Below are 61,010 nucleotides of genomic sequence, written 5' to 3'. Positions count from 1 at the left end.
CTGGGGGAAGCAAGAAGTGGACCCCGCAAGGTGAATGCCTTGGGTCTGCAGCAGGAGATGTGCCAGGGGTCCAGGTGTGGTCTTGGGCCTGCCTGTCATCAAAGGATATTGGGTGCTGGTCTGAGGTGAGAGTCCCCCAAACTCCCCTTGGGCAGCCCACAATAACTCCCCAAATCAGGCACGATGCCAGTCCCTGCCCCCCTCACGGGAGCAGCAGCACAAGGCTCCTGCATTGCCGTGGTGCTGGGCTCTGCACCGGGAGAGCATCCACCGACGAGCACAGCACGGCTCTGGCTGCAGAGATGGGGCTGGGGCCTCCCCGGCCCCCAACAGCTGGGTTAAGGGGTGCACTGATGTCCCCCACAGCCCTCTCTTGCTGCACCCAGCCCAGGCACTTCATGCGCAATAGCAGAGGAATAAACAGACGCTGCTATGTGCTAGCTCAAGAACATTTGTACCTGCAGTGTTCCCAATGTGCAAGAGTTGTGTCGCTGCTCCCATCCAGCCCTTTCCCCCAACACTGCAGAGCCCACGCTGCCTTATGGAGCTGGAGCCCTCAGCCACAGCCCAGTTTCCTGACACCGTGAGGCTGCCGAGAAGCCCCTCAGCATGGCACATGGGAATGTTCGCTCCAGGATTGCTTACCAGACAGAGAGCCTCGGGCTCAAGACAAGTTGCAAGGGCAGGGAAGTGGCGTTCATGGGATCCACAAGGACTGCTTTCCCTTCCCCAGGCTAAAACCTTACCCTTTCCCAGGCTAAAACAGGCCCAACTTGTTGCTCCCTATGGCCCAGCACCAGAAACAACAGCAGGAGGCAAGAAGCAAATCCGCACGGGGACGACTGAGCTTTGCTGCTTCCTTTTTCCTCCCTTTTCTCTATTAATGGCAGAGGTCAGGGAGGGACACTGTGTCTATGAGCTGCTGCATTTATTTACTGGAAAAAGCCCCAGCAAGTGAGCCTGGAGCTCTCCTGCCAGCGGAGAAAACAAGAAGGAAAGCACAGAGCAAAGCGAGGTGACAGAGCTCCCGAAAGCCCACAGCCCCACGGGCGATACCAGGGCTGTGCTGGGGGATGCTCGCAGCGCTCTCCCACCCGCTCCACCTGCATCGTCCCCATGTCCTGGCCATTTCTGCATCTGCCATCTGCACGCTGTCTGAGCGCCGGGGGGTGTTTGCAGCACCAGGGGTGGAAGCCAGCACCCGAGAAGAAACAGGAGCAAAGAGCAAGGCCAAGGGTGGGCTCGGCATGGCTGGGCAGGGTTAAGTACTGGAGCCAGCCGAGCACGGGGAGGTTAGCTTAGGGTTAGCAGCGTGTTTGTGATAAAGGACCCAGTGGCCCCACAACCCAGCCTGCAGCCCCTCATCACACCCAGGGACCACATCTCACCCCAGGTTAGAGGTTTCCAGACTGGTGGAGCAGTGGGTTGGCGGCCATACTGGGCCTGCTCTGTCCCTGTTCCTGCTGCCACTGGGGATGCCCACTCACCCCGAGGAGCCCAAACTCTTGTGTCTTGTGTCATATCCCACTTAATCCCTGGCACTCTTCCAGCCATTTCGTTCCAGTTCTTATTTGGTGGCCGATTTGATCTTGTGGATGGCATATGGGCTCGACTCTTTGGGCATCCAGATCTCCTCCCCTCCGTGGCCCTGGTGCTCCACCGCCCCCTCCATGGCCGCCGTCAGCTCGGGGCTGAAGATGCTGTCGGTGGCCCGGTAGGTGCGGGTGAGGCGGCGGAAGGAGGAGTCCGAGGAGCTGTCGTCGGGAAGCTCTTCGTCCTGCTCCTCGCGCAGCTTGGTCCTGCTCAGCTCCGAGCTGCTCCCCAGCTTCGGGTCCTTGAGAGCCTCTCCCAGCTCCTGGAGGAACGTCGTTTTGGGGCTGATGATGCACAGCAGGAGCATGAGGCCTCCTGAGACCCCGCAAAGAAAGTAGAGGCCAACTTTCTCTGGGACTCCTGGGGAGTGAAGGACAAAGAGACACCAGGGTACAAACTGCCTCTGCAGCTGGCTGGGGACCCACGCCCAGGGGAGGAAGAGGAGGGGAGCGGGGATGCCCTCAGCACCCAGGCTGCAGGGGCAGGACAGACCCTGCCCCATTGACCATGGGAGTGTCAACCAGAGTCTCACCAGCACCCACTAGTGTCCCAAAATGCCCCTTTCCCCATTGGAAACCCCCACTGGGAGGCGTGGTAAGCAGCACAGTGAGAGGAATCATCTCTCCAGGGATTTAAATGAGTAATTTCCGCTGGCAAGGGAAACTTTTGCCTGCAGAGAAGTGTCCTCCGTCAGCAAGGGCCCCTGCAGACAGGGCAGGAAGGAAGCAGACCCAGCAGGTGATTCAGCCCATCAATAAGGGAGGTTCCGAGGGCAGGACCGCAGGACACGCGACTGCTGGTGTTGCGGGACCTCGGGGCTCATTCAACCTCCGAGTTCTTGCCCTACGTTCCCCCCCGCAAGCCCCACATGGGCACTTGTTGGATTCCTCCCTCGCATGCCTGCTGACCCTGCTGGAGGGGCCTGGGGTCTCTCTGCCTTTGAGCCGAGCCCCAGGCTGAGCAGGGACCTCAGGACCTGAGCCACCCTCCCAAGCCTGTCCTGCTGCCCCAGGTGCTGTGTAAGAGCTGGGGAGGGCACGTACCCCAAAGGTGGGCAAAAGCTGCCAGAGTGCTAGTAAAAATCATCCGGTCTTCCCGGAGCCTGGAGAACCTGGGCCCTTTGTACCAGCCACCTGCAGCGAACAAGGGGACGCGGGCTGAGACACGAGGTGACCCCCAGCGCCCCACTGCCCGGCTGCCTGTCCCTGCCTGTCTCCTTCCCCACACCAAACTCTTTCCTCCCTGCAGAAGCGCTTCCCTGCCCACTGGGGTGCTCCCCTGCGGCTCCCCCACTCCCAGCAGAGCACATCTCTCCAGCCCCTGGGCAACAACTGATGGGGCAGCAATGCTGGGATGGAGCTGCAGGGCTCGTGCCGGTGGTGGGCACTGCAGATGTAGACAGGCCATGGAAAGCTTGATTCACCCAGGCACAGACATGGTGCTGCACTGCTTTTGGCATAGCCTTCCCCCCACGTTACCGTGCATGTAGTCCGAGAGCAGGAAGGGGTCTGAGGTGTCAGGGCCCACCTCCTCCAGCAGCTGCTTGGGCACTGCAAGGAGAGCAAAGGCTGAGCATCACCACTCTGCTTGTCCCCTGCAGCCCCCTGCTTCCCCCAGGAGCCCCACAGCCCTGCCTGCACGGCACGGGGCGGGCACAGCGGGGGCTCAGCCCTCGTGGGTGGCTCTCACCGCAGGTGTAGGACACTCGCAGCTGTTTCTTCATGCCGGGGAGGCACGGGTCCCCAAAGGTGGCCTGGTCAGCAGCCACAGTGCAGTTCCCCTTGCGGTGGCACTTTTTGGAGACTCTCCGCAGGGCATCCGGAGCCAAGCACTCTGCAGAGACATGGGCCATGGACCCACGGGCAGACCTGCCCCTGCCCGCCAGGCACCAGCCAGCTGTGGTCAAGGGGCACAGGTACAGCCCAATTGCGTATGTATGCCATGCTCTCTGCAGGGCTCCTGCGTCATTTCTGGCTCAAACTGTTCTAGCATACCTATATGGGGTCCCTCAGGGTTCAGGGCTTCACACTCTGGTTTGCCCCGCAGGAATCGTCCGTAATTTGCAGAATAAATGGCCAGGATGGATTTTGGTCGGCACTGCAGCCTCAGCTTGTCGTTCTCGCACACAGTCTTGACTCGATGGTTCCCTGGGGAATGTCACCGCAGAGTGTCTCAGTGCGTCCCGAGTCACCTGCAATCCCCTCCTCCCTGAGCCCAGCCAAGGGTCTGAGTGCTCCCCAGGACAGGGCTGGAGGTGCAGGAGGTCAGGGAAGCCCCCCTGCAGCATTTCCCATACCTCACTCCACCTTACCTGGCCGGCACTTGTAGGAAGTGATGAGGTACTTGTGTGTCCCAGGGCACGGGTCTGGCCCAAAGACTTGGCTGTGCACCAAGAACTGGCACCACTGCTGGTCCTGGCACTCTGCCAGCAGCTTCTGGAGAGCAAAGCAGGACAGACAGGAAGATGGGTGAGGACTCCTGAGGCTGTTCTCGCCTCCTTGCCTTCAGTGCCATCACCTGCCTCAGGGAAACGGCCTCTCAGTCTGCAGAGGGGTCCTACGGCTGCTCACGTCAACCCCTCTGCCACAGTCACTGTGCTTCTTGTGTTGGTTCCTGGATCTGTTCCTTCTCTACACCCACACAGGGCTGTGTGCCAGCACGTCTGCCAGTACCTGTGCCGGCACCACGCCATATGTGTGCAACGGCTGTGCAGGCGTGCAAGATAACAGCCCCGTGCAACATGCAGGGAGGCGTGCATGTTGACATGGCTCTGTGCAACACCCGTGCAGGCGTGCACACCGACGCGTCTCTGTACAACACCCGTGCAGGCGTGCACACCGACGCGTCTCTGTGCAACACCCGTGCAGGCGTGCACACCGACGCGTCTCTGTACAACACCCGTGCAGGCGTGCACACCGACGCGTCTCTGTGCAACACCCGTGCGGGCGTGCACACCGACGCGTCTCTGTGCAACACCCGTGCAGGCGTGCTCACCGACACGTCTCTGTGCAACACCCGTGCAGGCGTGCTCACCGACGCGTCTCTGTGCAACACCCGTGCAGGCGTGCTCACCGACACGTCTCTGTGCAACACCCGTGCAGGCGTGCTCACCGACGCGTCTCTGTACAACACCCGTGCAGGCGTGCACACCGACACGTCTCTGTGCAACACCCGTGCAGGCGTGCTCACCGACGCGTCTCTGTGCAACACCCGTGCAGGCGTGCACACCGACACGGCCCCGTGCAACACCCGTGCACCCAGGTCCACGCCTCGGGGCTCCGTGCAATGCGCAGCGAGGCCACCAGATGGGGACGCGGTTTCGCACCAGGGTGCCGCTCGGGCAGCGTCCCCGCCTGGCCCCGGGTGGCCTTTGCCGCTGCTCGCTGTCCTCGGCTGTCCCCACTGGGAAATGGCCCTGCGGCTCAAGCCCTGGGATCCCACCACCTGAGACGGCAGAGCCCCTTTTCATCCCCCCCTCTCCTTCCCCTGACCCTGTCTCCCTCAGCCCAGCACAGGGGGGAGCCTCCTTTTGGTCTTCGCTGGCTGCTAGATGAGAAATTTGAGGAGGAAATGCAATTAATCCCTCTCCTCAAGTTTTGCTTAAGCAGAGCTGAGCCTCAGCAACTCTTCAGATGTTCTTTCTCCACCAGCAGCTTCCCGGCAGGGGGGATCCCAGCCCCGTACAATCGCTGCCCCCTGGGTGGAGCAGCTCCATCTCGCTGCAAACCTGAGCCGCACAGATCCTGCTCACAGACCTGCCCTTCAGTCTCCAAACACCTGTGCTGGGCTGTATCCTCCATCCTGCACTTGGGACACACAAGCTCCAGAGACCCTGACCTGTGTTTGCACAGTGGTTTGTGGGGCTGACCTGGTGCCAGGCCAGCACAGTCTGGCCCAGTGCTTGCAGAGCTCCTGAACATGCAAGGTGCCAGGATGGGACCTGTGGCAGGAGCAGGGCCGGGCAGCAAAGCCTTGTGAGCTCCCAGAGCAGGGAACTGGCCCCTCAGCTCCTGTTCCTCTTCTCTGACTCTGTGTTCCCTTCCCCACAGGCAGCTGCATGCAGCTGGGTTTGCTGCGGTTTTGCTCCAGCCCTAGGAGGCAGCTGGAACAGGAATAAAAAAGTAGCACAGGAAACCCTCTCCCCATCAAGGGACCCTCCTGCCTGCCCCCAGCATGTGTCCTGACTGCCCTGGGTCACCCTCACTCCAGCATCTCCCCAGCCATGGATGGAGCTGAGTAGCCGGACCAGGGCTTTGCACCTGGGGCTGGGGAGCATCGCCTGGCCAAGCAAGGCTCCAGAAAAGGCAGAGACCAGGCTCCCGTGTCTACAAGGCCAGATCCAGCCTCAGGCTGCATGAGGACCATGGAGGAGCGCAGGTCAAGTGTTCAGCCAAGGGAGAAGTTGATGAGAACTGGAGGAGTTTGGTGGGCAAAGAGCACGTGCTCAAGGCTTTGCAGAATGAGCACTATTGCTCTCCTTCTCCCTCCCAGATGATCACTATGATGCCTGGACTGTGCTGCTGCCAGCTGCAACAGCTGGTCTTGTCCAAGGCAACCCAAAGCCATGGGTGCTGAGGCCAGCCATGCCAGTGTGGAGAGCCACAAGCCAGGGTAAAGCTGCAGGATGCCAAGGGAACAACATCTGTCCTAAATCCTCTCTGTCCCATTCCTCAAGCTGCTCATTATGTCTCATGTGTGGGGCTGGTGGAGGGCTGGTGTCCTCACTGGGCACAGGGTTTTCCCCCAAACACAAAGAAGAATCGAGCACACCTGCAGCATGGAGCAGGCTGTGGGACTTGTGCAGCAGCCCAACAAGTGTTTCCTCCAACCAGGCATCAGCATTGCAGAGGTCCCTTCCTTCTGCCAGCCTCTGCTTTCCTCCCCTCTCCCTGCTCTGGTATCTGCAATCAACAGACCCTCCTTTGGGTCTGCTTCATTAATCTGTTTCTTGGGAGCTGCCAGCATGGACGGGTGCTGCTTCTGACCGAGGAAGAGCTGAGCTCTGTGCTAACCCAGGGGACAAAGCTGCAGGACTTAGCACAGCGTCCCTCAAGGGCCCGTGTCCTGCTTCTCCAGCCCGGCACCCCAGCTGCTGTGCCACCCCTCTCCTGGGACCCAGCCCCAGCTGCCAGGGCTTGCTCTGAGCCTGCTGCGTCCTGTGGGACTACTGACAACCCAGCTCAGCACAGCCCAGTGCCTCCTGCCAGGCTCCCCCGGCAGCGCTGCCCCACCTTGGGACCCACCGCACAAAGTCTTGTCCACCCTTATCTCCCCAAAATGCTCTGGGGAAAGGACCTCAAGGGTGAATCCTGATGCTGATGGCAGCAGCCCCGCTCGGGGCACAGGGAGGCTGTGCTGCCTGCAACCACCCAGCCCAGTGACATGGGGCAGGAGGGGTGGCCGCTGGTCCCTTGGGACCGTGGGCCCTTACCAGGTGTGCGGTGGCAGACATGCACTCGATGCTCTCCTGGGAAGCATTGCCGGGGCTGGGACAGAGGTTGGGGCTGGGTACGCGACGCCCATAGAAGGCGCCGAGGATGCTGATGGTGGTCTTGCGAGGGCAGACGATGAGAAGCTGCTCCCCATCGCAGGTGTGGGCAGTGTGGTTCCTCAGCACCTTGCGCAGGTACCCTGGAGGGGGAAAGCATGGGTGGCGTTGGCCAGAGGAGACACCGGGACCATGGCGGTGGTGGTGCTTGGGCTCCGGACAGCTGGTGGCACTGCGGGCGCAGAACTGGCTCAGCCTCTTGGGGCACAGTGCCCACACAGAGCGGGCAGGACAAGCCCTACCCTGTCTCTCTCCTCTGGTTGCCCAATATCACTGGACGCTGGAAGCCATGAAGGACACGGGACCCTGCTCGGGCTCCTGATCCCCATCTCCTTCTGCTGCATCTGCTGCATCCGCTGCAGCTGAGGCACTTATGGGGCAAACAGGACCAGAGTGGGGCTGCAGCAGAGAAGATGGGCTTGCAGCAAACCTTGTATGCAGCATTGCAGCCAAGAGGCTGGAAAGCAGCACGGAGTAGCTGAGTTGGTCAGCAAACATAAGCAAAAGCTGGAGGCAGGATAACAGGTCAGAAAAAACACGTATGGAAGAATCCCATGAGGACTACTGAAAGGTTTAGGGAAAATCAGGCTTGCTGTAGAGACACGGGGAAGAGAGAGCAAGGGTGAGCCAGAGATGATCACTCGGAGATGATGGCCGGAGTCAGGGAGAGGGGGATGCTTTCTGTCACACCATGCCGAGCCACGGGCTGGAGGAGAGAAGGGTCCAGAGGCTGATGCCAGCTCCCGCGGTTGGCTGGGTCAGCATGGATGGGTGTGACCTGCCAAATCGACATCTGTGCCCAGCTGACCCCGGGTGTCTCTGCTGGAGAAGCCCCGTGCATCGGTGTGAGCCATCCCCAGGCCATGGCCTTGCTGATGGACACTGGCCCTTCTCTCTCTGAATTCCCAGCATGGGATATTTCTCTCTTTTAACTCTGCTTGTTTGTGTCCCAAACCACTCACCTTGTTGTTTTCCCTGCAAGAGATGGTGAGGTGGAGCTGTTCTGCCCAGCCTTTAAGAGGGTTTAACATGCAGCTGTCAGCTCTGGCCAGTACCAGCTGTGCTGGATGTTGGGTGACAAGGAAACTGTTTTAATAAAAGCTCTGCAAGCTGCCAGGGGTGCTCTGAGCAGGCACTGGTTGCTGGAGGAGGTTGAGGAAGCAGGAAAATCTGGCAGAAATGATGTGTGGGGCCCTGGACAGAGCAGTTTGCACCAGGCTTTCGAATAAAACAAAAGCAAAGCGGAAGCATCATTTTGAAGCTGGGAGGAGGGGGACAGGGCAACCTGGTACCTGCCAGGCAGGACCCTGCGCTATTGGGTAGGTCACAGACCGCAGACCCACCCGTGGGGTCCTTGGAGACACTGGCATCCCAGCCCCAGCCCAGTGGGGGCACTGGGGCAGGACATGCACCCTGTACCCCAGCCCAGTCAAACTCCTTCAAACCAATACAAGAAGGTGGGATCCCCAGCTCCCAGCCCTGTGCTTTTCCCTCTGTCCCTCTGCAAACCGGTGCCAGGCTCAGCTGCACAAAGGGTTCCTTTCGCCTTCCCTGCTGCTGCTAACTGCTTGGCATCTGCAGCCAGCATCCCTCCCCGGGGGACACCAGCAGTGCGGCTGGGAGCTGCTCCCGCTCAGAGCTGATATTTCCCTTGGACACGGGCAGCTGCTGGTATTTCTTTGCTCCTTCCTCCTTGTAAGCACGGGATGAGCGACTGGGAAGGGCACAGCCCTGTGCAAGTGAGCCACTGCTCACTGCTCTGCACACTGCGGGAGAGAGAGAGGCAGAGGTGGAGGAGGTGGATGGGAACAGGCAAGCTGTTTTAGGCAGGTCAGAGCTCCAGTGAGACGCAAAGATGCGCCTTGGAGGGCGCAGATCTGGCTCAGCCTCCTGGGGTGCAGTGCCCACAATGAGGGGGCAGGATAAGCCCTGTCCTCTCTCTCTCCTCCGGTTGCCCCATTTCACCAGGCGCTGGGAACCATGAAAGGCACGGGACCCTGCTCGGGCTTCCAGTCCCCATCTCCTGCTGCTGCATCTGCTGCAGCAGCATCCAGGCTCTTGTGCAGGCTCCAGAGCCACCTGGGGCTTGACTTCTGCTTGGCACGAACTCCAAACCTGCCAGCTCATCTCTGAGACAGCTGGTGGTGGGGCTGCCCGAGCCCCCGCTGCCCGGCCAGCCCTGGGCGCCGAGGGCTGAGCCCAGTCCTGGGGATGGTGTGGGACACGCGGGAGGAATGTGGGGTTCCTCAAATCCAGCCTGCCTTGCAGAAGGCACCCTCCTCTGCCACCGTGCCGGCTGGCAGCACTGGTGGTTTGTATTTTAAAACTGAGGCTCAAACAGAGCCGCAGGTTTCTCCATCATATTTTGGGGCAGTGAGCAATTTAGAAGATGTATTTTTTATTTTGTGGGTGAAACCATGGCAAGGAGGCTGCAGGCAGACCTCGTGAGCGATGCCGGCGCCCCACCGGTGCCGCTGACTCAGTCCCTCACGGTGCGGTTGTGCAGCTGGCTCTGCCCAGATGAAATCACATCCTCCCTCGCAGCCCGCCCTGCCGCGCTCGCCAGCATCGTGCCGGGCCCGGCAGAGCGGAGCAGGAGGTGGCTGTTTCTAGAAGATCCCTCAGAGGAACCACAGCCCCCGGTCGCCCAGCCTGCCTGCACCCATCCCAACTGTCCCAAGCGCTGGAGCGCAAGGGATCCCAAATTTCTGCCTCAGCTGCATCTGTAAAGCTCAGCCCAGGGAAGAGGGTCTGGCCTTTGCTGTGCCTTGCGGCGGTGCCCCCGCAGCCTCCGTGCTCACAGGTGACTCTGGCTGGGGACAGCAGCCACCGGCTCCAGCAGGGGCCGTGCAGGGCTTCAGCCCAGCTCTTCCCTCACCCTCTCAGAACAACAAAGGCTTGAGGGAGCCCTGGGTGCTCCAGGAGACTTCAGCTCCACGCACCACCCAGCACCAGGGACATGAGTGTCATGGCCTGGGGGGTCTCAGAAAACCTCTGGGACTGTCTTAAGATTTGCTTTTTTTCCATTTCTGCCTCCAAACTGTCTAACAGAGTGCAGCAGCAGCGAGGGGACGCGCTGCCTCGCTCACACCAAGGCCGCGGGACATACATGGGGTGTTTTCAGACCCCAGCCCTGCCGTGGGGGTAAAACCCTCTCTTTTTAAATTTGGCAGTCTCCCTCTGGCCTGCACTGGTTTGTGCCTCACTTGTCCCTATCCCGCCAACCTGGCTGCTGCTTTGCCCTCCCCTCACGCCAGCGCAGTCCCCAGCATCCCCAGGCCTGCGCCCCGACTCACCGGAGAGCTCCGGGCTGGCCTCCAGCCCCACGGCCAGGCAGAGCAGGACCAGGGCTGCCGCTGGCCCCGGCAGCCCAGCCATGGTGCAGCCGCTCGGTTCTGCTGTGTCCTGCCAGGCAGCCTCCACCGGTCCGTCCTTGGCAGCGGCTGGTGCGGGGCTGGCCGCGCGGGGACAATGGCTCGCTTCTCTGCCCTGCCAAAGCGCCGGGGCTGGGCGGGCGCCTGTGTACCCGCTCTTTGTCTGCTGCCCAGGACGAGGGGCTGCTCTGCACAGCGGGGGCACCCTTAGCACAGCGACACCTCCCACGGGGAGGGAGGGACGTGTTTTGAAAGGCTCTCCATGGTGGGTGACCGGGCGCTGTGCCTTGGCATCACTGTTGCTGGCGGAGAAACTGTCAGCCCCTTCCCTCCTGCCCCTGCTCCTGCCAAGCAGAGCTATAGGGCTGGTCCCTCTTTCTTGCTCCCTGCTTTCTCACGGGCATGGTGAGGCAGAAATCTGGATACACGTGTGCTGTAATCTCCATCTCAGCAAACGTCCGGCCATTCACCATTTGAGGAGGAAGGGAAGGGCTGCCTGTGCTACCTCCCAAGGCGGCTGCTCTTACAGAAAAGGCAAACATCCTCCCTGCATCAAATGCTGCAGACAGGGACCTCTTTGCTGCTGCTCCTCTGTCCCCACAGCCTCCACAGGGCCAGACAGTGGGTGCTCTGACACCCCGGAGGAGCGCACCATGTCATTCCCCTGCCCCACAGGAGTCAAGCCCCTGCTCGCTGCTTCAGCTGGAAGCTTGGAGCGAAACGCAAGGGGCTGGAGCTGCCTGGGCTGAGGTCAGCAGGGAAGCAGCAGCCGGTGGTGCCAGGAGCCGGAGCTGCTCTCCACAGGCTCAGCATCACTCGGGTGGGGGCCGGGGGGCAGTGGGGACAGGGACACATCACCTGGGGGTCTGTGGGCGAGCGACATGGGCGGCAAGCTCATGCTGAGGGTGCTGCTGTGGCCCTGCTTGGCATTCACAACACCCTTAATTCAGCCCCCTCGCTTATGAGGGCACCAGGCAGCGTTTCCTGTCCCATTGGGTGGAATTTCAGGTTCTCCAAAAGGTTTGATGGGGCAGAAAGAAAAATGCCCCCAGCCCCTCCTGTGCAGCCGTCAGTGTAAGCACCACGCTGGGCTGTGCAGTGGGACCAGGAAAACCTTCTCCTTTGGGAGGACTCCTTCAGGAGCCTCCAAAATAATTTCCAAGCCTGATTACCTTGGGGTGGATGCTTTCTTATCAGGGTTTGATTATTTTTAGGAAAGTCTAAGCTGGGGAGAGGGGTGGGGGGCTGAGTCAAGCAATCAGGATCCCCATTCTGTGCAAAGCTCTGTACCAGCTACGAGGTTCTGAGGTGCGAGACAGGACCCACCCAAGAGAGGAGTTAAGCCTGTGGATGTTGGGAAGCCATGTCCTCTGGGAAAACAGCCAGGCCGATCTGACAGCAAATGTTTCCCTCCCATCCTGGGGAGAAAAGCAAGCCGGTCATCCTTCCTGAGAAACAGCCCTAATTCCAGGAACGGGGCCCTGCTGGGGGGTCAGTCCCGGAGACATCCCATCGCCCTGCCACACACCGCCCCCTGGGCTGCTGCCAGCAGCGCTTTGGGATTCCCCGCTGCACCCCAACACACTCCAGCCTCTTTGCTTTCCATCCCTGGCTGTTTTGCAACCCTTCCTGCCCAAGGTCTGCGCCCTGGCAGCGCTCGGCCAGCTGCAAAGAGCCGGTGGCAGGCGGCCAGGCTGCCCTGCTCGGCTTCCCCGATCCCTCATCCGCTCAGCACCGGCTCCTGCAGCAAGGGGTGCTCGGAGGAGCCCCCCCGGGGTGGCGGGCAGGGAGAGGAGCTGTGCCCTCCCTCCTGGCAGCTGTCCCCAGCAGCAGGAGTGGGGAGAGCAGTGGGAAGGGCAGCTCGGTTCACCCCAAAGGCATAAAGAAGTGGCAAGCACTGGGGTGCTGGTGTCCGGGAGCAGGGATGGCGAAGGGGCAAGACCAGACCCGAGCAGCACGAGGAGCGGCGGGCAAGACGTTTCTCCTGCAAGCCCCTCTGTGCCCAGCTGGGAGGTGACGGCAGCGGGACCAGGGCTGCCCGGGCCACCAGCTCCGAAGCGCTGGAGCAGCGCCTGGGCGGGTGCGATAGACTGGAAGGGGATCCGTGAGCACGTCCAGATAGACCCGTGCTGAGTCACAGCTGGGAGGCCCCACAGCTTCCCCCTCCCTGCTGGCAGGTCCCGACGCACACCCCATCGCTCCTCCCTGCTTCAAAAGGAAGGAAAGGGCAAGCCCCAGCCCTCCGCGGGGCGAGAGCGCAGCCGAGGTGCTCGAACCTCCAAAATCCTCCCCACGCCGAGCTCTGCAGAGGACGGACCCACTCACCACAGAACCGAGCGGCCAGCGGTCCCTCCCCACACCACGGGATGGAGAGCCGGCAGCACAACGCCACCAAGGAGCCTGAGATCGAGCTGTTTGTGAAGGTGGGTCTTGGGGAGGACAGCTGCTCTTCGGTGGTTCCCTGCTGGCTCATCCTCACCAGGCTGGGCGTAGGTTGTGGAGATTCATGGGTGTATTCACATTTTGGGAGGCTGAGAATCGGTACCAGGTTTGGGATCGCTCACTGTGAAGGCTGGCTAAGTGGGTATCTGGAGAAGGGGACCAGGCATACGGTGGCATGGTGACCAGTGAGGTGTCACACCCAGAATCCTAGAAGATGCCCTGGTCTCACAGTACACCAGGGGAACGGCGCTGCTGGCAGCTGCTGTAAGACAGGAGCAGGCACACATGCACCTCTTGAAACCCGGATAAGAGCAGCCCCAGCCTGGGAACAGCAAGCGGGTGGCTGAGAGCAGCCACTTCAGCTTCTGCTGTGAGCCAGGGTTGCGAAACAGAGCGGGGACGGCTTGGGGAGCCATCGTGGGTGCCCGCGTATGGGCGGGATGGGGCGGCTTCGCAGGGCAGCCCTGCGGGATTAGTTGCTGGAAACGTGTTTTGTTTTGTTTTGTTTTGTTTTTTTTCCTTCCCCATTAAGCAATTTTCCAAACACTTCCTCTGGAACATTTTAGCGCTCAAGTTCCAAACAGCTGCAGCAGACGTGTGTGGTGTAGAAAGAGGGGAGTTGAAGCTGGTTGCTGGTAACTTGTCCACCAGCAGCGATGCCAGCGGGGCCGGTGACAGTGGCCAGGGCAGCGGTGCCTTCCTGTGTCACCACATGGAGGTTTTAAGGGCGGTTCCCGTGCAGCCGCTCAGCCCCTGGGCAGTGGATTCCCGTGGGTTTCACTCAGCTCGGTGCTCGAAGGGACCATGGGGTCTGTTTGGGGGCACTGGCTCCCTGGCGCAGGCAGCCGGCAGCGCAGGGCACCGTGCGGCGCCTTGTGTGGGTCATAGTTGGAAATACGTGTTGGAAAGAGTTATCTGAGCCTTCACGGGAGGGAGCCCCCCATCGCCTTGCCAAAACTGTGGCCGTGGTGGTGCTTGCCAGGCACTGAGCCTGGCTAAGCCCAATCCAGACAAGTGTATTTTCTTTGTTAAAGTAATTTGGGTCTTGAATTCCCTTCTTAGCACCACTTTTTCCCCAGGATGGCTGGGGAGAAGAGAAGATGAGCTGACTGTAATGGCGGCAGCACGTTCAAGGGTGATTTCAGAGGGAACGGAAACAGAAAGCAAAGAAGCATCTCTTCAGGACTTCCCCTGTGCCTTAATTTAGCACGAAAAACCCCTTCTAGTTTGTCTGTTAACAGACAAATTGATGCTGTGCCTCCTCTCCTACCACTCAGGACCCTTTTCGGAAGTCACTGCAGCTCAGCACGGTCCCGCGCTTGCGGCTCCTCGTGCCTCTGCAGGGCCGGGTCCGCCTGCGACGCTGCCGCTGTAACCCCCTCGCCGTGAATCACAGAGCGCTGGTGCTGCTGCCCACTGCCCCTGCCCAGCTCTCACTTTGGCAAATGCTGGAGTTAACTTGGAGAGGATGGGAAGGGTGCAAAGCAGCCCCCGCATCGCCATTGGGGCGTCGGCGGGCAGTCCCCAAAGGGCTGCAATGTCTCACCCTCCTGTGGTCCCACTGACAACATCATCCCACTGACCGGGGGCTCTCCCTGCCCGGGAGGAAGGTCTGCCCCTCAGCCCCACAGGGCATTTAGTCCCCCCAAGGCTGATTCCCAGCTTTTGGGGTGGCTGCAGGAACCCTGGGCGGGTCCGGTGGGGGTTGAGCACTCAGCAGTGCCCCAAGCATGCAGAGCTGCTCCTTCCTCCCGCCCTGTTTCATGCTGTTTCAGCGAGGGGGAAACCACAGGAACTGCTAAGTAACTTTGGGGTTTCACTGCCTCGTGAGGCCTCCGAGAGCTGGGGCTAAAAACCTGCACCTCCCTGGAGGTGCTGTGCTAGCCCACACTGGGTTTATCCATCATCTGGCATGAAAAAGAGTGAGGACAGCCAGTCTGGGGGCTGCAGGCTCCGCACCCCCTCCCCAGTCCCCCGGGGAGCAGGGGAAGAGGCTCTCTCGGTAGAAGGAAGTGAAGAGCGATGACTACCCCGCCGTGCTGCTTGGTTTTGGCGGGGAGGGAGGGCGTGTGGCCATGAGTGTCCCCAGACTGCTTTCCCCCGAGCTCCCCTGGCTCCTGGAGGGCTTCCCCGTGGCCACGCGCGTCCCAGCAGGACCACGCCAGAGCCCAGTGACCCCGAGTGCTGGTGGAGCCGCCCTCTGCTGCCTCCAGGTAAAGATTTGGCTCTGAGCACCCAAAGATAGGCCTGGATTAAATTTTTATCCCTGCAGAGCCCATCCTGATTTTCCTTTCACTCTGGTCCAAAATTCCCCATCTCTCTTTTAAAAAGACAAGAGAAGAATACAGCCTGAGCTGCCGAGGGGCTGGAGCTACAAGCGCAGCAAAGCCTGCAGCACAGCCTGGGCACAGAGCAGCCCTGAGGGACATCTTGCCCACCAACCGGCCCCTCCAGCACCCCCGTTACTCCTCATGTGCCAGAGCCACTTGCTGCATTGGCTTAGCACTACAGCTCCTGTGGGGCCAAGAAGATAACTTGCAATTAAGTCTCCTTGCTCCAAGCCTTGTGCTGAGCGAGGGAAGCAAAGGGGTGCACGGCCGGCTGACTGCCCTGTCCTCTGCCACCAGCAAGGGCCGTCGCAGGACACCAGGCAGGAAAGCACCTTCTGAGTTGTTGGTGTTGGAGATGCTCCAAAGGATGGCGTTGGTTTTGGGTGGTAGGTGCCAGTGACGATGGAAAGGGGAAGGGGAGCAGAGATGCCCTGCTTTCCTGCCGACTGACAGCCCTTGTGCTGTTTTCTGGCTCTCCCCTCCGGCTCCCTCACAGGACATCCGATACACAATTTTATCTGTTACCAAAGAAGCCGTATTTGTTCCAAGCTGACATGGGACGCCCCTGAGCAGCAGCTACCCAGAAGCATTTCTTATTAATGGCCAGCAAAAAGCCTCATGTGTGAATTCAGCTTCACTTCTGGGTATATCCCAGAGAATCAATAAGTTTCTCAGTTCCCATTTCTTTTCTCAGGAGCATTATTTCATGACAGCTGAGCACAGGAAATACTGGTTAAAAGTGATTTCCGTTCCTCTGGAAGGGCTAAAAGGTGTTGGTATGGTGGAAAACCAGACCATCACCTCCAGGTGACCACTCAGAATGCCAGGTTTTGTTTTGACCAGTTTGCTGTTTCCCTTAGGGTGAGTTTGAGGCTGGTACATCTCTCCTGGAGAAGCTGAGCACTCCGGAGTCCACAGGTTTCTGGGCATCTGTAGGTTCAGGCAGGTGACTCATAGCACTTCCAGCCCAGGAGAACCAGGCACAGGTCTCTGCATCTTCTGCTAACGAAGCATCTCAGCACCCTAGCAAGGTGTGAGCTCTGGAGCCACCTTGCTGCCCACCTTGGGTGTTATTGCTGCTACGCTACTCCTGCATCACCAGATCCTCCCAGAGCTCGTCACCCCCCGGTTAGTCTCTGGACTTCAGCTCACCAGCTGACATCAAGGCTTAACACAGAGCCACAGGCACGAGCCGTCCCGCTGGGCTCCGTGTGGGCAGCGTCCCTCGTGAAGGGGCTGGTGTGAGCCGCACCGCTCCTCCCCGCAGCTGCGGGGCGGCCACGCGTGCCACATGGCCATGGCTCACGTGTGCTGAGGAACCAGCCCATTCTCTCAGAGAATCTGGGTTTCCTGTGAGCCATTTTACCTCTCATACTGCCGTGCAGCTTTGCTCTCTGAGCAGCACCCATGCTGGTTTTCATGCACTGGAGCAACCGCCCATTCCTCTTGACCAGACTCCTCAGAAGGAGTTTCAGGCCTTTTTACAAGGGATGTTTTCAGCTGCTGCATAGCAAGGAAATGGGCTTTGCTCCAGCTGCTGCTGCTTTCCCTTGGGGTTGCTGAATGGGCATCACCTGCACGAAACCCCGATGAGGGAGCTGTGGTGAGGCTCAGGCAGGTTGCCCAAGCTCCCTGCTTTCCCATGTCCCCACTGTTGTTTGACCCCCTCCTGGTGACAGAGCAGCCCCTGAGTGCTGAGACACTGCAGCTGTGTCCATGCAGAGGTGTTGAAAGTGGCTGTTTGCACATGATACAACTTTAGGAGCTGATGCACGGCTCCATTCCTCACCAGTGCTGGGTGGGATGCCGGCACAGATCCCCCCCTGCAGACCCTCACCACCCCAGCCCCTTCTCCTCTCTGAGGCTGAGCAGGGTGCTTGGGTGGTTCTTGGTCATGCCTGGGTTCACTCAATGCACACAAAACCGGAGGCAGACACTAGCAGCACACGAAAACAAACCGCTCTTTTCCTGGCAAACATGAGCACATTTCCCTTCTCACCGCCCTCTCCAGCCTGGCCTCCCGGCCAAGCGGACCCTCCCTTCCTCCCCATCCATCAGCAATCACCCTCAACCTCCTTCCCTCGCCTCCTTCTCTTCTTCCTCCCGGCTTTATCTCACATTTCTGGGAATGATCCAAGCTCGGGCATCCTAAGGACACTGATGCTTTCTAGCGGCAGCAGGGCCGTGACTTGGGGAGGGGATCCTACAGCTGAGCCCCTGGTGCTGGGCCAAGCCCTCCATGTGCCTTCCTCCCGAGACCAGCTCGGTGGCTCTCCACTTCCAGGCATCCTATCTGGGCTGGGTGAGCCCGGCCGATGGGTTAAATCCTCATTTCTCCGCTTTCCCGACAGGCTGGTCTGGATGGAGAAAACATTGGAAACTGCCCCTTCTGCCAGCGCCTGTTCATGGTGCTGTGGCTCAAAGGGGTCAAGTTCAACGTCACCACAGTGGACATGACCAGGTGAGATGGCACCACGGCCCAGCCCTGTGGCAGCAGTGGGGTGAGATACTCTGTCTCGGCTGCCCCCCATCAGCACTCTCCTCCTGCCTGCACCGCTGCCGGCGTGCCACTGCGAGAGGGACGGGGTGACAGACCCTGCCTGCACGCTGCCCCTCGTGTCACGGGTGCAGGAGTTGGGCCAGCGCGGGGGGCCAACACCCACCTGACACAGGGACCCCTGTCCTGGTGGGTGTGGGTGTGAGTCCGGGGCACCACAGGGCAGACCGAGAGGCTGGGAGCACTTACCAGTCCACAAACTCAGCAGAGTGTGCAATGGGGATGATCCCGATCCTGCACCCCCTCCTGTACACCCTCTCAGCCCCGGCTGTTCGCCCTGGGCAGGCTGGCAGGTGCAGACAGGTTGCGGGCTCTGAGCACTCTTATTTCATCCACTCCAGGAAACCTGAAGAGTTGAAAGATTTAGCACCGGGCACCAACCCACCCTTCTTGCTGTTCAACAAGGAGCTGAAAACAGACTTCATCAAGATCGAGGAGTTCCTGGAGCAGACCCTGGGCCCACCCACGTAATTGCAAACACGCTCCTTCCCCCTTTGGGGCCGGCAGGCACGCCGCAGCATTGCGTAGTGCTCCGCAGATTGGGAAACTGAGGCAGGGTGCTAGGAGGTGCTTGTGAGCAGCTTGGGGAGGGGATTGGCTCCTCGCCCACCACCCTAAGCCTTGCTCTGCAGGGCCAGGGGTTGCGATGCTGAGGGGCTGCAGCCCCCAGAGAGGGTGGCAGGTCAGGCTATGGGGGGACGGGGACAGGCTGGGGTGGAAAGCAATGGGAGGAAATGTACCGGTCCCTTGGTGCAGGCAGGGCTGGGGGGAGACGGAGAGCGAGGGGAGGTGGACCCCTGGGAGCTGGTGGTTTTGAGCTGGCTGTGACAGGGGGTGTCGGGGCAGAGGGGCAACGTGAGACCCCTTTGCCCGCTTCTATCTGCTGCACTCAGCTGAGCAAAAGCAAATGCCCTGGCTTGAACGCAGCGGTGCAGCTGCCCCAAAGGGCTGCCGGGGGGCACCCCCCCACCCCGAGCTCATACAGGGCACTGCCCATGGCCGCCAAGGCAGCCGCCCTGTACCCTTCATGGCTGCAAGCCCCTCCCCACCTGTGAAAGAGGAAGCATCAAATGCATTTGACATCTGCCTCCTCGGATGTGTCTGTCCTTGCAGCACCCCCTGGGATACATCAGCAAGCAAGAGTCTGTTCCTGAGGAAGTCACAGGAGCTTCTGGCTTCCCCAGACCCCTCTGGTGCCAACACACACCCTCTGGCTGGGCCGGAGCTGCCTGTAGGCAGAGCTCTGCTATGGAGCTCTGCTGCCCCCAGCATCCCCAAACCAAGGAGTTTCTGCCCTGTGATTTTCCCCTAGCAAACACACAAGATTATACAACACCCAGAGTGGCAGCTGCAGGAATTTAAAGCATCACTGTTCTCCCACAACCAGCTGAACATCACCTGCATCGTCCAGTACCAGCCCTGGGCACCTTGGCTCAGGAGACGCTGCAGCTGAGGGACCCTGCAGCTGAATCTCTTCCCCCATCCTTGCCTGCGACTGATACGAGTGTCTATTTAAAGGTACCCGCACCTCAGCCCCAAGTATAAGGAGTCTTTCGACGTGGGGAGCGACATCTTTGCCAAGTTCTCAGCATACATCAAGAACCCACGCAAGGAAGCAAATATCAGTAAGAAATGCAGGTGGGGGCTGGGGGGCTGCAATCTGCTAGGCTGGGGGTGGGGAGATATGCTTTTGCTTGTGGGCAAATTCTGCCAGCAGGAGGAGCGGGCAGGAGGGTGAAGGCAGCTCTGTGCTGCACAGGGTAACGGCCCCGTGTGCCGGTGCTGGGGAGAGCAGGTCCCGGAGGGGAGCATGGGGTGATACTGCTGCAATCCCCTGGGAGCAGAGACTGGTCAGGGTCAGTGCTGTGCACCAGCCGTGTGGTTCTGAGGGCTCTGTCCCTCTGTGCAAAGCTCAGTCACCCCGGCACAGTCCTGGGCTGCGCTGGGAGCCTGGGGCGCTGGGCTGACTGCGCTTGTTTCCCTGCCCACCCAGATCTGGAGAAGGCCCTGCTGCGGGAGTTTCAGAGGCTGGATGTCTATCTAAACACTCCTCTCCCCGAGGAGATTGACCAGGACAGTGTGGAGGACATCACCGTCTCCAAGAGGAAATTCCTGGATGGAGACCACCTGACGCTGGCCGATTGCAACCTCCTGCCCAAACTGCATATCATCAAGGTAATGGCATCGGCTCCCAGGGCTGAGGTGGGGGCACCCGCTCCAAGAGGGGGTGACACATGCAAACAGGGAGCTGGAGGTCCTGTATTTGTCCCCCTGCAAACCACAGAGTGAATATTCCCCAGGTTTGAGAAGTCTCAGCCTCCTCATCCTCTCCTCTCTAGATCGCAGCCAAAAAGTACCGCGACTTCGAGATCCCAGCGGACATGACGGGCGTCTGGCGCTACCTCAACAACGCCTACGCCTGTGATGAGTTCAGCCACACGTGTCCCGCGGACGAGGAGATAGAGCACACCTACGCCAGCGTTGCCAGGAAGATGACCTAGCCCTGCTCGGGATGTGCGGGCAGCGCTGCCCCTGGCCGAGCCCTCGACCTCCGCCGTCCTGACACAACCAAACCGCGGTTGAAGGAGGGACTGGAGGGGGTTTACGGCATTGCTACCTGCCGCCTTTCAGAAATAGTGCCTTGCTTCGCAGCCCCCTGCTGCTCCCTCTTCCTCCTCCGCCGGCTGGCTGCAGCCCCTGTGCGCCATCAGCGCCGACCACGTGTACCAACCTGTCCCTGCGCGGCTGCAGTGGCAACTGCATCCTTACTCCCTGAAAACCGGCCTCACAGTCTGTGACCATGGGCCATGGGAAAACTCGAGTGCTAGCCTTCCACAGCAGCACTTTGGTGGAAGAGATGAGACCCCAAATTGCTGGGCCAGCCCTACCTCCCCGTCTGCCGCTGGAGCTGCTCTGCTCTGCCAGCCCTGCGCGGTCCCAGCCATCCTGCTCGCTGGGACATCCCGGGATCCCAGTGCATCACCTGGGCTGGAGCTGTTTGAATTTACCTGGTCGCCCATCTGCACAGCACCCTGCGTTTGGGCAAGCCCTCTCTTCCACCAAGGCACCCGAGCTCCATCTGAAGATACCAAACAGCTCTGCTCCGGGTGGTTTATCACAGTGACAAGTTGTTCTCACTGCTAGAGAGTTGTAACGTGCGCCTAACTCCACATCAGAACGAGCGGGCAGGAAGATGCTGGGGATGACGCCTGGTGCGAAAGTGCCAGGACCTGCGGCGGGAGGGAAGCAGGGGTAGGAGGACTTGTGAAGGGATGAGGATGGAGGGCTGAGGATCAGGGGATTCCTCCCATGTGTGCCAGCACCCAGGGCCATGTGCTGCTGGCTGCAAGGTCCCACCTGGCTCCTGTGAGCTAAGAAACCTCTCCCTGCCTCGCGGGGCACTGTAGGAGGTGCAGCCATGTGCAGCTCCAGCTCCACCATCCCCTCCCCGGCCCCCACCAACGCTTCAGGTGCCTGACTGGGAGATGGAGGCCTGGGGTAGGGCATCTATCTGGTTTCCACACCCCAGTACCAGACAGCCTAAGAGGCTAGGGAAAAGCTGCTTTGCAAAGCACCGTGTCTGTAGGAGATAGGTGGTCAGGTTTGGTGCTCCCCGGCTCAGCATTGTGCCTTCCTGTCCGGTGTCGCTGGTGCAAGGGGAGTCAAAGCCGCTCTGCTGCACAGCCACGCCATTCCATCCTCCCCCACCTGACACCTCCAGCTCCCCCAAGGGCTCCTGCCTGTGTATTCAGCCAGCTCTCCTCAGCCAGCCCTGCAGGCAAAAAATACTGTACAGTGAGTGTGGTGGGTCCTGCGGGGACACGGTGACGGCAGAGCCCCCACCAGCCTCACTGCCACTTCCCTCTTTGCACTAAAAGCTGTGTCCTCGCAAGCCTGCCTCTGATAGCACTGGGTTTGGGGACTGGTTTTGTTGTTAATGGGTTTTGGTCTGTTTGGTGTTGTTTTTTTTTTTTTTTTCTTTTTTTTAACTAAGAACAACAATAAACTATATTTTAATATGCCTTGCTTGTGTAGTGTCAGTGCATGGGCCAAGGCCTCCAGGCACGGAGCGTGCTGCAGAGGGTGCAGGGGGCTTCCCCATGGTGGAAACCCTTTTGAGATTTCATACAAGTGAAGCTGTAGCCCCAGTCTCTGCCATCCTGGATCACTGGGATGCACGTGGCAGCTCCTGCCCTGCCCGCAGGGGCAGTGTCCCCTCCCTGGGGCACACGCGCTGACATCTGCCTGTGTCACCCAGGTGGCAGTGGGAGGATGCAGGACCCAGCGCAGTGTGGGGATGGAGTAACCACAGGACGCTGCTCCAGTGTGAGGGGTTTATTCAGCTCCTGCTGGCAGCCAGTATGTCCCTGCCAGGCCACGGTGTCAGCCCTGCTTTGCAATGGGTCCCAGACGTCCTCTGGTGTGCGACAAACACTGTCCTGCACCCCAGGTCCTCATGGGACTCTCCTGCTACCCCACAGCACTCCCTCTCTACTGCAGACCCTCTCCCCTTTTCTCCAGAAGGGACTGGAGACCTTTCAGAGCTCTGTGCAAACCAGCCCACAGCCAGGTGTGGGTGACGCAGGGATGGGTCAGCTGGAAGGCACGGGGACAGCGGTGGCAGGGAGCGGGCTGGCAGGTCATCGGCAGGCAGGGCTCCTCCTGGACCCCTCACTTGGTGACACAGTACTTCCAGAAGCAAGCTGGGAGAAAAAGGAAAAGACACCCATGTGAGGGGCTGCAGCAGTGCTTGGCTATGGCCAAAAAGTGTAAAGGAAGGGAGATGTCCATCTCTCTCCCAGGCTCTCCTTTGTCTTTGGGGTCGGTTCTAGGAGCACAGCCTGTGAGCTGGATGCCTTAGCCCACACCATGAGCACCCTCTACCCCAAACCACAGGCACCTTTCACCCCAAGTTATGAGCATCCTCCACCCCAACCCTGAGCATCCTACACCCCAAGTTATGAGCACTCTCCATCCCAAGCCCAGCCCCTGCTTGCCATGGCCTCTTTGAGGTCGGTGGTGGCTTGGGGCCCCTTGGGAGCTGGGCACTCACCTCTCTTGCTGGGTTGCTGAGGGACCTGGTCTGTCTGGGTGAATCCCTGGCTCTGGAGCTCACCCACTGACACCATCTTCCAGAGAACTGCATCAAGATCTTCCCCCTGCCACGGCACAGCAGCCCTATCACACATCTGTGGTGCTCGCCTGGCAAAACCAACCCCCAAACCCTTTTCCCTCACTGCCAGAGCAGGGAGTGATGCTGTGTCAGGGACTGCCTCATGTCCAACTACCGGCCCAGAGGGATGGGCTTTGCTGGGACCTCGTTGGGAGCTGGCCCATGGGAGTCCCCTCCCAGTGGCATCACCCTGGGCCATCTCCCCAAGGCCAGAGGCAGCCCCCACTCACCAAGCGGTCCGGGACATCCTCCTGGAAAGTGCTTTTATTTCCTAAAAAAAATATATGAAATACCATGAGCACACAAGGGTTATGGATCCAGCCTGGGGGGCAGAAGCCAAGGGAAGAGAGGGGAGAAGGGAAGGGGACACAGCACCGTCTCCTGCTTCTCACCATGCTCCCCTGGGGGCACCCAACCCGCAGCACACTTCTGTCCTGGGTGCAACTTCACCTCCTCAAGAGCCTCCCAGTGCCTGCATCCCACGTGTGCTGCCACACTGGCCCCATCCCTGGGTTCAGGTCACCCGGAGCTCTGGGACTCACCCTTGCCACCAGCTGCTTTCTGGCCATGCCTTGTTCCTTCCCCCAGTGCAGACAGAGCCTGGTGCAGGTTCCCCAGTGGCTGGAGTCCTGCTGGAGCCAGCTGTCAGCCACAAAGCCAACTGCACCGTCAGCTGGGTTAAAATACCCCAGCATAACGTTCGAGTTGGATGGGGAGATGGTGATAGGGACAAAGCGGCTCATTTGAGGTGCGCTTGTTCCTTGGGCAGTGGGTTGAAGAACCTAAGCCTGCCCTGCTCCTCCCAAGAACGACTGGCAGGTGGTTTGAGGGGGACTAGTGTTTGGCTGCTCATCTGGCCACGCGTGCCGGCCTGGTTTGGGAGTCAAAACAGTGGCCATGCACTGCAGGTGTGGCCTCAGCAGTGCTGAGCAGAAGGGAAGGATGACCCCACTCCTGATGCACCGCAGGACTCTCCTTGCCTTTGCTGCAAGGGCAAGTTGCTGGCTCCTGGTCGGCTTGGTGTTGATCAGGACAGCCCTGCTGTGTGCTGGTGCCCAGGGTCGTTCCTCCCCAGGGGCAGGACTCTGCACTTCTTGCTGAATTGCACAATGTCCCTCTCAACACATCTCTCCAGCCTGTCCAGTCCCTCAGGATGGCAGAACGACCCTCTGACATTATCAGCTGCTCCTCCCAGCTTTGTATCAACTGTGAACTTGCTGAGGATGTGCTCTGTCCCAAGATCCAGGTCATCAATGAGGATGCTAAACGGAAGCATCCGCAGTACCGACCCTCAGGATGTACCACCAGTGACTTGCCTCCAGCTGGAGTTTGTGCGACAGATCTCAGCCTCCATTCAGCCAGTTTTCAACTCACCTCACCGTCTGCTCATCTAACCCGGACTTGGTCATCTCATCTATGAGGATGCTATGGGAGACAGTGCAAAAGTGGAAGCAAACAAGGTCTACTGCCTGGTGTTGCCCTCAGCATGACTGCAACAGGCAGGTGGAGGAGGTCCACATTGGCCACGGGTGTCCCCCCTGCCACAGAAGACCCTTTTGGGGGGCAGCAGTCCTTCCTTGCCTCACCCAGCCAGGCTTCTGCACTGCTGGGAGCTGAGCAGGGCTGTGTTCAGACCCTGTTATCCCAGGTAACACCTCAGGCAAGTGCGAACAGAAATCGTGCCTGGGTGAGTCTGTCCCATGGCCTATGCTGCTCTAAGGAAAGAAGTAGACTAAGGTCACCGCAAAAACAAACATCAGGCACATGGCTACAGCTAAGGCAACAAGTCCCTTGCTGTCTCACTGTGTTTAAATGGGAACCAGCTGGTGTGTCGGGGCTTTCCAGCATCTCAGCCTTTCACCCATCTGTCCTCCAGCGCCTGCCCGTGCACAGCCCCCGGGAAGCTCCCACCAAGCTCCGTAACCAGCACAATCCCGAGCACTTGACCTTGTATTTCCTTTGCCTCAGACATGTGGGTGAGCTACTAAAGCTCTGGAAGTCCCCATGAGTCAGCCAAGCAACAAGAGGAGCCCCTGTCCCCCTTGTTTCCCAGAAGCAGTGGCAGTGTGCCGCCCCAGGGCTGCTTGCAGGGGCTGCACAAGCGGATCCCAGGGCTGTGTCACACTCTCCTTCTGGGCTTCAGCTCTGCCCAAGTGACGTTTTCTGCAGAGTCAGGAAGCCCAGAGTGTATAAACTGGTGCTGGTCAGTACTAGCACGTATGGAGCAGGACCACAGGGTGGATGTGAACAGGTGTCATCAGCCCCAGGCACAGCAGATGCTGGCTCTGCCAGCTGCGCTCCCATGGGGCACTGTCCCACATACAGGGACACAGGACAGGACCATGCTGGGGCAATTGGCTAGCATCCAGTGGTGGGTCTCATGGCTCTTGGGGAGCCTTTGACTATCCCTGTGACCATTGGCAGAGCTCACCTCGTCCCAGACTGTACCAGGCCACCCAGCATACACCCCTCGTTCTGCACGGGAGCTGCAATTCCCTTATCTCCAATGGAGGGAGTCAGAAGAATATTGAGACTAGAGGGATGCTTTGTTTGTACACCCCAGGCTGGCTGACTCCCAGGGCAACGTTGTCTGTCACCCCACAATACCGGGACATGTCACCCAAACTCTGCTGTCTGCAGATCACAACAGCCCAAGCAGTGCCCCAGGCACAGCATGGTCTTCTCTTGTCCAGCCTGGTCACACTAGGAATGGGTGTAACCCTGCTGGACGTACATTACCCCTAACAACACCAGGGAAAACCCTCCCCAGGACAGAGGATTTTTCTACCCAGAGAGAAACCAGAGAAAGCTGCTTTGCTGTGCGTGTCCGCAGCAGCTGAGCCCCCACGAAACACCAGACACGAGCCACGTGGTCTGAGCCAGCATTCAGTGCCAGGCATGAAGTGGCGCACAGGGACACACTCCACCTGGCTTTCAGGCACAAACACCCAAGTCAGTCGTCCTTACCTTGGGCACTGTTGTGTTCAGGGTAGACAGGATAAGCGCTGAGGCAGCAAGACCCCAGCAGTACCGCCAAGGTGATGATCATCCTCTGGGAAGGCATCTTCTCTGCTTCTCCAAGCCTGGACCAATTTCCTAAGAGCCTGTGAGTCGGGAACTGTAAGGCAGTTCTCTTTTATGTCCTCCAGCTCTCTGTGATCAATATGCTCTCATCAGGTGGGTTGTCTTCTCTGCTGGGTTGGTCATCCATCCTGATGACAGGAGATGACTGGCCTTGCTGTTCCCCCAGCTCAGTCTCTGTCACTCTTGAATGAGGATGCTTGATAAATGCTTGGCTGGGTTTTCAGAAGCTGCACTGCTTTCTGTGGCCATGCTGGGGGAGGAAACACTATGGGAGGCTGGGCAGGTTAACCATGCCTCTGGTGGGGCCTGGAGGAGGATCAGGAGAGAACACAGGGCCAACATTTGGACAAAACCTGAGGATCCACACTTTCTTTTTGCATGATGTTCCTCCCCAAGGGTTACCTCAGGTCTTTCACATCTCAGAGCTGCTGGAACAGTATTTGACCTTGCTGGCATTGAGAGGAGCTCCTCGCCTTGTCCCAGCAGCTGGCAGTGAAACTCCCCCTTCTAGAGAATGCGTGTGCGAGCTCCAGGCGACTGATGAGTCCCAGTTGCCCTTGCTGTGGACATCCAGGCCAGCACGTCACAGCAGACTGAAGGGACTTGGGCCGGGCTTCACAGCAGCACGAGTGTGGTGCAATTCGGAGCCAGGGCTGGAGCGTGGGTGGTTTTGGCATAGTGTTAAACAATTTTTTCTCTCTGGAAAAAAAGGGAGCCAGTGATGGAGGCCTTGCAGCCAGTGTCCCAAAGTCACATCCACGAGACAGGGTCACGAAAAATGGCTTTCCTGGGAGAATAACACCGAGGTGGAGCACACGCTTCTCCAAACCTGCGGGTACAGAGGCAGACCCCAGCCATTCACTGTGTCAGCCCAGGTCTCCCATGTCCAGGTTTCTCCAGCTCCCATTTGAGTCCCCATCTTATTCACAAACTTCACTTTCAAATCACTGTAATATCAGACAACTGGAATTGCTTCTAATGAAATCTCTTTGCCTGGAAGGCTTGATTCAGAGAAACCCAGCTGAAATCGGTCCCTTTGGTGGCCTCAACCAGGCCACCTTTGCTGTGACAGCAGCTCGCACCCTTGTTCATGTAAGGCCATGCTTCCTGAGAGCAGCAAGGAGGAGTCCGACAGACATCAGATGATGCTCTTGGGACCTGCAAATCAACCTTGGGTGTTATTCATGTAGGAGAGGTGACAGAAAAGTTTATTTGGTGCCCTTTCCTACCTCTACCAATGCTGGGACTCACCAGGTTGAGTGGTACTTGCTTCAGAGGTGCCACAGGGAAAGTCTCTTTGAAATCTTGGTGGGAGATCCATGTTTCCCAGTCTAATCTGTCCTCTCCACTGTGGGTTGTGACATGAGGGTGTCTTTCCCAAGGACGACTGGGCAGGGTGCTGGGAGCCTATGCATCTGGTTTTTAACCAAGAGACTGACCACGACCCTGCTGACCACAAAACAGGGAGACAGCAGTGTCTGCACGCCCAGCCACAGGCCTTCATTTTTCATAAAGTGGTTGAAAGTGCATTAACAAGAGATCATTACTTCTTTCTGCAAATCCTTGTCTGTCAGACACAGATCAGACTGAAAGACAGATGAGGTGAGATGTTCATCCATCCCAACTGGGCACGCTGCTCAGCTAGGACCTCTCTTCTGACAAAAATCCATATCGAGCCTGTTTTCCAGCTGCTCCCATCGCCTGGATCCAAGGTTTCATGCCATATGATGAAAAATCCCGCAGGCAGGCTCATCGCTTCTGCTGTCAGGACGCGGGCAGGAAGCAGAGCCCCCGGGGAGAAAGCATGGAAACCCCCTCCGAACTCATGTGTGCCTCACATGAGATGATGTGCACCCGGTCTAGAGGGCAGAGAGCTACAGACCGGCGTGCCCGCAGCAGTGCGAGGGGAGCGGGAAGGCATCGAGCTGAGCCGCCTGTCCATTCCCTGCCCACAGACCAGAAAACCCCTGACGTGTGCACCAGGAGGATGGAGAGCACAAGGACTGGCCATGTCTCACTGACCCTGTCTGAGCCCGCTGCGGGGAAGTGCCGGGTGAGCTGTCAGGCTCCTCCATCCAACAGAGGGGAGTTCATCCTGTGGAGCAAGGGGACGCGGTGACAGAGCTGGGTGACACATGGCTCTGTCAGGTCAGCTTCAGTAGGGCACTCATGGCGCCTCCTGTGTGCTCATGGCACCTCCCGTGTGCAGACACTTGCCACATGTCCCCAGATGAGGGCACTCCCAGACCAGCACATGGAGTGGGAACAGTTTTGCTCCGCAGCCTCCCAGCCCCAGAGCCTGGCCCTGGGAAGACCTGGGCATCCCCGTCACCGGTCAGCACCCAGGGCTTGGGCCCTGACCCGCTGAGCTATGGGAAAGCTCCTGCATGGGGAGAAATCACCCAGGTCTGAACCAACAAACTCACATCTCTGTAGCCTATCAGCCCTTTCCATGCATGTGCTCCAAACACATTATGCGCAGTCTCTGGTTTTTGGGGGTTCCACAGTCCCATTCACACCCCAGTGGGCTTCCCAGCCAAGCCGAGCAGCTGGGACCACACATCTGGCCTGCTGGTCCAGCACTGAGGGGAGAGATGCAGCAGGAGCCCGGTCTGCGTCACATCGTGGCTTAGACCTGCCAATCTGATCGTGGGCTCCCTAACCCTAACCCTAACCCTAACCCTAACCCTAACCCTAACCCTAACCCTAACCATGTGGGCAGCATGTTTGGGGGGATTCCTGCCCTTCTGCTCTGCTCTGGTGAGACCCCCTGCGGTGCTGGTCCAGCTCTGGGTCCTCAGCACAGGACACACATGGACCTGCTGGAGAGGAGTCAGAGGAGCCACAGCAATGATCCGAGGCTGGAACAGCTCTGCTGGGAGGACAGGCTGAGAGAGCTGGGGTGTTCAGCTGAAGAGGGGAGATTCAGGCTGGACATGAGGGAGGAATGAGAGCCTGGCCCAGGCTGGCCAGAGAGGTGGTGGATGAACCATTCCTGGAGACATCCCAGGCCAGGTTGGATGGGGCTCTGAGCAACCTGAGCTGGTGAAGATGTCCCTGCTCATGGCAGGGGGGACTGGGGGAGCTGGGACTGTTCCTTCACCCCAAACTGTTCTGTGACTCTATGAAACCGTGAAGCCTTTTTGGTCTGAAGGATGGGGTCTGGCAGGACAGCTCTGGCCCCGCTGCTCCATGTCATGCCAGGGATCCACCTGGAGCTACAGAGCCTGTCACAAAGGCACCTTGCATGGGGGTGGCTGGATAACAGAGCCTCACTCAGTGTGCTGGTGGCCTCACAGTCCCAGATCCCTTGCCAGGTGACACAGACACACACCAGACACATTTTGAGATGGCTGCAAGGATTTGGGGTGGCTCTGGGCTGTTTCAGAGCATCGGCAGGCAGGATGGAGAGCGGGCAGAGCAGGGTGGGCACAGGGCCACCACAGATCTAACGGGGGCAGTAGCTCGAGATGCTGCTTTCTGCATCTCTGCCCTCCATGACTTTTAAAGACAAATAAGGATCTTCCTTTGTTCTGGCAGCCTGCAGAGTATTAGAGCTTAATTTCTCCCCATCATTTCAGGAGCTGCCATTTCCCTGTGTTTGTTAGGTGTTATGTTTCATATATGGCAGCTGTAAAAGTCCCATTAGCCCCCGCATAGCAATTTTCTACTCCCCAATACTTTTATAGTCTGGCAGCTCAGCTCTCTGAGAATTAGTAATAAGAAATACCCTCCTGCATAGTCCTAAAACTGCTGTTTCTAATAAAGAGCTGTTTTCAGCTGCATTCCTCTCATTGCTTTGATCTGGTACCAGCAGAAGCTGCAAACACTGCCAACAGCACGGAGCGCAGCCAGGAACGAGCCGATCGATCACCATGAGTCAGAGCTTTCGCAAACCTCCGCACCAAATACCTCCAGGCACAAGGCTGTGGCTGTGGGCCTGCAGCCAGCACCAGAAGTAGTGGCCAGTCTCCGCGTTGATGGGTGGTGGCAGGCCTATGCCGGGACATGCCGGGATTTCACCCCCGCAGTGAGGATCATTCTCACTGTGGCTCTGCAGAGCCCCACTCGCACCTCCGAAGTGAAGGAAAAAACCCCTCTCACATGCACTCGGAAACTTCAGCTGCTAAATGGCATCTTGAAAGGTCACAAACCTTTTGCCTTTTTCCATTCTGCACGCTGTTTCATACAGAACAGGGACATCGCAGCTGCCTCAGCCACCCCCTGGGCCACGGCGAGTCCCCGCTGCTGGTGAGTAACTCACCTGAATCACCCGCGGGGATCCCAGCACCATCGCCCTGCCAGAAACTCAGAAAAGAGCTGTTTTTCTTTTGATCTTTAAAGACCTGTCAGGCTGTTAAAAGGCCCTGGCTGTGCCACACACCCAACAAGGCAGCATGGAGACAGCCTGGTCCCACGGTGCTGGGTCAGCCCCTCCCAGCAAACAGCGCAGGTCTTGGCGGGTGCAGCACAGCCTGGGCTGGCACGGTGCATGCTCCTCGCTTGGGCTGGAGGACCTTAGGCTCAGGATGTGGCTCTTTCCCAGAGTCTAATGGCACAAACAACAGGGCAGCTTTGACTGATGCTCCTGTTGAATCACTCTTTGCAAATGCCATGCCACCATGTGAAGACCTTCAGGACCGGTGGTGGGGCTGGACTATATACATAAATTGCGTTAGTACATAGACTGTACAGACACATAAACACACATATAGATGGATAAATTGATCAAATCTTTGAGACTCCAACTTCGATATGTATTCCCTATGCTTTGGTCCAAGAGCACCAAAGCCACAGAAGGAAGCTCTGAAGATGTTTATCTTGCCCATCCATGACAACTGTGCCCAGAGCGTGCCCATGCCTGCCCGCACCAGAACCTGTCCGGTCCTGTCCCCAGCAAGGCACAAGGAGGTCCCGGTAGGCAGCTGTTGTGGCTGGGGCAGCTCTGGGCAGCACCTTGAGCTCTGCTGGACACTGCGATTCAGGCGCTGGGAGCTCCCAGTGTGTCCCTGTCTGCTACAGCTCACTGGCAACCGGGGGCCGTAGCTCGTAGCCGGAGAAGGGAGCTGCCTGTGGGATGTCAGGGGGCCGCTGGCAGGGGCCGGGCAGGGAGACAGCCAGTGCTGCCTGCTCCAACTCGCCCTGCTGCTCCCTGCTGTCACCCGGCTGTGACTCAGCCCCATGGCCATGCAGCGGCTGGAGAGCACGGATGAGCTGCCCTCCATCCTCCTCCTCGCTGGCTGGCAGCTTCACCGAGCTGAGCAGCACCCAGCGCCCTGCCATGCCAGGGCTCTCCTGCTGGTCCTCGCAGCTGGAGCTCCTGCCAGCTGTGGGCAGAGGGACACAGCTGCTGGCTCCCAGGGCCAGGCACTGGCATTTAGAATAAAGCAGGAGGTGCAGAGAGCACCACGTCTTGGATGTCTGGTAGTCCCTGTCACCTGTGTAGCTGTCTCTGGTCAGCCCCATCAGCACTGGCTGCTCCAGCACACCATCCGCATGGCATGCCTCTCCATCCTCCTCCAGCCGCGATGAAAGCTGGGACCCCAAGGCATGCCTCAGCTGGCTGTGGGTGCAGGATGGGTCCCTTCCCTCCAGGTGCTCTGGCCCAAACCCATTGGCGCAGTAGCCACTGGTGTCCTGAGAAAGGCTTTCTCCGAGGAGCAGCTGGACTGTGGGTGTCTGCTCAGCAGCAGGTGGCCCACGGGAGGGGGGCACGGTCAGCAGGAGCAGGGTCAATGAGTCCTCCATCAGCTCAAGGGTGGGCACCGCGATGGTCACACTCAACTCCCTGTTCCGGAGAGCCTGCTGGGAAATAAGCAGCACAGCAGTCAGCCTCAGCTTGCCAAAACGTCCTGACCCGCACACCCCGAGGAAGGGAATGGTCCTGGACAGCTCGTGCTCACACCTGGAAGGAATGCAGACAGGGCTCTAATCATCGCAGCACAGGGCATCTGCTGCAGGGGGACAGTCACGGCAGCTGTCACACTGCTGCTTTTTGAGCTACGCTCCAGCTGTCAGGGGCTGATGGAAGAGTTGTCACCAGCTCAGAGGTCCCCGCAACCCCCGCGCAGAAGCCAGAAGAATAGGAAAACAAAGGGCCCTGGTGCTGAGCTGGGCCAGGGCAGGCAGAGCAGCCTGCCACCTCCTCTCCACACTGGCACAGGGGACATCTTTAGATTAGCAAGTTGGTTTTGTCCCCAGAGCTGCTCAACACAGGCTGCTGCTGCCACCCCAGCACTGGAACAGTGGGAAGCAGAGAGGAACTGGGACTTGGGGAGAAGGGCTGTCCTGGTGACTGTTTCCACAGAGCTCAGTCCTGCTGACTCAGAACACCTTTTGGATCAGCTCAGCAGGGCTGCAGCCCTGGGAGAATCTCTGAGCCTCATTTACCCCAAGGACAGAGTGGTGAGTCTCACCCAGGCCAGACTGTCCCGGGACAGCAGCCCTGATGCTTGATTCTCTCCCCCTCTTTCTCCCCTTCAAGCTCTCTGAGATGCACATACAGCCAAGCATCTAGAGCAAGAGAGTCCTAACACGGAGGGCTGTGCTTGCAGGTTCCCTGCTGCCCGAGACACCCTGCTCCAGTGTGACCCATGGCTGACTGATGCACCCCACAAGTATTTTCTCCCATGCAGCAAGGCCTGTGGGTACAGCGGGTCGGACAGTGGGGAAGGCACCTGGGCAACAAGACATCTGATGTTGCAAGAGGTGGAGGGAAGGAGGTGCTGAGCCCCCTGCAAATTCAGAGGACCCCAGCTCGGCCATGGCACATGGGGGCAGAGGCTGGAGGAGGATTGTTCACTCACAAGCGTTTTCGGGAGGCACATCTCCGACGGGCTGGGGGAGATGTACAGATAGATGATGCAGGCTCCAGCCATGGCCAGTGACAGGAAGACACCACTCAGCAGGATGAGGACCCAGGAAAAGCCTGCCGGGAAGTCACAACAGGCTGAGGGGTGGAAGGACCCCAGACGGCATATCCCCCAGCCCACCCCACATCAGCGCTTCGCCAGAGCCCCTGCGGCACGCTGGGGTGTTCAACGAGGAGATGTGGGGAAAGCCCAAGGCAGATGACAAGTGAGCACCTCCCCAGGAAGGTCCCCACAGGGCACTGCTGGGCCACTAACCCTAACCCCACATCTCCACACATGTTCATGCTGCAAGCAGAACCTGAGATGCAACTGCAGTGCCTGAGCTGGCGAGAGAGCTCCCACCTGCAGGGCCCGCCAGCGTCACCACGCACTGCTGGGCCTCCCGGCTCTGCTCCTCAGCCATGCCCACTGCTGTTGTCCGGACACAGTACCGCGTGCTGGCTTTCAGGTGCTCAAAGGTGCAGGATGCTTCCCCCCCGCTGCGTTTGCAGGGCACCTGGAACCAGAGGGGATGCGTGGTCTAGGTGGGGTCTGTGCACTGCTCCACTTCCACCCTCCCTGCTCCCCAGCACCTCCAGCACTTGTTCCTTCACCCCAGGAGGCTTTCAGGTCTCAGAGCATCTCATTAAATGCTTACTGCGTGCTTTCATCTGAACAGAAATTGGTGCAAGTTTATCTTATTCATGCAGACTAGAAGAGGAAAGGGATCTCCTGTCACTCCCAGGCTGCGAGCCCCAAACTGGGGGTGCAAAGCATCTCACGGCCGCTTGCACTGCTGTGTGTGGGCAGGGCTGGGGCAAATCTACGGGCACAGGCACCACCACACCAGTGCACCTGGACACCGGCATCTCTGCTGCACCAGGAAAGCTTTTGCAGGCGCTGTGCACCCCGAGCCTTGCCCAACCCACCACGTACTTGCTGGATGAGCACATCCCCTTCGTACAGGCTCAGCTGGTACCACAGCTTCTGCAGCACTTGGTCAACCGGTTTGTAAGAGCCAGTTTTGCTTCGGTAAGGAGTGAGTGGCATGATGATATTTACACTGAGGTTCTGACCCTGGAGCAGCCAGGACAACTTGGGCGGGCCCACAATTGCTGTAAGGAGGGGAAAAAGTGAACAACGAAAATTAAGCCCTTCAAAACAGAAGGCAGGCATCTCATTTCCCTAGAAGTGCTGTTTTTCTGATGGATGTCCCACTCCCAGAACACAGAAACTTCCTCAGGTCTAGCCCAATGGCACTTTGTGCTGTGAAACCAGCTCTAGAAATGGCAGCCAGTTCTGCTCTGCCTTCTCTAGCCACACCAATGGGGGCCAGGACAGACCTGCTGGCACCTCCAGCTGCTGAGCCATCGCACAACGGCCACAGACTCGCTGCGGAGTGCAGCAATGGCTCTTTTAGCCAAGACTATCTATTTCCATGCCAGCTGGATGCAGAGGGAATGAAAAAGGGAACCCAAAAAGCTGATGTACATCCTATTTTAGCCGCTTGCATGTTCATTTCATTGTGACAACCTTAGGTCCTGAAGTCTTTTTCTTCCCCCTTTATGGACAGGAGAGCCAGGCTGTGACTGAGAAGAGACACGTGCCCGCACCTCACTCACGCAGCAGCCAGGACTAAGGCAGTGCCAGAGGGACTTCTGCCTTAGCCAGCTTTACCCTGCTGGAACAAAAATGTACTCCCCAGCATCTCCCAGACCCGTGGCAGGGATGAACAGGGAATGCTTTAAAAAGTCAGTCCTGGAGGGGCATCCTCTTTCCTACCCCATCTTGGTGTGTTCTCCAGAGGCCCAAATTCTCATAGCGCGTCAGTGCCCTGGGGCCTCCAATCCGTGGTCCTCACCTCACTGTGTCACCTCCTCTGACCCCTTGCTCTTCACCCAGCCCTTCTCCAGCACCTCTACTCCCACCCATTTCCTCCAGGGGCTCAGGGCACTTTTCTCACCAGTATCTTTGTATGATTTCCTACACTATCCCACCAGACCTCTCCGAGGACCCCTCTCCCCATTGGCCCCCCGTGAAGATCAGGAGCCCAGCTGAAGGAGCTCCGTGGTGCTTACTGTCTCTGTACGGCTGCAGCTCGCTGGAATAGGCCCACTTGGACACTTCTTCTCCGGCCACCGCTCTCACCCTTGCCCAGTAGATATTGTGGATGTCGTCAAAATACAGCTCACACACCCTGGAGGAGTTGGTGCTGTTCCCCCAGCAGGCATCTGCCTTGGTCCAGCCCTTGGTTCTGCCCATAAACAAAATGCAGGGATTTCTCCTTTTTGGCACCTTCCTAGCCAAAAAAGAAGGCTGCCTAGCCATTGCCATCCTGTCTGAATGGAAAGTGTGGGAAAGCACAGATATTGGCCAACAGCATCCTGGGCTGCATTAGGAAAAGCAACACCAGCAAGACAAGGCCCCTCTCATCGGCACTGGTGGGATGGCACTTGGAGGGCTGTGCCCTGGCCTGTGCTCTCCGCTACAAGAAAATACACATTAGTGTAAGAGAATGCCAAAAAGATGACCAAGGGGTCGAGGCATCTGTGGTATGAGGGAGGCAAAAGAAGGTGGCATAGGGTGGGGGGGGTCTTATCAACAGGATGGAGTAAAGAAGATGAAGACTTCTCAGTGATTCAGCGGTGCCCACTGAAAGGACAAAAGGCGGTGGGCACAGGCTGAAACACAGGAAATTCCATTAAAGCATAAGGAAAAAAAACCAAAACGAAAACCCAAAACACCAACCAACACCCAAAACAAATGCCCAAATGCAACTGTTTCCCTTTATTTTTTAATTTTCTTTTTGCTGTGAGGGTGACCAGGAAAAGAAACAGGTTGCCCAAGAAGGTTGTAGAGACTCCATTCTTAGAGGCGGTCAAAACCCAACAGCACACAGCCCTGAGCTGACCCTGCCTGGAGAGGGTCTGGACAAGCTGGTCCCTGCCAGCTCCGCTGCTCTGTTACTCCATGGCATTTACTGACAGGTAACAATCCTCTGGCCATCAGGGCTCCCCACCGGCCCTCTGCCGGGGTCAGGGGGGACAAGCCACCCTGCCCGCTCCTGCCCGCCGCCTCACCTACCGTCTCCTCCACTCCACCTGGTACGCGGTTCCGCCAGGCCAGCCGGGGTCCGGCTCCCACAGCAGGCGGACGTGGAAGTTTTGTGCCTCCAGCCTCACGTCCCACGGAGGCAGCAGCGTCCCTGGGGGGAAGCAGAGGGGGTCAGGCTGCGGTGCTCTGGTCCACGGGCCCTGCTCTATGGCCAGTCACCGCCTCCAGTCCCGCACAGGTAAACACCGACCCTGTGCCAGGCTCGGGCAAGGGCTGGCTGCTCAGCACTTGCATCCCGTCAATCTCTTGCACATCCTGGAGCATCCAATCTGTGGTCCCTTCAAAGGCACCGACACCCTGACCTGGCTGCTGGTGACCCTGGGGTTTTCTTTCTCATCACACCCTGAAGACCACTTGGTCCCCTCCCCCCGGAGGTACCTTCTGTAGGTCTGACAGTAAGAAGGACAGGGAACTGCTGGAGAGAGTCCAGCGCAGCCACCAAGATGCTGAAGGGAGTGGAGCATCTCCCGTGTGAGGAAAGGCTGAGGGAGCTGGGGCTCTGGAGCTGGAGAAGAGGAGACTGAGGGGGGACTCATTCATGGGGATCAATATGGAAGGGGGCAGTGTCAGGAGGATGGAGCCAGGCTCTTCTGGGTGACAACCAGTGACAGGACAAGGGGCAATGGGTTTAAGCTGGAACACAGGAGGTTCCACTTGGATATGAGAAGAAACTTGTTCAGGGTGAGGGTGTCAGAGCCTGGCCCAGGCTGCCCAGGGAGGTTGTGGAGTCTCCTTCTCTGCAGACATTCAAACCCGCCTGGACCCCTTCCTGTGGAACCTCAGCTGGGTGTTCCTGCTCCATGGGGGGATTGCACTGGGTGAGCTTTCCAGGTCCCTTCCAACCCCTGACATTCTGGGATTCTGTGTCCCAGCGCTTCTCCCCACATTGCAGCCAGGGCCGCCCCCCAGCCCCTGGACTTACCCCGGAGCAGGGTGCAGCTGGCCAGGGACAGGAGCAGGCTCAGGGCAGGGCTCATCCCGCCACACCCCGTCCATCTGCCCCCACTCTACGCTGCCACTCTGGGTGCTGTGACAAGAGGACAGGGGTGCTGGAGCTGTTCTGCCACCCGCAAACACGACGGGCAGCTGGGACCTGGTATTAGAAAAATGTGTTTTTCCCTGGAGCTGTGGGCAGGGCCACCTTGCACACCGAGTATGGAGTGCATGCTGCAGAGTGGTGGGGAACCCCTGCCCCGGGGTGGGGTGAAGCAGCAGCAGGGCAGGTGCCCTCAGGCCAGTGGTGACAAGCAGTGATGAGTGGTGACAAACGAGCCTGCAGGGACAGCAGGCAACTAAACCACTCTGCCACAGTTCTGTGCAGGTGTGCAGCGACCTCCTGCTGCACTCTCCTCTAGCGAATCCCCTGCGGCTTTCTGTCCCTCCCTAAAGGCAGCGAGAAGCCACTGCCGGTGTCACTGTGGGGTGGGTGTGAGAGAGCTGATGCTCACACCACACCAGTGGTGACTCAGCCCTGCTCCAGCGCGACTCAGACTGACACAACCAGTGACACCGCTGCAGGACACCCCAGCCTCTTTCGGTACCACGTGTGGCAGCATCCGGCCAGGCGAAACAGGGCACCCCGATGTGCCTCCCTTGGGGTGCTGTGCCCTGAGTAGGGTCCTCAGTCTGCCTGAGCCACAGCAGAGGCTGGTCCCACCAGGCACCTGTGTCGGAGCCCTGTGCAGCCTGGGGGACACTGGAGCAGCACTGAGACATGGTACCACCCCGCTGCCCCCTCCCTCCCTCCGGGACCCAGCCTGCAGCTCCTTACCTTGGGCCTGACCCACCACTTGGCCACTGGGGAACTCCTTTCCCCAGCTCTTGCCAGTTACAGATGCAACCTTGCTCTCCAGGGAGAGGCGTGCAAAGGCTTTGAGGCCACCAGTGCCGACCTCCTGGCTGTTGGGACATGAAGCCCAGCAAAGGTGGGGAGCCCAGGGCCACCTTCGGAGGCAGATGGATGGCATCATCCCCCTGGCTGGACTGGACATCCATAGCACTGGCTTACTCCCACCTGCTTTATACTGACTCTATGTTAACGTTACAAGTGCAACTACCTTGGCAGGTGAGTACAAAATGCTTTCCCCATGCTTTCTGCCCTTTCCAAGTGTTCAGAGCTGGAAACAAGAGCAGCCAGCAAGTGGGCATGGCCATCTGCAGACCATGGGCAAGGGCTCGGAGCCCTGAAGTGAGACCTCCAAAATGCCAGAGCCAAAGTGGGGGTTTACAGCGTCCCACTGCCCTGACGCCTGCACGAGCCCTCCAGCTCCGCAGCAGCTCCCTGGCGAGGGCGGTGGGCAGCTCTCCCTGGAGGGAGAAGGGGCCTCCAGGACTGTTCCCAAGACCTGCAGAGGTGCAGAGCAGCAGGTCAGCTCCCCGGGGAGACCCTGGGACCCGGCTGCCTGTGCCGGCAGGGCCAGGGCAGCACATGGCGCCAGTACTTTTGCATCACTGAGGGTGGCCGCAGGACGGTCCCTGCCAGCCCCTGCTGAGCCAGTACATGCGGTCCCCATCTGCCTCGGCCAGGGGGAAAAACCCAGCACCCCTCCCCGTGTTGCAGCTTCTGTAAAAATATGGTTTAGTGGCTACCCTGTCAGGCAAGAGCGCAGAGATTAAACCCCCTCCTCCCCACGTCCCTTCCTCCGCCCGCATTGCCTGTCACCGCACCGCCACGGACCATCAGCCGTCCCCTACCTTGGGCCATGCAGCTGCTCACCAGGCCCTGCTGCAACAGGAACCCGCTGGAACAAACACCACGCTCTGTGAAACAATCGCCTTCAGCTCCACAGCCCCTCGTTAGGCTCCGACCAGGGTGTGCTTGGCTCGCAGGCTCCCTCCAGCTGGGGCACAGGCCCGTGGCCCCTGTGCCACCCAGCGGGGAGGCTGTGAGGGACATCCCACGGCACGTGATTTGGCTTTGGTGGTTTGTGCCTTTTCATGGGTTAGTTTTTTTATTCCTTCCTTCCTTGTTGATGATGTCTCATCTGGCCGCGGGCTCACAGCGCTGGCAGCCCTGGGCCGGCTCAGCACTGCCCTCTGCAAGCGAGTGGCGAGAAGGAGCTCGTCCCTGCACCCAGTGCCCACATGCCCCCTTGCAGGGACCTTTACGGCTTGGGAGCAGAAGACAGCACAGAGATTTGGTCAGGACCTGGGGTGACACGTGGCAGTACAGATAAGGGTCAGGATATCCCCGCAAAGCCCACATCAGGAGGTTTTATCCTTGCCAACATCAGCGCTGTGGGCTGTGCACACAGACCTGAGACCGTGTGCCTCGCTCGGTCCCCAAGGAGCCCAGGCACAGCTCAGCATCGCCCTGTGAGCCCCAAGCCTTCGGCAGCCCACTGGAGAGAAGCAGCGAGGCTTACGCTTTCAGGAGCCTAACGCTGTGCAACCGCTACAAGCCCAATGGAGCCATTTGAGTGCAGCACAGCCTGCACCCTTTGGCTCTGCCAGGAGCTGAGCAGACCCTGCAAATCCAGGCATTTTAAAGCAAGAGCCCAGCAGCGGCCAAGTGCCACCCTTGGGTCAGACGCCAGCACCTCCACTGCTGTCCTTGCCCTGTGCCCACAGCTGGTGGTGCTGGGCAGCCTTGGTGCACCCCACAGCACGAGTGCAGACCGGGGGTATGGCAGCCCCACGGCTGCAGGACAACAGCTATTGGGAACACAGACGCACAGCCGGCAGCAAACAGGACAGACTCTTTAATACCATCCTCGCTGAAAACATGTTAAGCTTGTTGCCCGCCCCAGGAACAGGCAGCTGCCCGTGGTTCTGCCTGCACCTGCTCGGGAGGGCAGGGGACGCCAACCAGGTGGGGTGATCCCCGGGGACAGAAAGTGAAGGCGACACAGGCAGGAGATGGTTTAGCTGTCTCAGCACGTGGAGAGAAGCATTTAAAGAGCTCTTCCAGTGCTGTCAAAAGCTCACTCGAGCAAAAGCTCCCTCTCCCTCGCCTCCCAGCTCTGCAACGGGCAGAGCCCAGCACCATCCACCGCACAAAGCACTGGTGGTGAGATGAGCGTACAGCTGCCTCCAGCACCCTCAGCCCCTCTCCCTTGTCCGTTAGAGTGTGGGGGAAGCCCCCAGGCAGCTCAGGGAGGCTACAGGAGCCGGTGAGCCTGTGGTGCAGTGGGTGCAGTCCCAGCCCTGCGGGCCACAGAAGATGGATGCACACAGGGCACCCTGAGGGTGCTGCTGGGCAGGTGTCCCCGAGGAGAGTGGCAGCACCTCCTCTCCCCAGCTTTCACTCGGCATCTTGGAAGCAGCAAGTGTTACAGAGACAGCCACCTCCAGACCCAGAGAGCTGCCCGCTGCAGGCAGGATGCCTGCTGCCAACCCATGGCACTGCAGGTCCCGAGGGGCAGAGGCTGCTGCAGGGAGAAGCCAACTCCAGCAGCAACAGTCCGGCTGCCCCTGGGGCTGGAGGCACTGCTGGCTGTGCCGGGGGTGCAAGGCGGGGTGTGGAGGGGCAGGTGTTGCCATGATGGGCTCAGGCATCAGCGCTGGCCAGCACCTCACTGAGTGCTGCTGTCTCCATCCCTGCCCCCCTGCAGTGCCAGAAGTCCAGGCTAAACTTGCCCAGGTAAAACCCACCCTCCAAAGGCCTTCTCCAGATACCGGGCCACCGCCAGCGTCAGGTGGTCGTTGTAGGAGGCTGCCACCAGCTGGATGCCCAGCGGCAGGCCCTCGCTGCTCAGGCCCAGCGGGCACTGCGTCACCGGCAAGCCCAGGACATTGAAGATGGCTGGAAGAGAGAAGGTTGCATCAGAGCAAACAGCATTGGGACAAATCACTGCCCGGCTCTGCCACCCCAGGCTGGGCTCCTGGGAGCTGGTCCTTGCCGGAGCAGTGCAGAGACATGATGACAAGGGGACATCACTAGTCAGAGGTTCCCAGTGCCCATATCATATATGAAAATTGCACCCAAGAGCAATGACACACTTATGTGGCACTTGCCAAGATCTACTTTGGGCCATTCCTGCCCAGGCACCATCCCTCCATAGCCAGACAGCACTGCAATGAAGCACTGGCGTCCAGGAGCTTGAGTGGCAGGAAAGTCACGCAGAGAGCCCCAAATTGTGCTGTGCAGCTCTCAGGTGCCTGCTAAACCCCAGCTGTAACAGCGTGAGCACATCCTGCTGGGGCAGGTGAGCCCCTAGATCACACATTTCAATCAAACCTGCCATGCTGCAGACAGCAGGTAAAATGCCACATGGTTTTAAAGCATGACCACGTTCTGGAGCAGCGATGGAAAAATCTCTGGGTGAGATACCCCGGGTCCCAGCCCGCGCTGCCCCCCGTGGCCCTGCTGGTCCCCCAGCAGCGGGGTCACAGCCGCTCACCTGTGTAGGCGAAGTTGAAGGGCGTGCAGATGGGGGAGTGGTGCCTGGGAGCTACGGTGGGGTGGGAGGGGTAGAGGAGCACCCCATCCGGCCCCAGCAGGGCCTCCATCTCCTCCTGCAAGCTCTTCGCCATGCTCACCAGCTTGGCATTCCCAGCAGGGTTGAGTTTCACCAGCTTCTCCGTCAGGCCCAGGGCTGCAGGGCACAGGCACAAACAGCAACAGAGAGCAAGAGGACTGTGGGTCAGGCAGACTCGGTGCACCCCTCCAGCCCCCGCGTCCCCCCTCTGCCATCACGCGGCTCCCAGCGTGGATCGCAGGGCTCTGCCGGCAGTGTCCCCATCTCTGCCCAGACAAAGGCTTCCAGCCTGCCCGTCACTTCAAGGAGTTTTTCCAGCCACTGGGATTGAGCAGAGCTGGCAAAGTGACCTCAGCACTCATTAAACACCAGCATGACAATGCTAATTAGGGTTCTCTGGCATCTGCTGCAATGAAATGAGAGCAGTGCAGACCCCTGCCTGGCTCCCTCTACCCCAAGCAGTTTGGGCAGCAGCACCCCCTGCCTACAGCTCTGTTGTCCCCACTTCTCCTTCTCCCAGGATATCCAGTCCCAGTTATCAAAGACCCAGCCAGCTCCCCCTTGAGTATGTGTTTGACTCGAAGACATTGAGTGTTATTACAAAAACCAGCCTGAGCCTGCTTGGTGCGATCTCCAGAGTCCCTTCGCAGGGCACTATTTTCATTTAACAACTCATCTACCCCACCACCGCCCCGGGGCTCCTCCCGGTCTTACCGATAGCTGGGAGGGTGTGGGACGACATCCCCACGAGCCACTTCACCAGCTCCCACAGCGGCCACACCGGCTTCCCGTGATCCCCCAGCAGGTCGGTGAACAGCTGTGCCTCCTGCAACACACACACGCTCCCTCCATCAGCGCCACGGGGAAGAACAACCTAACTACAGCGAAATCTCCTGCTGTCCCGTTATCCCAAGCACGCTGTTCCCATTTCCAGACAAGAGATGCCCGTCAGGAGAGTGACACGGCTGTAGCACCAAGGCAGAGCAGCAGCAGGAGCATCTCTCCTGCCAGAGACAGCAAGAACAGGACCTTGCGCTGCGGAGGAAGAGCCCCCCAATGCAGCCCCTTCCAGCGTCCCTGCTCTGACACGATGCAAGGGATGATGCTCCAGATGTCTCCTGGAGGCATTTATTGCTGTCATACAGCTGTGGGATCTGGAAAAAGGAGGCAGAGGGGGCCAGTCCTTGGCAAGGTGAGGTTGATTTATTTCTCACCGCTGCCTGCATGGGAGGAATGCACAAGGTATAATACTGCTGAGGGTTTATTCTTGCTACAAAATACTTTCATATATGTAGAGAGCATGGCGCAGGGGCTACAATTCAAGGACAAAATAACACATGCAGGACTGCTGGTGAAAACCTGCTAATGCCCTACCTCGGTCCCAGCATCCTAACGGGTATTAATCCCAACCTGCAACGTCAGGAGACGTAGCACAGAGGCAATAGTGAGGCAGGGCGCTGCCTGCTTGGCTGATCTACCAGCCTGCACAGAAAAGGTCCCTAAACCACGCTGCTCTGCTGGGAGCCACATCGTCACCTCACGGGAAAGCAAGGGAGAAGGGGCTGTGGAGCTTTGGAGAGATGAAAGGAGGACTGGGGGGACAAACGGAGCAGAGAGCGCCTGCAGCTCTCCATGGCTGGCTCCGAACAGCCGATTCTCCCCTGGTGCCGGCAACTCACCAGCCTGGTCTGACACACCTGCCCATCGCTGTCCTTGGATGACATCATGGCTGACCAGATCTGGAAAGAATACTTCATCTTGTGGATCGCCACCGGCTGAACCTGGACCCCCAACTCGCCTTTGAGGTGCTCCACCACCTAAGGGAAGAGCAGGAAGGGTTTGTTTCCAGGAGAACGTGATGCACTGAGGTCAGTCCATGGAAACTGGGGAAAGCCCAGGGGCTGCTTCTCTTTGCTGCCACGCAGGGGATCGTGAGCACGGGACCTCCTCCAGCCGATAACAACCCCAAACAGCCCTGCATGCCAGCCCAGCGATGCTCCAGAACAGCACCAAGAGCAGCACAGAGTACTTCATTGAAAACCAAAGAAGTTCCTTTGCTAAATGCCAGGCAGCAGTCCTGGGAAGCCTGCGAACACACAGCCAGCCCTTTGCGGTGCACTGCACTCCCAGGTCTCCGTAACACAGACAAGAGACGTTAAGAAAGCAAAATGGAACTATTGCAATGGAAATTGTGCCAAAAAACTTTGGAGACCACGGTGCGCTCCAACACACGGTCACCCCAGCAAGGGCGCCTGCAGCTGCTTGCATTGCCCCATCCCGCTGGCCCCTGCAGGACCCACTAACACCGCAGTGCGTCTCCTCTCCAAGGGGCTCCTCGGACTGGTCTCCCCAGGTTTTATCTCCAGGCTCACCCCAGTGAGATGCAATCTCCCCTCCTTCCTTCCTACCTTCTTTTGGGCCTGCAAGATCTCCTTGTCCACGGGCGACACAAAAATGGACCCGCCGTCATGATCCATGCAGTGAAACTTTATTTTGCCCAGTGACACCTTTTCATCCAGCTTCAGCCTGGGAAAGGAACAGCACTTGGCTCACAAATCTGTCTCTAGTTCCTCCCCAGCTGCCAGAGCTGCTCACGCGCTTGTTAATGCAACCTCAGGACACCCCATATGTCCTGAGGACACCCATCAAGGTGGGGAGGAGAGTCCCTGCAGACACACAGACACCTGCTGCCCACAGCCCAGCCGTGCTGTCACCCCCTGCTAGTTCTGCATATTCAGTGCTCTTAGGAAAACCCTCATCTCTCAAGATGCACCTTGTAATTACAGACCCTGGCCACGGCCCAGGTGGGGATTGCACCACAAGAGCCACCGAGAAACAGAAGCAGTAATGGAAAAAGCAACTGTGTGGAGGCTGCAGCAAGAAGCAGGACCTGCCTGCTCCACCCCATCTCCACTGTGCGCACAAAAGGTCGCACAGACCTGTGAAGAGACCAAACGGGGCCATGGTGTGGGGTGGAAAACTCATTATTCAGCAACAGGAAAAAGCACGTGTAAAACCCAAAGGAAAGGCCAGCCCTGGGGGGAAGGGCCCTGCTGGACGGAGCAGCTCACAGGTGAAGTCTTTGTGCGAGGAGGACCTGGCTGACCAGGGCTGGGTGGTGGGAAGGACAGCCCTGGCCGCAAGGGTCCTGCTGAACCCAGGGCGGAGGAAGAAGCCAACAACAAGCAACCTGGGTGGTGCAGACCTGTATAGTACACCAAACGGGACTGGCGGCCGCACTGCCCAGAAAGCGGCCAACTCAGCAGCTCAAAGCAGAAGGAAAAACTTACTTGTTGACTCCAGAACCGGCCATGACCCTCAGCATCGGCTCCAGGTCCTCTGCATAGCGGCACATGGGCCCTGTGCACAGCAAGCTGGTCCGCACCCCCTGGGCGATCGGGAACTGGCCGTCGTTGGGCACCACCCCTGCGAGCACAGAGGGAGACGCTGGCGACCACCCTGCGAGCGTCCACGAGCACCCCGGGCATCCCCCCCAGCCAGGGGAGCATGGCACCCAGGGACTGCAAGCTGATAACAAAGTGCAGGGGATAAGGAAAGGAGGAAAAGCATCCAGCTGGGATGCCAGCTGCCAGGGAAACACCCCAGCAGCAGATCCTGACATTGGAAAACATCCCACGCTGAGGACAAAACAGCAGGGCTATAAAACCTCCCACACGCTTGGTGTTCTGCCACCAAACTGCTCCCCACTGCCAAGGCCAGGTTGTGCGCACGCAGCGGGCTTGTCCCATGCAAGAAGTTGCCTGTCCCCTTACGGCACCTCCACCAGAGACAAGCACAGCACAGGAGCAGCCGCCTCCTGGCATTTCTGCAGGGGAGGGGATAAGAATCTCACATCTGCTTTACCTGTTGTGGGTTTGTGGCCGAAGACTCCGTTGAAGAAGGCAGGCATCCGGATGCTGCCGCCGATGTCGGAGCCCACACCTATGACTGAGCAAGCAGCTCCCAAAACACTGCCCTCCCCGCCTACACGGGAGAAAACGTAGCAAAAACCACAAGCTTATAGTGCAAATCATCCAGCACAACAGGAACACTTCATGGCAGCCGCTTCTGTTTGCACACAGACTGGGTGGGAGCTGCCCTGGCTTTAAGTGGCATCTGGGGTACAGCTGGGGTACGTGGGCCAACGGGATTCCCCAGCTGTTTGCACACCGAGTCAGAGCGAGCCAAAGCAATGCTGGGTGTAACACCCAGGAGGTGTAACGCAGCTGGACCTCCAAATGGTGTCCTGCTGGTGAGCTCGGCAGGAGCCCAGTGACAAGTCACAGCAGTGTGCACAGGGCTTGCGAGCTCCTTTCCCTGCTGCATTTTAACCCGCTGCTCGTGCAGGACCGTGCTGAGGTACCGGGGCTCACCTGAGCTGCCACCTGCGATCCTCTGCAGGTCATAGGGGTTGTTGGTGCGGCCGTAGACCTTGTTGCTGGATTCGAACCACATGCACAGCTCGCTGCAGTTGGTCACGCCCAGCGGGATGGCACCAGCCTGCTTCAGCCGGGACACCACCGGCGCGTCCGAGGTGGCGATCACGTTGCGGCGGCTGACCAAGCCAGAGGTGTTGGGCATCCCTGTAGGGCCAGGGTCGGCAGATGGAGGGAGGCGTCAGGGCCAGCTGCCCCGAGATCACCCTGGCAGCAGCGGGCTGCAAGGCCGGTCACAGGGACCATGTCCCCACCAAGGGGACCACAACCCCTGCAGGGTTTGGGTGCTAAAAGCACTAAAACACATGAGCCCAGGTGGAGGGGCATACAGAGCAGGGAAAGTGGAGCTGCTTCCCTCGCGTGCCCCGCCGCAGCCACCCAGCACCCTGCGGAGCATGTGGCTGAGAGAAGCAAAGGCAAACCCACCATGCAGAGAAAAGGCCTCCTTGACGGTGATGGGAACACCTAACAAGGGGAACTTCTCCTCCAAGTAGTCATTGTCAGGGCCCTCCAAGAGCAGCTTATCTACCTGCCGGGCTTCCTGCAGCGCCTCCTCAAACCTGCAAAGAAGCAACTGGTGGAGATGCTCTGGGGTACCTCTCCAGCTCCAAGGTGCTGGGAAGGAGCAAGTGTCTCTGCAGGGCAGGCAGGTGCTCAGTGCACAGCAGCCAATAATGGAAGGTGAGACTTCCCCAGCTCTTCTTCCTGGTCTTTATGAGAGCCACTCGCTGTTGCATCCGGCCAGGCTGCCGCCAGCAGTGCTGGTAGCGGCCCCAGCACCGGCACAGTGCCGTGCATGGGCAGCCGGGCTGCACAGGGCTGCTGTGACCCCGGTGAGACGCGGCACCTGGCCTGGGAAGGCGGGGGGGCCCCACAACTGTCTCCTCCGCTCCCCACTTACCGGTCCTTGACCAGGGCATTGATGAGGGGGTTGACCTCCCTGACCCTCTCCACATACGCCTCGACCACCTCGACACACGTCACCTGCAACACCAAACACGGCAGAAACCGCGCTCAGACGCGGGCGGGGCTGGGCGGCTTCCAAGGGCCGGGACACCGGGAAGGACACAGGGCACCCCGGGCACCGGGCTGGGAGACCGCGGAAGGGCACAGGGGACACCGGGAAGGACACCGGGAAGGACACCGGGAAGGACACCGGGAAGGACACCGGGAAGGACACCGGGCATCCCGGCCCGCCCTCCGCCAGCGATCCCTTCCAGAGGCGCGGGGAAGGCTGTGAGCCCGGGCTGCGCCCCCGCCCCGCCCCCGCCCCCCGGTCCCGGTCCCGGTCCCGGTCCGCAGTGCCGCACCTGCCGCGCGCGCAGGCGCGCCGCGAGCCGCCGCGCGGGCAGCAGCAGCAGCGGGTGGCGCGGGGGCGGGACGGCGCGCGGCGGCGCGGGTGCCACGAGCCCCAGCAGCGCCAGGCCCGCGCGCGACAGCAGCCGCAGCAGCAGCACGAGCCACCGCTCCGCGCGCGACAGCGCCATGGCCGCCGCTGCCGCCGGGCCCCCGCCCCCGGGGCGGAGCCATCCGCCGCCGGATGTGACGTCAGCGCCCCGCCCGCGTTGCCGCAGCAACCGCAGACGCGCGGCGCGGGCCGGACACGCCGCCCGAAGCGGGGTCGCTGCCCGCGGGGCCCGGCGGCCTCGTTGCTCGGCGCCGCGGTTGCCAGCGGTGTTGGAAGCCGTGGAGATTCGCCTCTCCCTGCTCTTCTGGGGTAACTACAGCCGCTGGTGCTAAAAGCGAACTAAAACACACGGGCCCAGGCGGAGGGGGATGCAGAGCAGGGAAAGGGGAGCTGCTTCCCCCGAGTGCCCCGCCGCAGCCACCCAGCACCCTGCGGAGCACATGGCCGAGGGGAGAGAGTCACCTGTGCAGATGGAGAGAATGGCAGAGGTTACAAACAGCCCGGGGAGCAAACGCTGCGCTCCCCACGCGTGTCTGGAGCAGTGACATCCGTGTCTGTGGAAGAGCTTCACCGACAGGATGCCCCGGACGAGGCGTGGAAGGAGCCGGGGGGCCGGGGCTGAGCTGCAGTGTAAGGAACGTTTAGCGAAGAACTGTTGTCACATGACTGAGGGCCTGGCGCCTGACCCAGCAGGGGGGAAGGACCGAGACATCGGACTGTGAATCCTTAATGCAAACCACAGTCTCTTCCCGGAACATATACTGATACCTGCATGCATACTGATGCCTGTATTTACAAGTTAATTTAGGGGGAAGGGCAGCCGAAGTACCAGGAATCGGTGTCTTAAATAGATTGATAAGGGGAAGAATGTTGTATGTAAACTGAGGCAGGGTCGGGTGCTCTGTAAACCCTGAAGTACCAACCAATGGGCAACAGGGAAGGGAAATTGCGACCAGGATTTGGGTGGGATATAAGCAGGGACTTTTTACCCTATTACCTGTGCCTGCCTTTAGGTAGAATACCCGGTGCTGCAATATCGTTATTAAAAAAATTGAGCCTATTATATTTGCAAAACAGTTGTTTCCTGCATGCAGCACATCCCGGTGCCCCAGGGCTGCATCCGGCGGGTGAGCAGGACGCGCTCCCTTCCCGCACAGGTTGCCTGTCCACATCCAAAACCTGTCCCCAGGGTGCAGCTCTGCACAAACTGCAGGGTGTGACCAGCCTACAGGACCTTAATGCTGATCCGCTTAAAGTTGTCGTTTAATTATATTGTTCCTTCCGTTTTAAACAGTAAGCTTCATTCTCAGGCTTTTCACCTCGTAAAAGGCAGCAATTAACGCACTTATTTTCAAACAAGGACTGAGATTTTTCAGTTGCTTGATGACAGGAACGGGAAGAGCACTTCTTCAACCCTCAAGACAAAACTTACAAGAACTGGTAATGCTGGGAAAAAAAAATAATGTCTTTTAAAGCAAGTATTTAAGCAGCATCTGAACTGGCCTTATTGCATCTCTTTCAACATAGTTGGCAGTTATCAGTGAAAAGCAAGGGAGATGAGGGGATACCTTTCTTGTGAAAATGTTTTATGACTGCAAAGTCAGCAAGTGAACATTTATGAAAATAATCTGCAGCATACACACCCTGGGAGGAGAGTGGATTGACCTCTGTCCCACAAAAACCCGAGATGAACATTAAAGTATTCTTGATAGTAGTTATTTTTTTTTTACAAAATCTTATCAAAGAGACCTTTGTTTCCTGCCTAATGTGAACAGAGAAGAGGAGAGAAGGAATGGCAAAGCCGCTTTCCTGCTTGGAGTTAGTTTCCTTTGCCCTAGGAAAGCACAAACAGCTGCTCCGTCCACTCGTAGGTTTAGTCCCCAGGCACATCTGAGGGGCTCAGAAAGACCCCTCCGGCTCTAAAAGGTGCCGGAGTCCTGTACTCCTACAGGCACAAGGGAAACACTTGTCCCCTGCTGATTTCAATCACCCATGGCAGGTCTACCCTGACCCACACGCTGGCTGGCTTGGGGATAGGTGACAAGCGCCCACACACTGGCTGGCTCGGGACAGGTGACAAGCAGGGCTTGGGCTCGGTGCTTCCTCAGCAGGCCAGCGTGCGTCTGGATGACAGCACAAAGATGGGTTAAAAGCTGCTTTTTCCATTTCCCTGGTGTTGCTGGAACGCCTGTGGCCTTATCTGGATCCTGATGTAGACTTTGCCTTTTACCCCACAATATCTAAGCACCTGCACAGCCCCAGGTCACAGAGGTATAGGTTGGAAAGGTTTGTGCATGTACCCAAACCTTTCCTCGCAGCTGCATCTCTGTACAATTGTGGCTTAACAGAGCCCCAAAGTCACCTGCTTAGAAGAAACCGTAACTCAGGTCTTGTTAAAACCTGGCTTGTGGAATCTTCTGGCAGTGTTGGCAGTTGCATCTCCAGTTTGCCAGGGATGGCAGTAGGGATGACGAACTTCCTCGGAGCTCAGGAGTGGCCTGGGTAAGTCAGCTGTCCCATAGACTTCTTCCAGAGCTAGAACAGTAAAATGTGTCCTCTGAAGGGAGGCAGGGAGAGAATGTCCCTCCTAAATGTAATCCCAGCACCGCTTGTGTCATTTGCCCAGCTTTGGCTTCTTGTTTGCCATGGAAAGTGTCTCCCTTAATCTTTGTCTTTCAACTATTGAGAACAGAGCTTTGAAATTCATACCGGATCAGCTGCTGCATACTTGGCACGAGCTCCTCCTGTACCCGCTGGTCATGCTGTACAGCGGCGCTGCCCCAGATAGCAGCTTGAGCTGCTTCTCATTAGGTCAAGCTGGTGAGATTTCTGGGACTCAAGCCAAAAGAGCAACTACCACAGTTCATGGTAGCCCAGTGGACCTTCGTTTCCATGAAAAATGGAAAAATAGGATAGAAGGTGCTCTAGAAATAAAATGCTAAGATCTGGAAACCTAAGGTCAAAATTGGTTAAGGCTGCTTTTCAGTTACCAGAACCAAACAACCAAACACCACCCCATACACACACTAAGAAGCCGGTTAACTCCAATCTGATTAAAAAACAAGCAGCCACGAGCAAGGAGGTTGGAAATATGTAACAAAGCTCACACATCCAACCTGTCCCACCGCTTTATCCTGAGACACAGCAGCTGGCTGGAAGAAAAATGTGATTCAGGCTCTTGCGCTCCTGGAATTTATCCCTGTCGTTATCCCCAGTTGTTTCATTATTGCCAAAGGCTTAAAAAACCCTTGAGAGATTAGCAAGAACATGGGAAAGCCAGAGTGGTTGTGCTTGCTGTATGTCTGCATGTGTAAGCACTAAGTGGCTGTGTGCTAAGTGACAGTGATGTGTTCTGGTCGCTGTCACTGAGCTCTCCAAAGCTCTTCTTGATCTTTTCCCCAACACAGAAAAAATACCTTTTGGGAAATTAAATGAAGAAAGAGAGCCTGACAGCACAATTCTTTCCTTTGCAACATCCGTCATTTAAAACACCCTTAAAATAAAGCTTCAGGAGAAAACTGGGGTTTGGTTAGAATAGTGCTGGGGTGGGGGAGGCAGGAAGGGACATTTAAAGGTTCGTATTTAAACACAGCGACTCAGATGTTTAATTCCCAGCTGATCCCAGAAATAAACCCAAGTTTAATGGTGGTTCCCACAAGCCTGCTCTTAGCCAGACCCACCAGTGAGGGATGCTGTGCTCTGCCTTCCCATCCACTGACCCGCCAGGAGCCGGCCCGGAGTGTGCGGGTGGAGCACGGTGGAGCACCGGCACGCAGAGAAACCTCTGTGCCCTGGGCTTGCTCTCAGCAGCCATCACCGCTCCTGCATTGCCCGGGCAGGTGCTGGGAACAGGCAGAAAGGCACCTGCAGGCCCTGGGGTGCACCGAGCGGCACTTGGGGCTCCTGGGGCGCATGGAGGGGCACCTGGAGGTCCCTGGGGCACCAAACCAGTTTCTGCAGCCGCTGGTGAAGGCAGGATCTGTGCGGCTGCTCCCCCACGGCCGTGCACCCTCCTGCAGCTGGGGTGGACAGGGCTGCGCTGGGCGGGTGTCCTGGTTTTGTTAAAATCAAGACCGGTTTCTCTTCTAAGTGAATTTTTATTTCAGCTAAACCCTTCTTAGTAACTGCACCTTTTTGAAGCTGGATACATGTTTTGGGAGACACAGCAATGGAATGCAAGGTCACTGATAAGGATACACGTCCCTTAAGTGAGAGGGGCAAGGAGGAGCGAACTGAACAGGTGACTAAAACTGAGCAACTAAGTATTCCATCCCATCCATGTCATGACACCATTTAAAATGGGAGATCACAAGGGCCTCGTCCCTTTTTGCCCTTTTTTCCCTTCTTCAACTATGGCTGACATCTGGGAAGGACCCTGCGAGTCGTCCCTGCAAATCTGAGGCCTAGTGACAGACCCTGAATCCTTGAATCCAGTTCCAATTTGCTGCAGAGTCCAACCCAGGACTTCCAGGTCTCTGGAGCAGTTCTGAGTTGCTGGGACTTTCAAAATTGGTTTTGTATATTTTGTATTATTTTCTCTATTTTATAAGTAGCATTAGTAAAACATTTTTAACTTTTTCCAACTCTCTCTTTGTCTCTCTTTGCCCTCCTATCGCCTGTACTTAGTGGGGAGGGGGGATGGAAGGGGGTTTGGGGGGAGAGGGTTAACAAAACATCTGCCATGGTTTATTGACGCCCTGCAATCAAACCTTGACAGCGGGACAGAGGGCTGGATGTCCTTGCAAAACAACATCTGAAGTCAAGCAGTGGAGTCTGACAAGTGCATCTGAGGCATTTATTGCTACGTGTGATGAGAGCACCCACTTCCCTCAAATGACCCCGACCTCCCTTGGGAAATGGGATTGAGGGCACTCTGCTCTTTTTGGGAATCTCAGGGCCCCGGTGCTGGGGGCAAGACCTTGCTGTGCCCAAGGAGTGTCCCGAGGATGGTGCCAGAAGACTGCTCCTGCTTACCAGGTTGGATTTGTAACCACCTACGGAGGGGCAGAGTCACAGAATCATTTTGGTTGGAAAGGACCCTTACGATCATTGAGTCCAACCATCACCCACCCCTGGCACTGCCCCATGTCCTGAGAACCTCATGTCCGTCTGTCCAACCCTCCAGAGATGGTGACTCCAGCACTGCCCTGGGCAGCCTGTTCCAATGCCCCACAGCCCTTTGGGGAAGAAATTGTTCCCCACATCCAACCTCAACCTCCCCTGGTGCAACTTGAGGCCGTTTCCTCTGCTCCTGGCGCTTGTTCCTGGGGAGCAGAGCCCGACCCCCCTGGCTCCAAGCTCCTTTCAGGCAGTTCAGAGATCAGAAGGTCTCCCCTCAGCTCCTGTTCTCCAGCTGAACCCCCCAGGTCCCTCAGCCGCTCCCATCACACTTGTGCTCCAGCCCCTCACCAGCTCCGTTCCCTTCTCTCCACTCGCTCCAGCACCTCAAGGCCTTTCTTGGTGTGGGGGCCCAAAACTGAACACAAGATTTGGGGTTTGGCCTCCCCAGTGCCCAGCACAGGGACGGTCACTGCCCTGGTCCTGCTGACCATGCTAGTGCTGATACAAGCCAGGGCACACACTGACTCATGTTCAGCCATTGTCACCAACACCCCCAGATCCTTTTCTGCTGGGCGCTTTCCAGCCGCTCTTCCCAGAGCCTGCAGCGTTCAAGGGGTTGTTGTGACCCAAGAGCAGGACCCAGCACTTGGCCTTGTTGAACCTCATACAATTGGCCTCAGCCCATCAATCCAGCTGGTCCAGATCCCTCTGTATGCCCTTCCCACCCTCCAGCACATCAACACTCCCACTCAACCTGGTGTCATGAAGGACAGGTGCACCTTCGGAGCAGTGAAATATACTTTCTGGACCTGTGTCCACATTTGGGAACAACAACTAAAAAAGCCCGTTTAGAAGCCCTACAAGCAGAAATGTCACCTAGAGCCTCCCTGGCCAGGGTGGTGACAAGGGCAGGAGTTGTGGGGCAGAAGAGAGAGGCAGCTGCTTGCCCTCTCAGGGAGCATGGAGCAAAGTTCATGAACTTCATTCAGGTGCTTTGAAAGCGAATGTGTTTGATAGTACTTTTGACACTGAGCTGAGTAAACGCAAAGGGAAGCTGAGTTGTTTTCTCCTCTTGCATTGCAGCCTCCCGTGGGGATTGAGTTACTGGCAGCGTTTGCAGAAAGCCTCCTTGCATTTTGGGTGCTCTGCACCCTTGCTGGGGGCTTCCCAGGCAGAAAGCCCCATGGTGAGATACGTGTGCCTGTGGAGCAGGAACCACCACGTCCCCAGAGGGCTTACTGGGGATGAAGCCTCTGGAAAGGTCAGTCCAGACCTGTTTCTTGAGCCTGAGCTCCAACGCCTCCATTGAGCAGCTGCTGGGGCAGACTGGGACTTCCAGTTGCAGTAGTGGAGAGCATGGGCACTTGGAGAAGTGTATCAGGCAACAAACTTCCAGCTGAAAGTTAGAAATCGCTTTGCAAATAGGGTGTGCTTGCCTACACAGATAAATATAGGTAGGTATTTAAAAATAGATGTCCGCTGCCCCATTGAGCAGAGCCAAGTGTCACCCAGGTGGGACGTACAGCTCATCAAACCTGGCACCGTGAGCGCTGTGCTCATGGTGGGTCAGCTCTGTGATCAGCAGTGTGGCTGTAGCAAGTCACCTGGGGACCCACGTCCCAGCCTGGAGCACCCGCTGTGGTCAGGGTTTGCTGCCTGGTGGCGCAAGGTGCCAGGGTCAGTCCGGCCATGCTGGAGAAATGCCAGCTCACTTCCAGGTGGGTTTTCTGTGCTGGTTCCCTTCCTCGAGCTGCTCCCTCAAGCACTGGCTGCGGCTTTAGAATTAAGGCAGAGGCAGATGTTGCTTTGCCATCAGCAGTTTTATTCATATTCTTCCATGTCATCATCTCTGCCATGCTGGGGAGGATATTGCTAGATCTGGGACTGTGCTTCCCTGCAAACTGGCCAATATTGGTCAGTGAAATGCTGGCTCAAACTCCAACCAGATCAGGGGAGCCCGGCTGGGCACAGAGGCAAAACAGTCCCTGGGGTGAGGGTCTGAAGCGGCTGCATTGCCTGTCTGGTGGGGCCAACAGTGATGCGGGCCAGGCTGGGTGAGCTCTGCAGTCCAGCTTGCCCCTTCTGTCCCGGCTGCCCCAGGCTGCACAGGAGCCACCGAGGAGGCGTCGGGGTCCCTGTGTGCCAGGAGCTGTGGCTCCCTGGCAGGCAGGGGCAGAGCCATCTCCTCCCTCCCTGTGCTCCACGGCGGTCAGGGAGCAGAGCTGGAGCTCAACGCGGAGGTCTGGCTTTGGGTGTTCTTGGTTCTGGACTTGGTTATTGTTTCTGCGGTGAGTGGCAGGGGCAGGATGGCTCCACAGTCACCCATATCCCACTGCTGAGCCTCCTCCCTGCACGACCGGTTTTGGGGACAGCTGGGGAACAGGGTAGAGATGCCACGGCGAGCACCCTTGTTCCTCCAGCAGCCCCCAGGGAGTTGGGGGCTGTGTCAAAGCTAAGCCCCAATGTGACTTTGGGGGCCTGAGCACCCCATTACTAGAGCAGCAGGAGGGCCCCGAGGGGATCCTGTGCTGCCTGTCTGGGAACATGGTAGTGTCTGCAGGGGCCCCACCACCGACGCGCCTGTTGGGGGCTGGTTTTGGTGCCCTGTGGTGGGCACAGGGTGCTGCTCTGCAGAGGCAGTTGCTGGAGCATCCTCTCCCTACCTCACACAAAAAGGCCACCCGGATGGACTTCACCTGTTCACATGGACTTGATCTGTGCAGGAGCACAAACAAATGAGCTCCAGCATGGGACAGCCCTCAGGGACACCTCGTTGTCCATTTGCTCTCTGTGTCGGTTTGGGAAGCTGTTCACCTTTGCGAGAGCTGCGGGTGTGAGTGGGTGCCTGTGCTTGCCCTGCAGTCCCCACGAGGTGGAGAAGTTTTGCCATCAACACCCTGCGCTTCATGGCGATGCTGGAGTGCTTTGGCCACCCTGGCTGTCACTGAACCGCTGTCGGGTCCTGGTGGGGACAGTGCAGCCCCCTGTTAGCGATGGCCCTGCCGTCAGTGCGGGGAGGGAAGCCCCAGCCCTGCTGGAGCTGTGGGCACAGGGACACCATTTCCAATTCCAGTTAGAGATACAAAGAGTGGCTATTTTTCCCCAGAAAGCCTGTCTGAAGGATCAGGGGCTGTTTCAGCTTTGTCTCCCTGCAGGGGCTGCCGCAGAAGTGGGGGCGAAGGGGGGGCTGTGTCTGCTGGCTCGGTCGGCTCCCAACAGCGCTCGCCAGTGCACCCAGGAGCCGAGCGTCAGCCGGGCATGGTGGCACGCACTGGGCTGCTTTCCCTCTCGGAAGTAAAAACTGGAGCAAGCCACCACTGAGACAAGTCAATATTTGATTTATTCACTGCATTGTTATTTAACTGCTGCTAACAGCTCTCAGAAAGAGGCATTCCCCCTTGGCTCCCCAAGTCCTTGTCTTCTCCTGCAGTGAGCTCTTGCTAGCTACCAGGCTGCCAGGTTATCCAGCTCACTACTCCAATGTGCCATGACAGGACCACCAGATGTGTGGACACTGCAGGAAAACCCTGTAACAACCCACCAGGCCAGAGCAGTGGGGTCCCGGCTGCCAGGCACAGCTGGTGCCCCCCTCACAACACAGCTGAGGCTCGGGATGGTGCAGGTCTTGCCCAGCTGTGGGTCACACTGTCGCTATGGGGCAGGGCAGTGGTGACCGTGGTGGGAGTCATCTTTGTGGGGATGCTCCCCTGGGGCTGAGCTGGTGCAGCAGAGGACTGGGTAAAACGCTTCTATGGGGTCGCAACCACAGACACCGCAGAGCAGCTGTGGGGTTTGCAGCCAAAGCTCTCCCAGCCCAATGCCCGGCCCAGCGTGCCTGCACGAGGGCTGGGCCAAACCGAGCCTCGCATGGCGTTACCACCGCCACTGCCCTCCTGATGCAGCCAGAGCCACCAGCAGTAGGGGGACAGCTTTACTCTGGCACAGCTGTGGGACCAGGCAGATGGGTGCTTTCGGGCTTGCTGCCATCTCAGTGGTGGTGCTGAGCACCCCGGAGCCGGGACAGTGCCACAGGAGGTCGCTCTGCCACCTCTGTTGAGCGTCGCTGGCCCCTGCCCCAAGGGCTGCAGCTGTTCCCGCTGCACGGAGCCAGAGTACACTGTGTTCACCCAGAGTCCTTGATCAAACGCAATGTTTATGCATGCCTCTGCTCCGACGAACGTCTTGGCTGGCGTGCGGGAGGGCTGCTCTCTGCCGCGGCTCCAGCGGCGCCGGCTGACGGGAGGTTTGGGGAAGGGTCTGTGTGACGCTAACTTCAGGAGCCTGCCGGTCTTCTCTGGATGGTCCCCTCTCTGTGAACTTCCCCCTCGGTCCCTGTACCCCCAGCTCCACTATGAAGGGCTTTGGCTGCTGGGGAAGGCTGCTGCGCAGCTGCCCAGGGGAGCTGCTGGCCCCTTTGAGGGGCTGGGGGTGACACACACTTTGTTTCTTTTCCCTCGGGGGATTGCCACCCACCCCATGAACCAGCTACCCCTTTCCCACTTGAGCAGGGCTTCAGGGTGCATCTCAAGATTTCAGGAACAGTTAAGAAATTTCCTGGGCTCCAGGGCATCTCCAGCAGTCAGAACACCACTGCTGACACTGTGCCTTCTCAACACCCTCCTGGTGACCACCTGCTGAGCACGACCGTGCACAAGACCATGAGGTAGGGTGGGCCACCTCCAGCGCCAGCCAGGGCAATGGCAGGGCTAACACTGGTTTCGAGGGCTGGCCTGCTTGTAGCTCTGTGTCCCCTGTCCTGCCCAGCCAGCATTGTTCAGGATGTGCCTGCTTCCTTCCCTGCCCGAGGGGACTGTTTGTGCCAGTTCTGCACGTCTGAAGTTAACTGGGGACAGGCTGGCCCCGCTGGCCTGCGTCAGCTCGTGAGCAGCACGCTGCTGCCCGGGCCATGCCTGCACGCAGCCCTCAGCCAGATGTGCCATCATCATGTTTATGGTGTTGCTCCTGCTGATATCTCCAAACCCCTCGGAGGGAGTGGGATAACTCTCCCCAAGCCATTTCCCCAATGGAGAAGGGGCAGCAGGTTTTGGGCAAGGGGGCCCAGCATACTGGGTTCATTTACAACCCTGCCAGGTGAAACCAAAGACAAAGAGATGTGTTTGGAGGTTTATGGGGAGCTCTGGATGCAGATGTGACTCAGGGACAGATACTGGAGCTGGGATCTGCTTTGTGGACCCAAGAGTGGGACAGCACCTTGGAGACTGGCACTGTCCCATTCTTGTGCCCATGTGAAGGCTGTGCTGAGTTGCATGAGATGGAGCATCTCAGTGTACGGAGTTTAACAGCCTGATAACACTGCTAGAACTGGGCAGGCAGGGAGGCTGGAAGAAACTGGTGGGATTGGTGCTAAACTCTCAGTCTTTTTGCTGGTAGTTGTGTGATGGGTACCTAGCGAGAAAGACCAGCGCTGTGTACGAGCAGCCTGCGAGGAGCGCGGAGGAGGGCTCTGGGCGGCTGAGAGAGGGCCAGCAGCGAAGCTTGGAGCTCGGTACCTGGAGTTCAGGAGGAGAAAATGCTGTATGGCCATCAGGTGCCGATGGCCACCTCAATGACAGCCCCACCGGACACCCAGACTCACCGCCCTGGCCAGGCCGCGGGGCTGTTTCCCAAGAGCTGATTGCCCAAGCAGCTTGCATGCCCCTGCCAAACCGTGTGCCATGGCTCTTGCGAAACAGTGTTGATAAACACTCCGGGGCATGCCAGGTCCTGTGAGACAACAGCTGATGTGCTGGGGTTGCAGGGAGTGCCCGCACAGTGAGAGGAATTTTCCACTCCTCCAGCAGGCACGTCTGACCGCACTGGGGGACTGTCCCAGCAAGGCAAAGACCTCTCTGCCGCTGTCCTGGCCGCCATTGTCTGGCCCTATTAACCCTGCTGTGCAAGGGCTGTCCTGAGCACAAGTCAAGGTGAGGGGTGGTTGGGTCACCTGGGGCATGGTGGCACCCTACAGGGCTGGGCTGGGGTGCTACCATTCCCAGGGTGACCCAGCCACCCTGATCTCACTGCGGAACCGTTCTTGTATCCTGGTGATGAACTGCTCATCAGCTTTCCCTCTCCAAGTACATGGGACAAGTTGGGGTGAGCCCTGCACTGGTACGGTCCCTATCCCAAGGACTTGCTTTTCAGTGATGCTGGTCCTGTTTGCACGTGTCCTGGGGGCACTGGGTGACCTTGCCTGGGCCCTCCAGGCTGCCTGGGTCAGTTCTGCCCTGATGTGTCTTCTGGCATAATGGAAACATCTCAAAGACAAGCAGGTTTGTAGTACGAAAAGGGTGTTCTCCATCATGTGCTGTCTGATGCATGGTAATTAACACGCTAAAACTCAATTTAATTTGACCAGCTAGTGCCCTGGAGCTGCAGCTCATTTCTTCTGCCCTGCGATCCTGCTGTGTCCTCAACAGATGCAGACACAGCTCTCGATAAATGGGTGCTGAAGTTTCCCCAGGGGCGGTCTGGTCCTGTGGAGGGGCCGTGCCATGCGGAGCGGAGCTGGCCAGCTTGGCGTGCGCTGCACCCCACAGCCCCGGCACCTGCGAGGCAGCGGTGTTCAAACCCTGACGTCACACATGGCTTTCCACAAAGTGTCCCCAAGAGGCCAGGGCTGTGCTGACGAAGGAGCGCAACGTGTGTTTGGAAAGCCTGCGTGTCCCCACCAACAGCCACGAGCAAGCGTGGCATCCACAGCTGCCTGGGCAGCAGGAAAATCCAGGTATTTGGGGCAACATTTGTAGATCGTCAGCAGCTGATCTCTGGCACAACACGACCCTTTCCAAAGGCTGTCTGCCCCACACCCTCCTGTGGAAAGCCACCGGTGTGAGGATGCACATGTACCCGGGATGGCTGGGGTGCCCCATGCTCCCAGCAAGCCCTGGAGCAGCACGGGGCCCTCCTCCCTGGGTCCCCCAGGCTGCTTTTGGGACACTACTGCAATACACTTCCCAGTGCTTTGGCCAGCTTGATTTAAAGTGGCCTTAGTGACAGAAGTCCTGACCGTTCCCTTGGAAAAGTAGTGTGGACCCTGATGCAAAGCCCTTGTGTTTGTTGCTTGGCTCTGTCAGCACCGCTTGGTTTGCTGCAAGTGCTGCACAGAGAATTAATTAACCCTTGGGTGATCGATATGTGGGCGTGATTGGTATTTGTCGCTACATTAAGCTGTGCCATGGAGGCATTTTGGCTTTCTCTCAGGTACAGGGGTGGGGGATGCACTCCCATTCAGCAGGCTGCAGGGTGACCTTGTGCTTCTGGGGTGCAGTGATGGCCCCGCAGATGCTGTAGATCTGCATGGTTGGGGCTGGAGGTTTCGTCAGAGACTCATTGCTCCAGCACAGACCTGCCTGGGAAAGGGCTCGAGTTCCTCCTCCATCAACGGGCAAAGGAGCCAGATGTCAGGCAGTGCATGGAGACAGGAGACATGGGGGCATCACAAGTCTCCTGTTGTGGACAGGATGCTGGGGATGCAGGATGCTCCACCTCTTTCACTTTCTCTCTCTGTTTCTTTTTCTTTCTTTTCTCCCTTTCTTCCTCTCTTTGCTTCCACCTTGAGATGCTCCTACTGCCACCCTGGTGCCCCTGTGCCCATCCCCCTGACACCAGGGCTGGCAGCAGCAGAGCTGCAGAATTGGTGTTGACATCCCTGCCTGCCGGGACACCCCAGCACAGCCCCAGCGTGTGAAAGGCACCTGTGCCCTGGGCAAACACCCTCACCCCATCAGTCAGGGGGGCTGTTCTCCCCATGTTCCCTGTCATCGGGGCTGAGGTCCCTGCATGGCGTGGACAAGGTGGGCAGGGAGCAGACGTGCTTTGCTGGGAAGGCACTGCTGATGTGCCATCTATATATAACTGCATTCGCTACATGTCATGGCTGTGCTGACCTAAGAACACAGGTGGATCACAGTTTTAATGCAGAGTAATTGCTATTATTACCAAGATGGCGTTAGGTGGGAACAAGTCAAGCTTTGGGCACACCAACTCCTCTCCTGTGTTGTGCCCACCAGTCGTCCTGTGGCCCACGTGCAGTGGAGGTGGGATGGCACGGCAAGTCCCTGCCAGCAACGGCAGGCATAGAGGCAGCCCTGGCCCCCATCAAGGGCCTCTGTTGGGGCAGGAGAAGCCCTTTGTCCTCCCTATCTTGCCTTGGACCATCTGGTCCCCCTGCAAGCTAGAGCCACCCTGGGGCTGCTGCCCTCTGCGTTACCCGTGGCACTGTTGGCAGATGGCGTCCTTGCTGTGGCCTCAGAGACAGGGTGCTGGAGGAGGAAGGAAGGTTTCCTTCTCTTCTGTGCAAAGAAGACTGGCAATCTCCCAAAGCCAGATTTTTCCCACAAGGTAGAAACAATTCCCAATTCACAGATTTCCCCCAGGGCTCCCTTGTGCTCAAGTGCCAGCACCTAGAACTGCCTCAGCAGGGCACCCGCCTACTGCCTGCCCTGTGTCTCACCCGCGGGATGAATGAAAATGATTAATTAGGGTTTTACCACACGGTCAAGGGACTGCTGTAGTTACAGGATCCTGCCAGTGTCACAGCTGTGCCCAGCCTGGGGTTGCTCGTACTGTTTTGCAGCCGGCTGTTCCCCTGCGCCCCATGCAATGGCTGTGCCAGGG

At 58.4% G+C, this 61,010-nt stretch overlaps 4 protein-coding genes and 1 long non-coding RNA gene across 7 annotated transcripts; 1 reads left to right on the top strand and 4 right to left on the bottom strand.

Moving 5' to 3' along the window:
* Window positions 1-919: 919 nt before the first annotated feature.
* Window positions 920-10,848, bottom strand: LOC136106278 (protein eva-1 homolog C-like). Its single transcript, XM_065846542.2, has 8 exons — window positions 10,438-10,848; window positions 7,025-7,224; window positions 3,905-4,028; window positions 3,588-3,740; window positions 3,283-3,426; window positions 3,072-3,143; window positions 2,637-2,726; window positions 920-1,953 (listed from the first exon to the last, which is right to left on the bottom strand). The coding sequence occupies exons 1-8, from the start codon at window positions 10,517-10,519 to the stop codon at window positions 1,568-1,570; spliced, it is 1,251 nt and encodes a 416-aa protein (XP_065702614.1). The 5' UTR covers window positions 10,520-10,848; the 3' UTR covers window positions 920-1,567.
* Window positions 10,849-12,685: 1,837 nt separating this feature from the next.
* LOC136106279 (chloride intracellular channel protein 2-like) lies at window positions 12,686-21,866 on the top strand. The gene is made up of 6 exons (XM_065846543.2): window positions 12,686-12,938; window positions 17,639-17,748; window positions 18,186-18,311; window positions 19,363-19,469; window positions 19,838-20,019; window positions 20,184-21,866. The coding sequence occupies exons 1-6, from the start codon at window positions 12,882-12,884 to the stop codon at window positions 20,343-20,345; spliced, it is 744 nt and encodes a 247-aa protein (XP_065702615.1). The 5' UTR covers window positions 12,686-12,881; the 3' UTR covers window positions 20,346-21,866.
* A 326-nt stretch (window positions 21,867-22,192) lies between these two features.
* Window positions 22,193-23,317, bottom strand: LOC139828808 (uncharacterized). The gene is made up of 3 exons (XR_011740798.1): window positions 23,248-23,317; window positions 22,898-23,003; window positions 22,193-22,547 (listed from the first exon to the last, which is right to left on the bottom strand). It is a non-coding gene; the product is annotated as an uncharacterized lncRNA (long non-coding RNA).
* Window positions 23,318-30,836: 7,519 nt separating this feature from the next.
* Window positions 30,837-39,665, bottom strand: LOC136106365 (uncharacterized). 3 transcript variants are annotated; one of them, XM_065846699.2, is made up of 8 exons: window positions 38,761-39,665; window positions 36,989-37,159; window positions 36,037-36,157; window positions 35,031-35,206; window positions 33,889-34,067; window positions 33,316-33,469; window positions 32,908-33,029; window positions 30,837-31,906 (listed from the first exon to the last, which is right to left on the bottom strand). In XM_065846699.2, exons 2-8 carry the CDS (start codon window positions 37,041-37,043, stop codon window positions 31,118-31,120), a joined length of 1,596 nt encoding a protein of 531 aa, XP_065702771.1. In that variant the 5' UTR covers window positions 37,044-37,159; window positions 38,761-39,665; the 3' UTR covers window positions 30,837-31,117. The 3 variants fall into 3 exon arrangements, with proteins under 3 accessions (XP_065702771.1, XP_065702773.2, XP_071669470.1); XM_065846701.2 differs by lacking the exon at window positions 36,989-37,159; XM_071813369.1 differs by lacking the exon at window positions 36,989-37,159 and having other exon boundaries at window positions 30,837-31,903.
* An 86-nt stretch (window positions 39,666-39,751) lies between these two features.
* On the bottom strand, window positions 39,752-47,435 carry FAAH2 (fatty acid amide hydrolase 2). Its single transcript, XM_065846862.2, has 11 exons — window positions 47,233-47,435; window positions 46,824-46,906; window positions 46,349-46,482; window positions 45,860-46,069; window positions 45,351-45,470; window positions 44,777-44,912; window positions 43,895-44,012; window positions 43,184-43,303; window positions 42,201-42,312; window positions 41,409-41,603; window positions 39,752-40,810 (listed from the first exon to the last, which is right to left on the bottom strand). Exons 1-11 carry the CDS (start codon window positions 47,407-47,409, stop codon window positions 40,635-40,637), a joined length of 1,581 nt encoding a protein of 526 aa, XP_065702934.1. The 5' UTR covers window positions 47,410-47,435; the 3' UTR covers window positions 39,752-40,634.
* Between the last annotated feature and the right edge of the window lie 13,575 nt (window positions 47,436-61,010).

Source organism: Patagioenas fasciata, chromosome 11 (assembly GCF_037038585.1).
Source record: "Patagioenas fasciata isolate bPatFas1 chromosome 11, bPatFas1.hap1, whole genome shotgun sequence".
Classification (NCBI taxonomy): domain Eukaryota; kingdom Metazoa; phylum Chordata; class Aves; order Columbiformes; family Columbidae; genus Patagioenas; species Patagioenas fasciata.
The sequence above is the reverse complement of the archived record's forward strand: the minus strand, read 5'-3'. Positions and strand labels throughout refer to the sequence as shown.

Coding starts and splice junctions, on each gene's coding strand:
- LOC136106365 (XM_065846701.2), bottom strand. CDS start 38,962: ATGTCCCTCACAGCCTCCCCGCTGGGTGGCACAGGGGCCACGGGCCTG. Junction 35,207..36,036: donor CAGGTGGAGTGGAGGAGACG/GTAGGTGAGGCG, acceptor GTTTATGGGCAG/AACCAAGGGCTGGACCAAGG. Junction 31,907..32,907: donor TGTGCCTCCCGAAAACGCTT/GTGAGTGAACAA, acceptor CTTATTTCCCAG/CAGGCTCTCCGGAACAGGGA.
- LOC136106279 (XM_065846543.2), top strand. CDS start 12,882: ATGGAGAGCCGGCAGCACAACGCCACCAAGGAGCCTGAGATCGAGCTG. Junction 12,939..17,638: donor AGATCGAGCTGTTTGTGAAG/GTGGGTCTTGGG, acceptor CTTTCCCGACAG/GCTGGTCTGGATGGAGAAAA. Junction 17,749..18,185: donor ACCACAGTGGACATGACCAG/GTGAGATGGCAC, acceptor CATCCACTCCAG/GAAACCTGAAGAGTTGAAAG.
- FAAH2 (XM_065846862.2), bottom strand. CDS start 47,409: ATGGCGCTGTCGCGCGCGGAGCGGTGGCTCGTGCTGCTGCTGCGGCTG. Junction 46,483..46,823: donor AATGCCCTGGTCAAGGACCG/GTAAGTGGGGAG, acceptor GCTTCTTTGCAG/GTTTGAGGAGGCGCTGCAGG. Junction 40,811..41,408: donor CTTCAACTTCGCCTACACAG/GTGAGCGGCTGT, acceptor TCTCTCTTCCAG/CCATCTTCAATGTCCTGGGC.
- LOC136106278 (XM_065846542.2), bottom strand. CDS start 10,519: ATGGCTGGGCTGCCGGGGCCAGCGGCAGCCCTGGTCCTGCTCTGCCTG. Junction 7,225..10,437: donor GGCCAGCCCGGAGCTCTCCG/GTGAGTCGGGGC, acceptor TTCCCCCTCCAG/GGTACCTGCGCAAGGTGCTG. Junction 4,029..7,024: donor TGTCTGCCACCGCACACCTG/GTAAGGGCCCAC, acceptor TTTGCTCTCCAG/AAGCTGCTGGCAGAGTGCCA.